This window comes from Triticum aestivum, chromosome 6B, assembly GCF_018294505.1.
Source record: "Triticum aestivum cultivar Chinese Spring chromosome 6B, IWGSC CS RefSeq v2.1, whole genome shotgun sequence".
Lineage (NCBI taxonomy): Eukaryota > Viridiplantae > Streptophyta > Magnoliopsida > Poales > Poaceae > Triticum > Triticum aestivum.
Window position 1 is genome coordinate 495119999 of NC_057810.1, and position 72089 is coordinate 495192087.

Consider the following 72089-nt stretch of genomic DNA (forward strand, 5'->3'; position numbering starts at 1 on the left):
CCTAGAAAATCTACTCAACTCAAGGACCCACGGAGAGAGTTGGGGATTTCATTATTTTCATATTTCAGTTTTCCTCAAATTTTGAAAAAGGATCATTTGATTTTAATTATTTTATCTTCGAATATTTCAATTATAAAAATAAGAGAGAGGGAATAAAATGACTTTCCCAAAATAAAGAAATACAGGAGATTTAATAATAAAATCAAATAAGATTTTGATTTCGGAGTTTTATCGCTATTTTATTTGAATTAGGAAAAATGCGCGTTTTTCAAAATTGCATTTTAGGCCCAAATAAATGTTCATCTTGCCCGGCATATTTTTAGAGGACAGGGAAAATTTATTTCAGGATTTTTCGAGTCCTTTAGTATTTCTTTTCTTTCTTTTTCTGCACGTCGTAATTATTTAAAAAAAAAGTCAAACCGACCTACCGGGCCGTGTCCGCCCTGGACTCCTGGCCCGGCCAGCCTTTATAAGCCGAGGCCTGAGCCGCCCCAAACCCTAGTCGCCCCAGCCGACCCGCCGCCGGATCCGCCGCCCGAGCCGCCCGCCGGAGCCGCCGTCGTCGCCGCCCGTCCCGCCGCCGCCGATCTGCCGCCCTGCCGCCCCTAGCCGCCGCCGCCGGAGTCCACCACCTCCCGTTGCCGCCTCGCCGGAGATCTTGCCGGACCCGAGGTAGCCACCGCCGGTATTTTTTTTAAAAAAACCGTTTGGTTTTTTTTAAACCCTAGATTCGTTTTTTTAGATCGGTTCGATGGTTTTCTCGTTTTAGTTATTTTGCGGACGTTCATCCTTACATTAGTTTTAACGAACGGTTTTTGTCATTTAGCCACATATAGCGAACGTTCGTTCATTAGCATGTTCGTCCGTTTTTCTTTTTCTCGGATTTTTCGCGATTATTTTCAGTCGTGATTTCTGATCCGATTTTCGTTTTAGTATAACTCTTCGCTTGTTTGTCGAAATCAGGCGATTTAAGCGCCTAGAGTTTCGTCTCGAAACCCTCTTTCCATTTAACCAACTCAAACAAGTTTTTGCTGCTGTAAAATTTGACTTAGGACCAGATTAGTAAACGAAGCTTGTTTCTTTCTCCGTTTGAGTTTCGTTGCTTCATTTGATTTGATTCTTTTTGCAAACCAGAGTTCATAAGTTGAACTTTCTGTTTAGATATTTTATTTGAGTTTTACCCGTGCATTAGATGAGTGCTTATTATATGCTTGTTTGTTTGCGATTGAGTACCCGGAGTAGGCAGCTTGCTACTACGAGTCTCTAGGTTTCATGGATCATCAGCAAGGCAAGTAACACTTTGATCATACCTCTTTATTAACCAGTTTTATTGCATTAGATCAATCCTCAAACAATTGCATGGTTAGGATTTGATTAATATGTGGGTTTTGGGAAGTCAATGAGGTAGTACCTATTGTCCTGTTTATTATCAAACCTTTGGGAGTTACTTCTACGTTTGCTTATATTGCTATGCTATGCTAGTAGACGTGGATTGGGTGAGTGTATCCATGACAGATATGAGATTGTTAATTAATGGTTTACATAAGGTGGCAACTTTAATATACATCTGGGTGGATTGAGGCACCTGGGGAACCCAGTGTTGCCTGTATTTTTGGAAATCCCGGGGTACGGTGTGATTCTCCTATGGACCGCCACACAGGCTCAAATGGATCATGAGTTTATTCATGCTAGAAACTTACGTGTGCAGCCGCAAGCTACTATGGGCTCTAGCATAGTTGATTAAGTCGTGTGAACTCTTACAGTGGTAGACTAGCAGATGTAGGGGAAAGTAGGTGTAACTATCTACCCATCGTAAGGTGCAAACGCTTCTGAAAGACTATGTCTCGGTCATCCGTTTCTCAAACACCTTGTAGTGCGAGAAATCCTACGAAGGAGATCGAGTCTTGTGGGGAAAAGTGCACAAACCACTGCATAGTGTATAAACTAATCATGGTTAGTGGTGTCCCCGGTTATGGACGTTTTGAGTATCTAGTACTTGGATTATCATGTGAATCTCATCATGTTACTTAATTAATTCTATTGGGTTTAATGATGATGCTTAATTGGGATTGAGTTGGGTGAACCTTCTCAATGTTTAACAACCACCATGATAGTTAAATAAAATTTATTCCTTTGTAGTAGGGAAAAATTAGCTTTATGCGAAACTGTAACCATAGAGCTTTCCACCAGCCATATATGCATGTAGTGATAGCATTATTCTATTCATTACTCTCTATGTGTTACATTGCCAGCATATTCCATGTGCTGGCCCGTTTCGAGCTGCAACGTTCATGTTGCATACTTTACAAACGACGAGTAAGGTGCCTTAGGTTGTGATCTTATACTCGGTGATGCCGTTGGAGTTGATGGACTCGCTTTATCTTCCAAGCCTTCCACTGTTATCGTTGTTAGATGGCCTTAAGCCATAATTATTGTAATAAGTTCTCTTTTGAGACATTTGTTGTAATAAGTGTGTGATTGCTACTCTGTTATAAATCCTTCAAGTATTGTGCGTGTCAGCATTACCGATCCAGGGATGACACTGATGCACAGAGATCAGACTGTTTAAGGTCTGGTCACTACAAGATGGTATCAGAGCACATGCTGACTGTAGGACACGACCACTAAGCTAAAAGCCTTAGATCACTACTCTCTTCTCATTTCTGACTCCTCTCCTTTTCTACTCTTTTAGGATGGCGGATGCAAGGAACAAGTTCACGCAACCAGATGAAGATACACCCTTTGGACGCCACTTGAAGGAAGTCACTAGGTACCTGAACATCAGAGTACCAAGCTTCATCGGGACCTACATTCCCACTTTACCAGAAGAGGAGCGTTGGATGATTCAAGTTCAAGTTCCAGGAAGGACGTTCAAGCAAGTCACTGAGCCCATAGAGTTTTCCTTTGGTGCACCAACCTGGAGTCTAGGAAAGAGCATGGCAGCCCACATCACCATGGGACGCATTGGAGAAGTTTACCATAAGGATCTCAAGGATACTATTTACCAGATTTGTGGGCGCCGAAATGAGCAATGGGAGATGATCAACACCAGGAAAGATAGATCCATTACAGCATTCATCCAAGAGTTAAACTAGCACATTCGTCGCCAGGAGAACCAGATGTGCGCAGGCATTATAGATCTAAAGAAGGCTATGACCAAGATCACGAAACTGGAGGAAGAACTCAAGTCTACACGCGATGGATATGAGGAGAAAATGACAACACTCGTGGAGAAGAATGACGATCTGAAGAAGAAGCTAAAAGTATTCATGGGATTCCCCGCGACTGGAGGAGAAGACGATGATTGCACTTGCCCGGAGAACTACATCATCATCGACGACACCGACTCGGACCCAGACTATATCGATGATGACTTTGTTGATGAAGCTGGAGCAGATATCATGGAGTCTTCGACCGATCAATTTTTCTAGTCGACCACCATAACAGTAGTAGTATTCCCCCATGTATATAGTATAGTCTGAGCACTTTTGTAACGATAGTTAGCCCTTGTTTGAATTGATTGAAGTGATATTGATTGTGTTTGTCTCATGTGCATATGGGTAGTTTTTTCTCTCTAGACCTCACTCTATTCTGTATTCTCAACCTTTCTAAACCCTCAGATGCCTCCGAGATGTGACAATGGATTTGCTTTCCCACCGGAGCTCACTTAGTTGATCCAGTAGCAGAATGCATTGATGCAGATGCTAGTCCAGAATCAGAATCAGGGGGACAACAACAACAACAAAAACCCACCACCACCACCACCTGTTGATCACTTAGCCTGTTTCTTGAGGCTGAATCCGCCGGTGTTCTCCAGTAGCACCGAGCCGATAGTTGCAGATGATTGGCTCTGCAAGATGGGAAGGGAGTTGACCACTGCAGGATGCACAGGTGCAGAGAAAGTGTGTTTTGCCACACATCAGCTTGATGGACCCGTAGCATCATGGTGGGAGAATTTCACTGCCACTTACCCCATCGACACTGTCACATGGGACCAGTTTCAGCAGGCTTTCCATACTTCCCATGCTTCAGCAGGAGCTATGGCCATGAAGAAGTGTGAGTTTCGCAACTTGCACCAAGCAGGACGTACTATTGGCCAGTATGTGGATGATTTTAGTAAGCTAGCACGTTATGCTCCAGATGACGTTGCTACAGATGCACCTAAGCAGGAGAAGTTTCTGGAAGGACTGAATGATGAGCTGAGCATGCAGTTGATGGTGGCAACCTTTAACAACTACCAGGACTTTGTATATAGAGCTCTCATGATAGAAGGGAAGCAGCAGCAGATTGACAACCGCAAGAGGAAGTATGGACAAGGGAAGTATAACTCTGGAGCTCAGCAGAAGCCTCGTTTTACCCTGAACTCGGGAGGACCTTTTCAGCATACCCATGGAGGAGGGAGTTCGCACAACCATAGTGTCCCCAAGAATGGTAATGGGAATGGAGGAAGCAACGGCCAAAACCGTACCAACCCATCAACCCCAGCCAAGAAGGACCTGAGCCACATCACTTGCTACAAGTACGAGAAGACTGGACATTATGCCAATGAATGTCCTGAAGCTAAGAATGGAAATGGCAATGGAAGCTCTGGGAAGAAGCCGAACCCTTTCAACAGGGGACAGGTGAACCACGTTAACGTGCAGGAGGTTGAAGCCCAGCCAGATGCAGTAATAGGTAAGTTTTTGTTAATTCATTTACTGACATCGTTCTTTTTGATACGGGTGCATCGCATTCATACATATCAAGGGAATTTGTGGATAAGTATAAACTGCCCACCAAGGTTCTTAGAACACCTATGTTAGTAAACTCACCTGGAGCGGAGTATATGGCCAGTCAAGGATGTTTTCAGATGCCATTGACCATAGGTAGGCATGGTTTCCCCTCGGATTTAATCATTTTGGAGTCGCAAGGTTTGGATGTGATTCTGGGTATGGATTGGCTATCGATGTATGGAGGAAACACCGATTGCACCAGTAAGTCGACTTTGCTTACCACCCAGAAGGAAAAAGGATCAAGTATGTATCCCGGCATGTGCCGAAGAGGACTCAAGTGAATCCCTTATCAGGAGTTGTATAGGAGGGAGTACCAGTGGTGAAGGATTTCCCTGACGTATTTCCAGCAGAGTTGCTAGGCATGCCACCGGATAGAGACATTGAGTTTTTGATTGAGCTTTTGCCAGGCACAGGACCAATATCTAAGAGACCGTACAGGATGCCCGCAAAGGATTTGGAGGAAATTAAGAAGCAGATTAAGGAGTTACTGATAAAGGCTATATTCGCCCAAGTTCGTCACCTTGGGGATCGCCAGTGCTTCTAGTGGAGAAGAAGGATGGATCATTAAGGATGGTTGTTGATTATCGAGGATTGAATGAAGTGACCATCAAGAACATGTACCCACTCCGATGATCAATGATCTGTTTGACCAGTTGCAAGGAGCTAAGGTATTTTCCAAGTTCGGTCTACTATCAGGATACCACCAGTTGAAGATTCGAGAGCAGGATATACCTAAGACAGCTTTTACCACTAGGTACGGGCTGTATGAGTATACCGTTATGTCATTTGGTCTGACTAACACACCTACCTATTTCATGAACATGATGAACAAGGTGTTTATGGAGATTCTGGATAAGTTCGTCGTGGTGTTCATTAATGATATTTTGGTCTACTCAAAGAATGAAGAGGAGCATAAGCAGCATTTGCGCTTGGTACTTGGGAAGCTCAGAGAACATTAGCTATATGCCAAGTTCAGCAAGTGTGAGTTTTGGTTGAAGGAAGTTGGATTCCTCAGACATGTTATATCCAGAGAAGGAATAGTAGTATACCCCACCAAAGTTGTCACGGTGACAAATTGGGAAGCACCCACGTCAGTTGGAGAGATCCGGAGTTTTCTTGGACTCGCAGGATACTACCAGAGGTTAATTGAGAATTTCTCGAAGATTGCGAAACCCATGATGGAGTTGTTGAAGAAGGACACCAAGTTCAATTGGACTGAGGAATGTGAGGCCAGTTTCCAGGAATTAAAGAAACATTTGGTTACATCACCGGTGTTAATTCTGCCAGATCAACGCAAGGATTATGAAGTATATTGCGACGCTTCTCGTCAAGGACTTGGAGCAGTGCTTATGCAGGATGGAAGAGTTGTTTCCTATGCCTCACAACACCTTAAACCCCATGAGTTGAATTATGCCACGCATGATTTGGAGTTAGCAGCCGTAGTGCATGCGTTGAAGACATGAAGACATTTTCTCATCGGAAACTATTGTGAGGTGTACACAGATCACAAGAGTTTGAAGTACATCTTCACACAGAAGGAGTTGAATCTCGGGCAAAGGAGATGGTTGGAGCTCATTAAGGATTATGATATGAGATTGAATTATCACCCCGGAAAGGCTAACATAGTAGCCAATGCGTTGAGCCACAAGAGCCATGTCAACACTCTCATGACCGGAGAGTTAGCCAAGGAGTTAGCAGAGAATCTTTGTGAGCTATGTTTGGAGATAGTTCCGAGAGGCTATGTAGCAGCATTGGAGATTCAATCAACCTTGATAGATAAGATCAGAGAAGCTCAGAAGATGGACAAGGAGATTGTCGAGATAAAGGAGAAGATGAGCAAAGGAAAAGCTAAGGGATTTCGTGAGGATGAGCACGATACCCTATGGTTTGAGGACCGCGTTTATGTGCCTAATGACCCGGAGATCAGGAAGTTGATTCTGCAAGAGGCCCATGATTCACCGTATTTGATTCACCCAGGAAATACCAAGATGTATCTGGATTTGAAGGACACTTTCTGGTGGACCGGAATGAAGAAGGATATTGCGGAGTATGTAGCAGTTTGTGATGTATGTCAGAGAGTGAAGGCAGAACATCAGAAGCCAGCAGGTTTGCTACAGCCATTGCCGATACCCGAATGGAAGTGGGATAATCTAGGCATGGATTTTATCACGGGATTGCCCAGGACTCGTTCAAGCTAGGACTCAATATGGGTTGTAGTTGATCGTTTGACGAAGGAAGCTCATTTAATTCTAGTGAAGACCACTTATACAAGTGCTAAGTTGGCAAAGATATACATGACCAGTATCGTATGTCTGCATGGAGTTCCGAGGACCATTGTATCAGATAGAGGAACCAAGTTTACCTCAAAGTTCTGGAATCAGTTGCACGAAACTTTGGGTAGCAGGCTAGAGTTTAGTACAGCCTTTCATCCACAGACAGATGGACAGACCGAGAGAGTCAATCAGATCCTGGAGGACATGCTGAGAGCTTGTGCGCTAGATTATGGATCTAGTTGGGACGACAATTTGCCATATGTAGAGTTCTCTTACAACAACAGTTATCAATCCAGTTTGAAGATGGCCCCTTTTGAAGCTTTGTACGGAAGGAAGTGCAGGACACTATTGTTGTGGGATGAAGTTGGAGACCGTCAGTTGTTTGGACCAGATTTGATTAAAGAGTTTGAAAGGAAGGTTAAGCTGATTCGTGATAGGCTCAAGGTAGCCCAGTCCAGGCAGAAGAGCTATGCGGATTCTAAATGCAAGGGGACAGTTTACGAAGTCGGAGACATAGTTTATCTTCGTGTGTCCCCACTTCAAGGAGTGAAGCGTTTTGGAGTTAATGGAAAGTTAGCACCGTGTTTTGTGGGACCATACAAAGTTTTGGAACGTATGGGAGAAGTTGCTTACAAGTTGGAATTGCCCGAAGGATTGTCAGCAGTTCATGATGTGTTTCACGTTTCCCAGTTGAAGAAGTGCCACGCAGAGATGGTTGATATACCTCTGAGAGATATAGTGCCACTGGAAGTGATTCAGTTGGATAGCGATTTGACCTATGAGGAGAAACCAGTCAAGACTCTCGAGTTTGCCAGCCGAGTCACACGCAGCAAAGTTATCAAGTTTTGCAAAGTACAGTGGAGCCACCATACCGAGGATGAAGCCACCTGGGAGCGAGAGGAAGACCTACTAAAGGACCACCCTCACCTATTTTCTAGCCAACCCGAATCTCGAGGGCGAAATTCATCTTAAGGGGGGTAGGTTTGTAACATCCCAAATTTTCAATTTGGAATGTTATACATTAGATCATCATTGCATATCATATTTTATTGCATTTTGGCTTGATCCTAGAAATTCTACGCAAATCAAGGACCCATGGAGAGAGTTGGGGGTTTCGTTATTTTCATATTTGAGTTCTCCTCAAATTTTGAAAAAGGATCATTTGATATTAATTATTTTATCTTCAAATATTTCAATTATAAAAATAAGAGAGAGGGAATAAAATGACTTTCCCAAAATAAAGAAATATTGGAGATTTAATAATAAAATCAAATAAGATTTTTATTTCGGAGTTTTATCGCTATTTTATTTGAATTAGGAAAAATGCATGTTTTTCAAAATTGCACTTTAGGCCCAAATAAACGTTCATCTTGTCCGGCATATTTTTATAGGACGGGGAAAATTTATTTCAAAATTTTTGGAGTCCGTTTAGTATTTCTTTTCTTTCTTTTTCTGCACGTCGTAATTATTTAAAAAAACTCAAACCGACCTACCGGGCCGTGTCCGCCCCGGACTCCTGGCCCGGCCGGCCTTTATAAGCCGAGGCCCGAGCCGCCCCAAACCCTAGTCGCCCCAGCCAACCCCGCCGCCGGATCCGCCGCCAGCGTCGCCCGCCGGAGCCACCGCCGCCCATCCGCCGACCCACCGCCCCTAGCCACCATCGCGAGAGCCCACCACCGCCCGTCGCCGCCTCGCCGGAGATCTCGCCGGACCCGAGGTAGCCAACGCCGTTTTTTTTTAAAAACCGTTCGGTTTTTTTAAAAATCCTAGATCCATTTTTTTAGATCGGTTCGACAGTTTTCTCGGTTTAGTTATTTTGCGGACGTTCATCAGTACGGTCATTTTACCGAACGGTTTTCGTCGTTTAGCCGCAGACAACGAACGTTCGTTCGTTAGCCTGTTCGTCCGTTTTTCTTTTTCTCGGATTTTCCACGGTTATTTTCAATCGCGATTTCTGATCCGATTTTCGTTTTAGTATAACTTTTCGCTCGTTTTTTGGAATCAGGTGATTCAAGCACCTAGTGTTTCGTCTCGAAACCCTCTTTCTATTTAACCAACTCAATAAAGTTTTTGCTACTGTAAAATTTGACTTAGGACCAGATTAGTAAACGAAGCTTGTTTCTTTCTCCGTTTGAGTTTCGTTGCGTCATTTGATTTGATTCTTTTTGCAAACCAGAGTTCTTAAGTTGAACTTTCTGGTTATATCTTTTATTTGAGTTTTACCCGTGCATTAGATGAGTGCTTATTGTATGCTTGTTTGTTTGCGATAGAGTACCCGGAGTGCGCAACTTGCTACTATGAGTCTCCAGGTTTTACGGATCATCAGCAAGGCAAGTAACACTTTGATCATACCTCTTTGCTACCCAGTTTTATTGCATTATATCAATCCTCAAACAATTGCATGGTTAGAATTTTATTAATATGTGGGTTTGGGGAAGTAGATGAGGTAGTACCTATTGTTCTGTTTAATATCAAACCTTTGGGAGTTACTACTACGTTTGCTTATATTGCTATGCTATGCTAGTAGACGTGGATTGGTTGAGTGTATCCATGACAGATGTGAGATTGTTAATTAATGGTTTACATAAGGTGGCAACTTTAATACACATCTGGGTGGATTGAGGCACCTGGGGAACCCAGTGTTGCCTGTGTTTTTGGAAATCCTGGGGTACCGTGTGATTCTCCTATGGAACGCCACCCAGGCTCAAAGGGATCATGAGGTTATTCATGCTAGAAACTTCCGTGTGCAGCCGCAAGCTACTATGGGCTCTATCATAGTTGATTAAGTCGTGTAAACTCTTACAGTGGTAGACTAGTAGATGTAGAGGAAAGTAGGTGTAACTGTCTACCCATCGTAAGGTGCAAACGCTTCTGAAAGACTATGTCTCGGTCATCCGTTTCTCAAACACCTTGTAGTGCGAGAAATCCAACGGAGGAGATCGAGTCTTGTGGGAAAAAGTGCACAAACCTATGTAGAGTGCATAAACTAATCATGGTTAGTCGTGTCCCCGGTTATGGACATTTTGAGAATCTAGTACTTGGATTATCATGTGAATCTCATCATGTTACTTAATTAATTCTGTTGGGTTTAATGATGATGCTTAATTGGGATTGAGTTGGGTGAACCTTCTCAATGTTTAAAAACCACCATGATAGTTAAATAAAATTTATTCCTTTGTAGTAGGGAAAAATTGGCTTTATGCAAAATTGTAACCATAGAGCTTTCCACCAGCCATATATGCATGTAGTGATAGCATTATTCTGTTCATTACTCTCTATGCGTTACATTGCTAGCATATTCCATGTGCTGACCCGTTTCGGGGTGCAACGTTCATGTTGTAGACTTTACAGACGACGAGTAAGGTGCCTTAGGTCATGATCTTATACTTAGTGATGCCGTTGGAGTTGATGGACTCGCTTTATCTTCCAAGCCTTTCGCTGTTATCGTTGTTAGATGGCCTTAAGCCATATTTATTGTAATAAGTTCTCTTTTGAGACATTCGTTGTAATAAGTGTGTGATTGCTACTCTGTTATAAATTCTTCAAGTATTGTGCGTGTCAGCATTACCGATCCAGGGATGACACTGATGCACAGAGATCAGACTATTTGAGGTCTGGTCGCTACAGTCGCGCTTCACCACCGCACCGGAGCTACCTCATCTACACCCTCGTCCACCGCACTGGGTGGTCCACCGACAACATCGGCCGCCGCAACCGACATGCCTCACAGACACCGACTTCCACCGCATCAAGTGCGCTTCACCGACGCTGTCTCCCACCACACCAGGGCTACTTCACCGAGCACATTGTCGCACCTCCGCCCCCCAAGGCCATTGGGGCTTCACCAACGGTCTCAAGATCTATGCTGCCACTCAAGATCTGCATCCATGCGCAGCCAGCCAACGTCAGTGCATCACCCTCAACGGCTTTGAAGTGACCCACACTCTAGCTAGGCGAGCATGCCCAAACATCGGCCCGAACTAGGTATCCACACATCACTCCCTTGTGCACTGTTCCGATGATGTTTGGATATCCTTTCACTGATCTCTTAGCTTACACGCCTATGCAACTCTGACTTTAACTCTTATTTCTTCTGGAGATATCATCTGAAACAAGCAAAACCATTTTTTAGCGAAGCATGACGGTGCTACGGGATCTGGTACACATCCTGCACACCCATATAACCTTGTAAGTATCTGTCCTCCGGTACAACAGCAAGGTCGATTCCTCTTATTTGATCAACCATTCGCCATGTCACAAATGCAGAGGGGCATGCAAGGAGCACAAGGCCTGCACATCCAAGCAAGTGGTAACCTGGACTTGCACATGGAACATCCCAAGCACAAGCAGAGCTGCAGTGAGCCTGTACAACAAGCTAGCGTAAGTCCCTGCTTTTCATTTAATTCGTACTGGCATTCGTGTATGATTTGTGTGCAGTGGCGGATCCATGAATTCAAGTTACCAGGGGCAAACATTTAACTTAAAAAATACGAAGGCACTTGCACTCCGGAAATCAACATAACTTGAGAAATGTGAAGCTACATGCACTTTGAAAACCAGCTAATGATCCAAAGTAGTTCAGATTATAAACACTAAATGATGCAAGCACCAAAAAACACAAAACGCAACATGGTGTACAAGGACTACAAACATGGTCTGTACCTACTTGAATTATTCGTTCTCTGGATGAAAATATCAAAGTGTAATTGCACCTATAACCAGTGCGCAAACTGCATATCAATATATCTATCCTGCACAAGTATGCCAATAGTTTCAAACAATAGATTAGAAAAGTATTTATGCTATGTTGTCATGATACGGGGACTTTCTGGTAGATGGCCTCAAAGTTTCCTCAAGACATGAAATGCACTATAATTTGCTTGTCATCAATGCCTGCAAATCTCTATGTATCTCTCAACATAGCAGATCATCATTAGACACTAAATCCTTCAATGGGATCTTGCAAAATGCTTGCATTAGATCCCTCATTAGACACTATATGTTCATCACCAGGAGCATGTAACTGTTTGCATCAAATCCTTCATTAGCAGTATGTTCATTAGACACTTCAGGCTCAAGAACAACATGCGCTTGTATGTTTGCACCGGAAACTTGATTAGATACATCAGATTCGGTCAGTTCAGTATTGATTGGGGGAGTTATAAAATAAGCAGAAATTGGTTTCTTTTTCTCATAGATTCCCTACATAAAAGCAGTTTTACAACACCATCGGGTTTAACTATTGGCCAAAAATTGAACAGTTAAATTAGATATAATCAGGGATGTGATGTACCTGGTCGTTGCGCATGCTACTCTTGCAAGCTGCGACTGTCCGTTTGCGCAAGCTCGATGCCATGCCCATGCTGCCGCCACTGCCTCCCACGCAGGCTACACCCAGGGTTGGACCTTCATCTTCTTATCCTTTCATTCGCTTGAAGCCCGGCGACCGCCCTCCAACAAGGGCGCGAGGAAGTGTTGCGTCAGTATGTCCAACGGCGGCTAGGTTAGGAGCAAACCAGACTAGAGGCTGGAGCAAACGAATTGGGATGTTTTCCTGCTGTCGATCGATATGGGAGGTGCTCGTTTGGGTCGCGAGCCTGCTATAGGGCTTGCCTTGCACTTATGTTATTGGCCCATCCAAATTGAAACATTTTTCTTCATATTTTACATTGCCTGCTCATGCGTTGAGACGAACAAAACTAGCCTGGGCCAACCTGGAAGACTCAATCTAGGTGCACACTTTCCAGCCACCCGAGGCGGCCGCCCATACTAGCCCCTATTGTGGCGTTGCCCCTTTTTGCGTGTATGATTGGGGTAGTGAAAAATATTCCAATGGCGCTTTTGATTTACCCACAGAATGGTTGAATTGCTTGTTTCTATGAACTGAGTTCGCCAATAATGTGAAGGATGCCAGTCTTTTCATCCTATTGTAGATGGCTTAGATCTCAATATGCCAAAAGTAATCACATGAAATATACAATAAAAGCCAGTGTGATCTGTGTCGCTACAACTAGTCTAACTACACGTCCTCATATAACATATCAAGGACGCACCATCTTACTAGATTAACCATTCGACTTACCAATGCAGTGTGGGAAGAAAGAAGTATTGGGACTGCGTACCCAAGCAATTGATGCCATGGACTCCTTCGTACAACCTTGTAAGCGAAAAAAAAGTTGCAGTGTGACTGTACAAAGAGCTAGCGTAAGTTCAGTTACCTACTTCTCAAAATTTTAGTTAGCCACTTATTGCAAAATTGTTCAATTACGTTGCTTGGCTTAATTTAGTTTGCCACTGATTACATAATGACATAGTCTGTTAATCCTATTATAGACTACGCATATCTATGTGTTTGATACTTATTGTTAAGATTTACTTGTTTGCCTGAACTTAAATAGCTACTTGTTTCTTTAACTGATTTGCTGCTGCAACAACGGGTTACAATGATGTTAATAACTACTTTTCAGCATCCAATTGAAACTCTTTAATTCCTTGTTTGTTTAACTGGTTTGCTGTTATAACTCCAAGTTGAGATATTTTGCTAACTTCAACTTTTCTGAATCCAATCGGAACTTTAATGGCAAAATAGGTTAGCCCAAGATCAAAGAGCGAGGTCCCCATGGACGTTGTATCATCCCACAACAGTGGCACCGGCCCAATCGTGCATTATGAATCGCCAACTGCGGATGCTCTAGAGGCTAAACTAGTGGTAGAAAGAGATTCTGCTTCTGCACTTAGAGATGAAGTTGACATGTTCAGGAAGCAAATAGCACAATCACAAGCAGTACTCAAGACAACGATTAAATATTTGGTGGATTTCAAAAAGAAGCAAGTTGAGACTGACCGCATTGTTAAGGTCCTGAAGGAAAAAGGGAAATTAAATTCCCACTTGGTAAATAATAGGTGAAATGTTTTTTCCATCGTTGAATAACATTTGTGTTGTTTGTTCATGTAATCAATCAAACCATTTGTTTTAGAGATCATGTAATAATTTTTTTTTGTTTTTTTGTTTGTAATTTTATTTGAGCACAAGTCTGTATTAATTGATAAGACTCAGAGACATTTCATTTTGATTGTTGTGCCAGACCTACAAATATGCCAATCGGGCTGAATGTGCATTAAACAATAATAGTAATATAGATGGACCATAAGTGGCACGCATCGGAAAGGGCCAAGATGTTGTAGTAGCTTGGATAAAAAAAGGATGTTGTTGTAGCAAAAAAGTACAGTGGCCTGGCTTATGTATGTTAATTGATATTATTGATCCATATACTCTATAAGTGTTTATATGTCTGTTAGTTCTATACATTCTTGGTTGATTGACTCGGTATTTGAATCTTGATACATAGCTTGTGTACATACCTAAATGGGAGTACACATTATGCTGCATCTGACATTTGAGTTGGACATGAAGTGTTCCAAATATTCGAATTCACCTTAAACTGGATTCTAGCTTCTGAATTTGAGTATCGGCATTTGTAAACCATATTCATATATGACAGTGGAATACTTCTTTGTCATCCTTTTGAAGATATATAAAAACACATAGAATGATTTATAAGGATTCGTATAGGAATACAAAATTGATTCGAATTTAGTTGTCAGGGTAAACATGGATGCTTATTGTCCCAAAATTCGAAAGAAGCGGCAAAATGTTCGCTCCCACGTAGGCTGCCCGAAGCCAAGTGTTTGGGAGATGGAAATTACTGTCTACCCATTACACGGACAATCCATCGGCCCGATTTCCACTTCTCTAAATAGGGGTAGGTTAGTAACTTCATTTAGACGTGACACGACCGCCTCTGAGCCTATTCTGACATAGTGGGCGCCAAACATGGGCGGCAAAAAACATTTCATTCAAGCTCGTCCGAAAGACCACTGTTTCTCCCTCCATTTCCCCATTCATACACGGTGGGCGGCAAAATAAACTCGACTCCGCCGAAATCGATGTAGGCAAATATTTTCAATAGGGGCAGGTTTGTAACTTCACTCAGACGTGACACAACCGCCCTACCTGTCAGCCTCGTTCATACACCGTGGGCGCCAACCATGGGCGCCAACCACCCTCTCCTCGCCCGAAATCGCTCTGGAAAAATATTGGGGAGATGCGAGATTACCGTCCTATCCCAACCGGCGAGATGTCCAATTTTAAACGGGGGCTAAGTTTGTAACTTTCCCATATTTCAGACAGGCGCGTCCCAAAAACATGGTTCCCCGTACCTCTCCCTCCATTTTACCATTCATACATCGTCCGTGCTAGAACACCATCCCCACACCAGCCTCCTCCGTCCGCCACCCCATCCATCGCCATCGTCCTCCACCCCATCCATCGCCGCCGTCCTCCACCACATCCAGCACCGCCGTCCTCCACCATGCCGGAGCGCCTACCAAGACTGCATCGTCCACTGCTAGAGATGGACGTTTCTCATCCATGGCGACGGACCAAGAGCCTTGCATCGCGTCCTCTCGCTTCATCGGCGTCGTCGTCCTCTTTGCCGAGGCCACTCACACGACCTTCTCTTCCACTGCAATGGGACTTATCCCCCGATGCACCCGTCTACCGTCGTAGATCTACTTTAATGCCACCGATAGCCATCGCACCCCCGATGGCTACACGGCGCCGCAAGAGAGGTGGTACTTCATATCTCCTCAACTTTTTGATCTCAACCAAAAAATAGATCGTAACTTGGTTACTCTACTTTCTTTTCAGCTCTTAGAATTTAGTTCTTAGTTCGAAGCAAACAATGGATGCTAAATATCATTTCTCCGGTTTGCAGCTTCAAATCTGCCATGGCACAGTCATAATATGGTTTAATTTATCATGCTTAGGGTTTAATTGATCATGTTGGTTCCATGGTGGTTTCTTTAATAGAAATCGGAGGGGAAACCCTCTTTTGCTAAAAAAGTATGCTTAGAGTTTCCCCCTTTTATGATCACTATATGATCAGAATACGTGCTTCGTGTCAAAATAGCACCGCTCCACCCATCAAGCTAAACAAGCTTAGTTGTTCAAATACGAATCTGATATTATTAAAACAGAGTCGTTTAATTGGTCAACTAAATGTTCCTAAATTAGATTTGAAAATGCATGTTCGCCGCTCGGGTGAGTATCTCTACAGGGTGCCCACGAAGGGCCGACCCACCCTAGGATTTTGGGTTGTCCTAGGCCCGATTCCCCTCTGTTCTGCTGTGTTCTTCCGATCTCTACTCGCTCCCAGCCGCCTGCCTCGCCGGCATCTTGCCGTCCCCGGATGGCATGACTCTAGGAGGAGACGCCGGACTAATAGGAGGTCAGGAGCCGCTCGCCCAACAATGTCACCGCTGCCCGGGCGCGCCGCCGTGCCTACCTTCCCAGTCCGTTCAGGGCTCAGGCATGGAGCACCCACTAAGCCAACCAGATTTATCCTGAGATACGTCCTCAACACTCAGCAGCCACTCCTCATCACCCATTTTCTAATTGATTCATTACTCATTAGGCAGGACTGTCATTAGGGTTTGTTGTGTGCTGAGTGCTACCTACACTTAATGGTTCAGATGTATTTCAGTAATCTTTAGTACCTATAAAGTTCACAGGGTTTACAAAATTCTGGCCCTAGGAACAGACACTAGTCATTTTGGATTGTTGGTCGTAGTGACATTGACCCAGATTACTACTACAAGCCAGGTTTGTTGACAATTTTACTTGTCTTTCTTACTCATTTGATATAATGTCCAATTATTCATGTCGATTAGTTGCAAACAATAAGTGCTAGACAAACTTCTTGATTCAAATTTTGGACAGTCTCTTACTGCAGTTATAATTCTGCATACTTGTCCTAGTAATCTCACAAGTAAATGATTGATTCACTACATCTATGCTTGCCTTGTCATATTTGTTGTCAATATTCTTTTATGGTGGACCACCCTGTTTCAAAATACTGGAACCATAGACATGAGTGAATAGTATTTCTCTATGTGATCTCTTCGATCATGTGTGGGCAACGAACACTGCATTGTATAGAAAGAAAGTGTCATTTCAGCTTTTACATAGGCTTCAATCTTTTACATGGAATACAGTCTGCCTACTCGCTTTGTGTCGCACTACCAACACTCCACCCTTGAAGCTAAACATTATGCCACTCATAATTCCTTAGTTTATTTGTTCAAATACGAATTTCATATGATTCTAATGTTCCTACTTCAGCTTTGAAATGTGTGTCTGCCTGTTACAGAGACATAAGGGGTTTGTATTTCTGTGTGTGGTCTGGTCAGCACGGTTGGGGGGTGAACTTTGCATATGCAGGGGTTTATAGGGAGACACTCTTCGAGTTGAATCCGCAATGCATTCCATAGATAATCTGACTAGTTTTTATGTTTTCATGAATCTCGGATTCTGAACAGCATCATAATGATTATGAGCTTGCGCCCATGAAAAGAATAAAGCAGAACAATACCATGGTTGTCAAACTTGGCATTAAGGGACTGAAATCAAGTCTGGATGCAATGCAATGCAAACGCTCTCCACCTACAGATTCATGCTCGGAATATGATCCTAATAGTGATTCTGAGCTAGAGGGAGACCTAAGTCAATGTAGCTCCCTAGTGGAGGAGTCAGAGGCAGATGCCCTATCTTATTTACCCATCAATGTGCTTGCTCTAACTTTCCAAGGTTATATTGGTCACACATATCTTGCAACTGATGCTTTGCATTGCTTCTACTTTGTTGAACTGCCATTAGCTTAGTTTACACATCGTGTATGTGAATACGCCCTGCCTATCCATTTTCAGTACATATTCCATCTGTCATCATACCATATTTATCCATTCAAATGTTGTTTTTGTGTATCAGACTTTCAAAAGGAAGAGGGCGATTGCTGATCATGGAGGAGCACAAGCAAAGTATTTGGAAAAGGTAGTGGCACCTGATAAATCAAATAGCCCATTAGGTGTAGTTGCAATATCACCTGACCCACGAAACACCCCAACTCTAGCAGACTCTAGCCCTACTACACTGGTCATTTCTAATGCCCCAACTCAGCAGACCCCAACTGCAGCAAACAGTATGATGATGCCAGTTGACATAGCACCAGCTCTTGGACGCAAAACCCCCATTCCAGCAAAGAGTACACCAAATCCAGTTGCCAAATCCCTTCTCGAACCAGAGAGAGCCCCAATTGCAGCAAATAGGACCCCTGTTCCATTTCTTCCCAATTTAGAAGATGAAGCTTATATTGTTGTCAGGAACTTTGTGCGCATCTTTCCTTCATGGAAAGATTATACCGCAGAGAAAGAACAATTTCCAGTCTTCCTCCACAACTTACGCATAAGTAATGTACTAATGTTATTCATTGTCATTACTGCATATGTTTCTGCTGACAGAAGACACAAGATTTCATTCTTTTAAATAGGCGAGGACCAAACTGGATTCTTAAGACGAGCAAGGGTTGGTTGCTCTTTTCAAGCACTCGTTGATGAAGTATCGTTCCTACCTGAGGCAAGCGCACTTCGATGGAAAGCCTCTAAACGAAATTTCTGTAAAGTCTCCGGTGCTACATTTATCCGACGGTGACTGGAATAATCTTGTTACACATTGGTCTCAGCTGCAGCGTAAGGTACTGTCTATGATATCACATCACAATTTGAACTACATTTCTGCATTTTCCTTAATGTCTCACTTGTACAAAAACTGTTAGCAGAAGAACATCCATTCTCAAGGGACCACAGAATCTTGCAACTATACTGCACACTGCATTGCTCTTGTGAGTACCTCTTGCCCTATATGACCATACTTACTTTCATAGATATTTGATTATGTAGCATTATTGCACATGTTAGCCTTGTTATCGTCCATTTGGTGGACATTATAAGATCCGTATGGACTCTTACATAAATTTAGAATAAACCCAATGCTTTTGAAGAGGTTTAGCTCTGCAGTCCTCTTGTAAGGACTGAACGTCATTTATCATTGTACTTACATTAACAGCTACTCCCTCTGTCCCATAATATAAGAACATTTTGTACAGTACACTAGTGTTCAAAACACTCTTGTATTATGGGAAGAGGGATTGGTTCATTGTGTAGCATTCTACATCTTATCTCCCTCGCACACCATTTACTAAAAAAGATCAGATCTATATTTAATATTACCAAAAAGTAGAATACACACACAATGCCAGTGCAGAAGTGTAGCCCATTGCTCTTGTCAGTACATTTTGTCTTGTAACGCTTGTACTTCCAGGGATTGGTAGTTGATTATGTAGCATCAATCTGCATCTTATCTTCATTATCCTCTATCCCTTCCAGTATTATCATATCAATAATTACTCTCTACGAAATGTAGAGTATAGGCAATGCTTATGAAGAAGATTCTGTGATGAAATTCTTGAGTTATCCTTCCCTTGACATGGAGAAGTGCATTATAAAGCCGGTGTTAACTATTAATGTAAGTTCGTCCTTCTAAAGCCTTTATCCTCAACTGCTATTTAATTTGCTCATACTCCCTATCGTTTACTGCTGCTTAGTTTGCTGTTTCTATCAAAATGCATGTTCGCAAGAACCGTAAGTTCTAAGTTTTACTTGTAAAACCAAATTCCTTATTCATACCATGCACATTACTCAATACTCCCTATATGTATGCTTGTTTTTGTGGATCTATATTCCAGTGTGTGGTGAAGCAGCCCACGTTTGCACCTTGTCATCACCTATTTTATCTTACTGATGTGGCTGATGATATGAACAACATGCCATGCACATTAACCAAAATAGATACAATGATTTTCTTTGCCCTTCATCTATGCTTGTTATGTTGACATGGTAATCCAGTAGTGTGGTGAAGCTCCCCGCATTATGAACAATGCCAAATTATGCTATTGATATTCTGAACTTACTCTTTATTTTCTAATTTGAAATTGGATGGAATTGACAACACAGTTATCATCTTTGTTTATACACGTGCAAAGCATGTCATCTCTTTGCTTTGTTTCAAGGTGATATGCCTGATGGCATGCACAAGTCTGCTGAAGGCTGTGAGACAAACCCAACATATATTGCAGCAAAGAAGGCAAAACATCTTGAAGATAGCGAGACAACCCCAAAGTCTCGTCTTGATGCAGTGTTCCAGTTACTTGAGACTAGCAGTCAGACAAGCTCATAGAATTTGTTATCTGAATCAGTTCGACTTCTTCAGTCCCAAGTTCTAGCAGAAAGGCATTCTGCAACTCAACTTTGACTTGAAGTCCTATCTCTAAGAAAGATTGCGGAGAACACCAATGAGAACCTCATCGCTAAACAGCTACACCTGGAAGCGATGACCGACATGCTAGGCCGGTCTCACAACCTTCCTCAGCAGCTTGCGCAATAGTTCCCGCGCAAGGCTAACCTTTCTTGAACTGGCTTGGAAGTGGTCTCGGTTCAGTATTATTTTGTTACGCTGCAATGGTGCCCAGTTTTTGTAATCTGCTTCTTCGTTGCGCTTTATGATCACTAGTGGCGAACTTCGATGCCCAGTGGATGTAATATACCATAAATGCTCTATTGTATAGTGTAGGTTTATTCTTAGTTACTATGCCGTAATTTCTTTATTATATAGAGTAGGTTTGTTCTTAATTCCTACTAGTTACTGCCATCATTCGCTATCTGAAAAAAAATCTGATGTATTCGACCGGGCCGAAACATTCGCCTCTAACGGACCTGGTTTTTGGCGGGCCACAATTGGGTCGGCCTGCATCTTTCTTGGGCCCGAATGATTGGGGCCTTCACACTTTGCGCCAGGCCCACAACTTACACCGGCCTATATTTTAGTTGGGCCTTTTGTGGACCCAGCGCTTAGTTTGGCCCAGGTAGCGTTGGGCCATTAACAGGCTGAATATTGTACTGGCCTATTACGGCCCAAATGAAACCATGGGTGTCGGTGTCAAAACTGGCGGATCTCGGGTAGGGGGTCCCGAACTGTGCGTCTAGGCGGATGGTAACAGGAGACGAGGGACACGATGTTTTTACCCAGGTTCGGGCCCTCTTGATGGAGGTAAAACCCTACGTCCTGCTTGATTAATATTGATGATGTGGGTTACAAGAGTAGATCTACCACGAGATCAAGGAGGCTAAACCCTAGAAGCTAGCCTATGGTATGATTGTTGTTCGTCCTATGGACTAAAGCCATCCGGTTTATATAGATACCGGAGAGGGCTAGGGTTACACAGAGTCGGTTACAAAGGTAGGAGATCTACATATCCGTATCGCCAAGCTTGCCTTCCACGCCAAGGAAAGTCCCATCCAGACACGGGACGAAGTCTTCAATCTTGTATCTTCATAGTCTTGGAGTCCGGCCGATGATGATAGTTCGGCTATCCGGACACCCCCTAGTCCGGGACTCCCTCATTAGCCCCCGAACCAGGCTTCAATAACGACGAATCCGGCGCGTATGTTGTCTTCGGCGTTTGCAAGGCGGGTTCTTCTTCATGCTCCATGTGTTTGCCAGATAGTGTCCGGTTGCTTCATAAATGCTGCGCTCCTTGGCTTCCGCGTCCAATAATGGTCTTCTTCCACGCATCGCACGAATGCGAAAAGCCAGGGTATTTTTATGTTTTACCCCCTAGCTGCGCAAATAAGTTGCCTATAAGGGAGGCGAGGATCCAGATCCAAATCACATCATCCTCCTTCTGCAAGCACTCACCGAGGCGCATCTGACACCAAACCCATTCCAACATGGACAGTCGACGCGGCTCCTCTTCTCGCGCTCCCAGCCCTAGGCCAGGAGATTGCAGGAGATGCTCAGTCCCGCACAGCGAGTTAGTGACGCTCCAAGCAGAGGGATATCTTCCCCCGGCCTTCATGGTTCCGGTTCGAGTCGGACTGGCCACCTACAAAGGTGGGAAACAGGCGGAGAGCGCCCCCAATCCCTCCAAAGGAGAGCCGGTGTGCTTCGTCTCCTACTTAATAAGGGGACTCGGATTTCCTATACATCCGTTTCTCCGGGGGCTCCTGGAGTTCTACGGACTCCAGCTTCATCACCTTACACCTGCCTCCATCTTGCACATCGCGGGCTTCGTAGCTCTGTGTGAGCTGTTCTTGGGCATTGAGCCCCATTTTGCGCTGTGGAAGAGGCTATTTTGCCTCGTACCCCGCTCTCACGAGGGGTCGATATATCAAGTGGGCGGAGCCGAAATATGGCGCATCGTCTGGACCGGATACCTGTCCGGGACCCCAAAGAAGGCATCCAAAGATTGGCCTTCGGAGTGGTTTTATATGGAGGACGCTCTGCTACCGGATCCAGTCTGGATCGGCCTTCCGGAGTTCAGCAACGCTCCCCTGAAGAAACGCCTAAGTTGGCGCCCACGGAGCCCTTGACGAGAAGATGATAGTAGTGTCCATTACTTGATGGGCCGGATATGGCTGCTAGCCCATTTCGAATTAACCATGATCGGAGTCATGGCCACATGCATTATGCGTGGGGTGCATCTGCTCCAATATAGGGGCCACCCCATGTGGGACTTCAACAGAGACGACGACGCCACCTGTCACGGCCGCAAGGAACCTGGCTCGGCCGACGATCTGGTGAAGATCATGTCCGGCTTGTACAAGGGGGAGAAGGAGGACTTCCTCCGCATGAATCCTCTGAACGGGTTTTCCATGAACAACCCTCGGAGCTGGGTAAGCGGTTGCATGCATATCTGAACCGTGCCTTTAAAGGCAATTGTCTTATTGTATGATTTTGACACAGGAACTGCGTCGGGATGTGGAGGGCATAAAAAGCCCAGCCCCACAACCCGAAGACCCAGAAAGGTCCCTCGATCCGGCCTCCGAAGAGGATCCGGACTTAGCGGTGGAACTGATCAACGGGGTGTACCACCAGCTCAGCATAGATAATGCTTTAGTCGCCATTATGGCTGACTACCCCGGTTTGTGTCCGGCTTCCCTGGTGAGTACGACTGAAGTTCTGTCGCCGTTACTTCTTTAATGCTTAGTTCTGACCACCGTGCTCCAAGGGTGTTTGGCAGGAAGCGCCTTTACGGCAGGAAGTCGAGCTCGCGGCGACCGGCCAACAAGGGTCAGTCCGGCCCAACAGGCGGAAGAGGAGTGCAGCGCGAACTGAAACATCACCGCAACGGTACGGAGCACCGCTATTTTTTAAGGGAAGGATTCCCAGGAGGTATATTAATGCTCATAACCTTTCCAGAAAGAGCGCTCGCCGGACAGTGTCCGGAGAGGTTGCCAATCAAGCCTCCGCCAGCCATGCTCCAACGCGCGGCCCGGAAGGGGAGGCGAATACAAGGCATGAGTCGGACGCTCCTCCAACGGAGGATGCCGACAGGCTGTCCGCCACCCGGTCTGAGGTGGAGAGCGCCATGAATCACAGGCGTCGCTGGATAGTTCTTCGTGATGCGTGTTTCTCCCCGGAGGCGTTAAATGCCTTTGATGCGGGAAACGCGCACCTCCGTGCCGCTCAAGATGGGTTAACCAGAGCCACGGAGCAGTATGTGAAAGACATACGTGTAAGTAATTTTAATAGTTATATATGCCAGTAGCCCCCGAGACTTAAAATGGTTAAAATAACTGATTTAAGGATCAACTTTTATGCAGGATCTTATGGAGAAGAATACCCATCTGTCCCAGGAGCTCCAAGAGTGCAAGGCCCAACTTGAGGCCGCACTGGTCGCCACAGGGGGAGCCACAGAGACCCCCGCTGGTAAGACGTACTTTGAAAAGATAATTAATGAACAAAGTGCGGTGTGAATCTAACAATAATATTGCAGAGGGCGCCGGACTAGATCCGGACAAGCAACAGCTACTGCGTCAGCTAAAGGCTGGCGAGAGGGTGCTTATGAAGGTGCAGCAGGAGAGAAACAAGCTCCAAGATGCCCACACCCAGCTAGGAGAAAAGCTGAAAGGTGTTCGGGCCCAGCTGTCTGGCTCTTTGAAGGAGAATCAGCGACTTCGTCGCGGCATTTATAGTAAGTGCTTGAGCAAATTCCTTTGAAAAGAAGAATTTGGCGAGGAAGTCGTTTGACAGAAATATGTCTTTAGGTCTGCTCACAGGTCGCCCTGCGGAGGAAATGCTTGGGTCAACAGGTGACCAATTGTTGGGGAACGTTGTAGAAAATTAAAAATTTTCCTACAGTTTCACCAAGATCCATCTATGAGTTCATCTAAGCAACGAGTCAATGGAGAGAGTTTGCATCTACATACCACTTGTAGATCACGAGCGGAAGCTTGCCAAGGAGATGGTGATGATGGAGTCGTACTCGAACGTGATTCGGATCACCGATGTCCAAGTGCTGAACGGACAGCACCTCCGCGTTCAACACACGTACGGGACGGGAGACGTCTCCTCCGTCTTGATCCAGCAAGGAGGAAGGAGAGGTTGAGGAAGGCAGCTCCAAGGGCAGCACGACGGCGTGGTGCAGTTGGTGCAGCAGTATTCCGACAGAGCTTCGCCGAGCACGTACGGAGGAGGAGAGGTGTTGGGGAGGGGAGGGGCTGCGCCTTGAGTTGTGGTGTATTGCAGCCCTCCCCTCACCCCTCTATATATAAGGGAAAGGGCAAGGGGGGCCGGCCCTCTAGGGAAAACCCTAGGGGGGGCGGCGGCCAAGGGGTGGGGGGCTTGCCCCCCAAGCAAGGGGAGTGTGCCCCCTTTAGGGTTTCCCCCCCAACCCTAGGCGCATGGGCCCAAGGGGGGGCGCCAAGCCCACCAGGGGCTGGCTGCTATCCCATGCGGCCCCATGTGGCCCCCCGGGAGGGGTGGCCCCTCCCAGTGGACCCCGGAACCTTTCCGGTGGTCCCGGTACAATACCGGTATGACCCCGAAACTTTCCGGTGCCCGTTTAACAACTTCCCATATATAAAACTTTACCTCCGGACCATTCCGGAACTCCTCGTGACGTCCGGGATCTCATCCGGGACTCCGAACAACATTCGGTAGTCACATACTAGTCTTCCTAACAACCCTAGCATCACCGAACCTTAAGTGTGTAGACCCTACGGGTTCGGGAGACATGCAGACATGACCGAGACTCTCCGGTCAATAACCAACAGCGGGATCTGGATACCCATGTTGGCTCCCACATGCTCCTCGATGAAGTCATCGGATGAACCATGATGTCGAGGATTCGATCAAACCCCGTATACAATTCCCTTTGTCAATCGGTACGTTACTTGCCCGAGACTCGATCGTCGGTATCCCAATACCTTGTTCAGTCTCGTTACCGGCAAGTTACTTTACTCGTACCGTAATGCATGATCCCGTGGCCAACACCTTGGTCACCTTGAGCTCATTTTGATGATGCATTACCGAGTGGGCCCAGAGATACCTCTCCGTCATACGGAGTGACAAATCCCAGTCTCGATCCGCATAAAACAATAGATACTTTCGGAGATACCTGTAGTGCACCTTTATAGTCACCCAGTTACGTTGTGACGTTTGATACACCTAAAGCACTCTATGCTCTCATGGTCAAAGGAAGAGATACTTGACATTGGCAAAGCTCTAGCAAACGAACTACACGATCTTTGTGCTATGCTTAGGATTGGGTCTTGTCCATCACATCATTCTCCTAATGATGTGATCCCGTTATCAACGACATCCAATGTCCATAGCCAGGAAACCATGACTATCTGTTGATCACAACGAGCTAGTCAACTAGAGGCTCACTAGGGACATATTGTGGTCTTTGTATTCACACGTGTATTACGATTTCCGGATAATACAGTTATAGCATGAATAAAAGACAATTATCATGAACATTGAAATATAATAATAACACTTTTATTATTGCCTCTAGGGCATATTTCCAACAGTCTCCCACTTGCACTAGAGTCACCAATCTAGTTACATTGTGATGAATCGAACACCCATAGAGTTCTGGTGTTGATCATGTTTTGCTCGCGAGTGAGGTTTAGTCAACGGATCTGCGACATTCAGATCCGTATGTACTTTGCAAATTTCTATGTCTCCATCTTGAACATTTTCACGGATGGAGTTGAAACGACGCTTGATGTGCCTGGTCTTCTTGTGAAACCTGGGCTCCTTGGCAAGGGCAATAGCTCCAGTGTTGTCACAGAAGAGTTTGATTGGCCCCGACGCATTGGGTATGACTCCTAGGTCGGTGATGAACTCCTTCACCCAAATAGCTTCATGCGCTGCCTCCGAGGCTGCCATGTACTCCGCTTCACATGTAGATCCCGCCACGACGCTCTGCTTGCAGCTGCACCAGCTTACTGCTCCACCATTCAACATATACACGTATCCGGTTTGTGACTTAGAGTCATCCAGATCTGTGTCGAAGCTAGCGTCGACGTAACCCTTTACGACGAGCTCTTCGTCACCTCCATAAACAAGAAACATGTCCTTTGTCCTTTTCAGGTACTTCAGGATATTCTTGACCGCTGTCCAGTGTTCCTTGCCGGGATTACTCTGGTATCTTGCTACCAAACTTACGGCAAGGTTTACATCAGGTCTGGTACACAGCATGGCATACATAATAGATCCTATGGCTGAAGCATAGGGGACACTCATCTCTTCTTTATCTTTTGCCGTGGTCGGTGACTGAGCTGAGCTCAATCTCACACCTTGTAACATAGGCAAGAACCCTTTCTTGGACTCATCCATTTTGAACTTTTTCAAAATCTTATCAAGGTATGTGCTTTGTGAAAGACCTATGAGGCATCTCGATCTATCTCTATAGATCTTGATGCCTAATATATAAGCAGCTTCTCCAAGGTCCTTCATTGAAAAACATTTGTTCAAGTAGGCCTTAATGCTGTCCAGAAATTCTATATTATTTCCCATCAAGAGTATGTCATCCACATATAATATGAGAAATGCTACAGAGCTCCCACTCACTTTCTTGTAAACGCAGGCTTCTCCATAAGTCTGCATAAACCCAAACGCTTTGATCATCTCATCAAAGCGAATATTCCAACTCCGAGATGCTTGCACCAGCCCATAAATGGATCGCTGGAGCTTGCATACTTTGTTAGCATTCTTAGGATCGACAAAACCTTCCGGCTGCATCATATACAGCTCTTCCTTAAGATGCCCGTTAAGGAATGCTGTTTTGACGTCCATCTGCCATATCTCATAATCATAGTACGCGGCAATTGCTAACATGATTCGGACGGACTTAAGCTTCGCTACGGGAGAGAATGTCTCGTCGTAGTCAATCCCTTGAACTTGTCGATAACCCTTACCGACAAGTCGAGCTTTATAGATGGTGACATTACCATCCGCGTCCGTCTTCTTCTTAAAGATCCATTTGTTTTCTATCGCTCGCCGGTCATCGGGCAAGTCAGTCAAAGTCCATACTTTGTTTTCATACATGGATTCTATCTCGGATTTCATGGCTTCTAGCCATTCGTTGGAATCTGGGCCCGCCATCGCTTCTTCATAGTTCGAAGGTTCACCGGTGTCTAACAACATGATTTCCAGGACAGGGTTGCCATACCACTCTGGTGCGGAACGTGTCCTTGTGGACCTACGAAGTTCAGTAGCAACTTGATCCGAAGTACCTTGATCATCATCATTGGTTTCCTCTTCAGTTGGTATGGGCATCACAGGAACATTTTCCTGAGCTGCACCACTTTCCCGTTCGAGAGGTAGTACTTCATCGAGTTCTACTTTCCTCCCACTTACTTCTTTCGAGAGAAACTCTTTTTCCAGAAAGCATCCGTTCTTGGCAACAAAGATCTTGCCCTCGGATCTTAAGTAGAAGGTATACCCTACAGTTTCCTTAGGGTATCCTATGAAGACGCATTTTTCCGACTTGGGTTCGAGCTTTTCAGGTTGAAGTTTCTTGACATAAGCATCGCATCCCCAAACTTTTAGAAACGATAGCTTAGGTTTCTTCCCAAACCATAATTCATACGGTGTCGTCTCAACGGATTTAGACGGTGCCCTATTTAAAGTGAATGTAGCTGTCTCTAGAGCGTATCCCCAAAATGATAGCGGTAAATCGGTAAGAGACATCATAGACCGCACCATATCCAATAGAGTGCGATTACGACGTTCAGACACACCGTTTCGCTGAGGTGTTCCAGGCGGCGTGAGTTGTGAAACGATTCCACATTTCCTTAAGTGTGTGCCAAATTCGTGACTTAAATATTCTCCTCCACGATCTGATCGTAGGAACTTTATCTTTCGGTCACGTTGATTCTCCACCTCATTCTAAAATTCCTTGAACTTTTCAAAGGTCTCAGACTTGTGTTTCATTAAGTAGACATACCCATATCTACTTAAGTCATCAGTGAGAGTGAGAACATAACGATATCCTCCGCGAGCCTCAACGCTCATTGGACCGCACACATCGGTATGTATGATTTCCAACAAGTTGGTTGCTCGCTCCATTGTTCTGGAGAATGGAGTCTTGGTCATTTTGCCCATGAGGCATGGTTCGCATGTGTCAAACGATTCATAATCAAGAGACTCCAAAAGTCCATCAGCATGGAGCTTCTTCATGCGCTTGACACCAATGTGACCAAGGCGGCAGTGCCACAAGTATGTGGGACTATCGTTATCAACTTTACATCTTTTGGCATCTACACTATGAACATGTGTAATATTACGCTCGAGATTCATTAAGAATAAACCATTGACCATCGGAGCATGACCATAAAACATATCTCTCATATAAATCGAACAACCATTATTCTCAGACTTAAATGAGTAGCCATCTCGTATTAAACGAGATCCAGATACAATGTTCATGCTCAAACTTGGCACTAAATAACAATTATTAAGGTTCAAAACTAATCCCGTAGGTAAATGTAGAGGCAGCGTGCCGACGGTGATCACATCGACTCTGGAACCATTCCCGACGCGCATCGTCACCTCGTCCTTCGCCAGTCTCCGTTTATTCCGCAGCTCCTGCTGTGAGTTACAAATATGAGCAATGGCACCGGTATCAAATACCCAGGAGTTACTACGAGTACTGGTAAGGTACACATCAATTACATGTATATCAAATATACCTTTGGTGTTGCCGGCCTTCTTATCCGCTAAGTATTTGGGGCAGTTCCGCTTCCAGTGACCCTTCCCCTTGCAATAAAAGCACTCAGTCTCAGGCTTGGGTCCATTCTTTGAATTCTTCCCGGCAACTGGCTTACCGGGCGCAGCAACCTCCTTGCCGTCCTTCTTGAAGTTCTTCTTACCCTTGCCCTTCTTGAACTTAGTGGTCTTATTGGCCATCAACACATGATGTTCTTTCTTGATTTCAGCCTCTGCTGACTTCAGCATCGAGAACACTTCAGGAATGGTCTTTTCCATCCCCTGCATGTTGTAATTCATCACAAAGCTCTTGTAGCTTGGTGGGAGCGACTGAAGGATTCTGTCAATGACCGCCTCATCTGGGAGGTTAATATTCAGCTGGGTCATACAGTTGTGCAACCCAGACATCTTGAGTATGTGTTCACTGACAGAACTGTTTTCCTCCATCTTACAACTATAGAACTTGTCGGAGACATCATATCTCTCGACCCGGGCGTGAGCTTGGAAAACTAGTTTCAGCTCTTCGAACATCTCATATGCTCTGTGATGCTCAAAACGCTTTTGGAGCCCCGGTTCTAAGCTGTAAAGCATGCCGCACTGAACGAGGGAGTAATCATCAGCACGAGTTTGCCAAGCATTCATAATGTCTTGGTTCTCTGGGACGGGAGCGTCACCTAGCGGTCCTTCTAGGACATATTGTTTCCTGGCAGCTATGAGGATGATCCTCAGGTTCCGAACCCAGTCCGTATAGTTGCTGCCATCATCTTTCAGCTTGGTTTTCTCTAGGAACGCGTTGAAGTTCATGTTGACATGAGCGTTGGCCATTTGATCTACAAGACATATTTGCAAAGGTTTTAGACTAAGTTCATGATAATTAAGTTCTGATCAAATTATGAACTCCCACTCAGATTAGACATCCCTCTGGTCATCTAAGTGTTACACGATCTGAGTCGACTCGCCCGTGTCCGATCATCACGTGAGACGGACTAGTCATTGTCGGTGAACATCTTCATGTTGATCGTATCTTCCATACGACTCGTGTTCGACCTTTCGGTCTCCGTGTTCCGTGGCCATGTCTGCACATGCTAGGCTCGTCAAGTTAACCCTAAGTGTTTTCGCTGTGTAAAACTGTCTTACACCCGTTGTATGTGAACGTAAGAATCCATCACACCCGATCATCACGTGGTGCTTAGAAGCGACGAACTGTAGCAACGGTGCACAGTTAGGGGAGAACACTTCTTGAAATTTTGTAAGGGATCATCTTATTTACTACCGTCGTCCTAAGTAAACAAGATGCATAAACATAATAAACATCACATGCAATTATATAGTTGTGACATGATATGGCCAATAACATATAGCTCCATTGATCTCCATCTTCGGGGCTCCATGATCATCTTGTCACCGGCTTGACACCATGATCTCCATCATCATGATCTCCATCATCGTGTCTTCATGAAGTTGTCATGCCAACGACTACTTCTACTTCTATGGCTAACGCGTTTAGCAATAAAGTAAAGTAAGTTACATGGCGTTCTTCAATGACACGCAGGTCATACAAAAAATAAAGACAACTCCTATGGCTCCTGCCGGTTGTCATACTCATCAACATGCAAGTCGTGAATCCTATTACAAGAACATGATCTCATACATCACAATTCATCATTCATCACAACTTCTGGCCATATCACATCACATGATCAATCGCTGCAAAAACAAGTTAGACGTCCTCTAATTGTTGTTGCATCTTTTATGTGGCTGCAATTGGGTTCTAGCAAGAACGTTTTCTTACCTACGAATAACCACAACGTGATTTTGTCAACTTCTATTTAACCTTCATAAGGGCCCTTTTCATTGAATCCGCTCCAACTAAAGTGGGAGAGACAGACACCCGCCAGCCACCTTATGCAACTAGTGCATGTTAATCGGTGGAACCGGTCTCACGTAAGCGTACGTGTAAGGTTGCTCCGGGCCGCTTCATCCCACAATACCGCTGAAGCAAGAAAAGACTAGTAGAGGCAAGCAAGTTGACAAGATCCACGCCCACAACAAAATTGTGTTCTACTCGTGCAAAGAGAACTACACATAGACCTAGCTCATGATGCCACTGTTGGGGAACGTTGCAGAAAATTAAAATTTTTCCTACGGTTTCACCAAGATCCATCTATGAGTTCATCTAAGCAACGAGTCAAGGGAGAGAGTTTGCATCTACATACCACTTGTAGATCACGAGCGGAAGCTTGCCAAGGAGATGGTGATGATGGAGTCGTACTCGAACGTGATTCAGATCACCGATGTCCAAGTGCTGAACGGACAGCACCTCCGCGTTCAACACACGTACGGGACGGGAGACGTCTCCTCCGTCTTGATCCAGCAAGGAGGAAGGAGAGGTTGAGGAAGGCAGCTCCAAGGGCAGCACGACGGCGTGGTGCAGTTGGTGCAGCAGTATTCCGACAGAGCTTCGCCGAGCACGTACGGAGGAGGAGAGGTGTTGGGGAGGGGAGGGGCTGCGCCTTGAGTTGTGGTGTATTGCAGCCCTCCCCTCACCCCTCTATATATAAGGGAAAGGGCAAGGGGGGCCGGCCCTCTAGGGAAAACCTTAGGGGGGCGGCGGCCAAGGGGTGGGGGGCTTGCCCCCCAAGCAAGGGGGGTGCGCCCCCTTTAGGGTTTCCCCCCCAACCCTAGGCGCATGGGCCCAAGGGGGGGCGCGCCAAGCCCACCAGGGGCTGGCTGCTATCCCATGCGGCCCCATGTGGCCCCCCCGGGAGGGGTGGCCCCTCCCGGTGGACCCCCGGAACCTTTCCGGTGGTCCCGGTACAATACCGGTATGAACCACAATGTCGAGGATTTGATCAAACCCCGTATACAATTCCCTTTGTCAATCGGTACGTTACTTGCCCGAGACTCGATCGTCGGTATCCCAATACCTTGTTCAGTCTCGTTACCGGCAAGTCACTTTACTCGTACCGTAATGCATGATCCCGTGGCCAACACCTTGGTCACCTTGAGCTCATTTTGATGATGCATTACCGAGTGGGCCCAGAGATACCTCTTCGTCATACGGAGTGACAAATCCCAGTCTCGATCCGCATAAAACAATAGATACTTTCGGAGATACCTGTAGTGCAGCTTTATAATCACCCAGTTACATTGTGACGTTTGATACACCCAAAGCACTCCTACGGTATCCAAGAGTTACACGCTCTCATGGTCAAAGGAAGAGATACTTGACATTGGCAAAGCTCTAGCAAACGAACTACACGATCTTTGTGCTATGCTTAGGATTGGGTCTTGTCCATCACATCATTCTCCTAATGATGTGATCCCATTATCAACGACATCCAATGTCCATAGCCAGGAAACCATGACTATCTGTTGATCACAACGAGCTAGTCAACTAGAGGCTCACTAGGGACATATTGTGGTCTTTGTATTCACACGTGTATTACGATTTCCGGATAATACAGTTATAGCATGAATAAAAGACAATTATCATGAACATTGAAATATAATAATAACACTTTTATTATTGCCTCTAGGGCATATTTTCAACACCAACTTCCCAAGCTGGCGCAATTGTTCAAACGTGTTCAGCAGGCGATGAGTGGCGTCGTTCAGGCTTTGTGGCCATCCGTCTCCCTATCCGAGGGCCTTGGTGAGCTTGCTGAGAAGCTCCAGGGAGCACGGCGACGCCTCCGTTTGTGGAAGATATCGGCCTGCCGTCAGGGCGCCAGGGAGGCCTGGGCCATGGTGAAGACGCGCTACCCGAAGGCTGACCCAAACCACATGGCCGAGGTCAGACCTGCGGGGCCTGATGGGAAGGAGATCCCTGTGAGCTTGATGTATGGCCAAGTAGAACTGGCCGCGAAATATTCCCAACAGGGCTGTAAATTAGATAGCCTGTTAGATGGGATTGAGGAGGAGTACAATCAGTCTGTTTGACGATTGAATTTGAAATGACATGTAAGATGCCTTCTAGCCGGATTGTAGATCGTTTGTCTTTGCGGACCGTTTCGCTTCAACCTCGGGACCCAACAGTCTGGAGTGTGTCCGAATGCCCCTGCGGTTATAAAAGAACCGGGGCATGCATGGAGACAAGGCGTCGGGGTCATAATTGCTTTATCAGACAAGTGCCCAACTAGTTATGTTATATTACATGGTTAGTAAGAAACATCTTCCAGGGAGAATAGTTCCGTTAAGGGTTCCTTTCCCTGGGAGGCATGCCCTAAGGTGCAATGCCGGACTGCGAAAATAGCAGAAAAAGCATCTGGGGGCTTATAAATAAGTAATAAATCATCTTTCAAGTCACCGACCGAATATTCTCTTAAGAACGCTAGCTTTCGGCTTCACCCAGTCTGAGGTACACATCCGGCTGACCTGGCAGTAACAATCGCAGAGGTGCTCCCTTTACCTCCTAGCCGAACAATCGGGAACGTAGGGGTAAGCACAGGAGCTAGGCAACCCAACTTGGCCAAAACTTAAGTCATATCGATGCATATAATGGTGAATAAAAGGTACATGCGGAAGTATGACACATGTATTGGGCGTGAAGCCCATATTAATAAGCTTCTGGTAAAGAAGCCCCCAGGTATAATGAGTGCTAGGAGCACATCAAGTGTGTGCGAACAAAGCGCAAATCAGCCTATAAAAGGTAATGAAAAAGTGGGAAGAAGGAGGGGGACAAGAGACAGTAAAAAATATAAAAAGGTGGACGGGGGAGTGAGATGAACTCTGAAACCGGTGTTTAGGCGTAGAATCTTTGGAGACGGGCTGCGTTCCATGGGTTCGGCTCGAGTCGGTTGTCAGATGCTTTACGTAGACGGTATGCTCCGCCGGTCAGGACTTGGTCGATGATGAAGGGACCTTCCCAAGTTTGTCCTTTTTCTTGTCCGGCAGGCGTAGAACTAGTTCACTGACATTGTAAGTTTTGGCCCGTACTTCTATGCTTTGATATCGTCGAGCCTGTTGCTGATAGAATGCGGAACGAGCCTTTGCCACGTCCCGCTCCTCCTCTAAGACGTCCAAACTGTCCTGTCGATCCAACTCGGCTTCTCTTTCTTCGTACATGTGCACACGAGGTGAGTCATGAATTATATCGCAAGGCAGAACTGCCTCTGCGCCGTACATCATGAAAAATGGTGTGAATCCAGTAGTTCGGTTTGGCGTGGTCCGCAGCCCCCAGAGTACGGAGTCGAGCTCCTCTACCCAGTGCGTGTTAGATTCCTTGAGGGACCGCACTAGTCTGGGTTTGATGCCGCTCATGATTAGACCATTTGCTCGCTCGACTTGACCGTTAGTTTGGGGGTGATAGACTGAAGCGTAATCGAGCTTGATGCCCATGTTTTTGCACCAGAGTTTAACCTCGTCGGCAGTGAAGTTCGTGCCGTTATCAGTGATGATGCTGTGGGGGACGCCCAAAACGGTGTACTACCCCGGATAGGAAGTCTATCACCGGTCCGGATTCTGCCGTTTTAACCGGCTTGGCCTCAATCCATTTGGTGAATTTGTCCAGCATGACCAATAAGTATTTGTGCTTGTGGGTTCCCCCTTTAAGGGGTCCAACCATGTCAAGCCCCCAGACCGCGAACGGCCAGGTAATGGGTATAGTTTTGAGGGCGGTGGGTGGCATGTGGCTCTGATTAGCAAAGAGCTGGCAACCGACGCATCGTTGGACTAAGTCCTGAGCATCCGCCCGGGCTGTCGGCCAATAAAATCTTGTATGGAAGGCCTTACCTACTAGTGCCCGGGCTGCAGCGTGGTGCCCGCCGAGTCCGGCGTGAATTTCAGCTAGGAGATTCCGCCCCTCCTCTTCGAAGATACACATTTGAAGGACTCCGGTTGTGCTTTTCTTATAAAGTTCTCCCTCATGGATCTTGTAGGCTTTAGATCGCCGAACTATGCAGTGGGCCTCATTTTGGTCTTCGAGAAGTTCCTGCCGAATTAAGTAGGCTAGGAATGGTTCTGTCCATGGGGCAATTACTGCCATTATTTCGTGAGCTGAGGGTGTTATTTCGTTGGCTGAGCCGCCGATTGTGTCAGAATGGTCTGAGTTCGGTGATGCAGCTGGCTCCGGATTGTGATTTCCGGACTCCTCTTCCCATAACACGGATGGCTTGAAGAGCCGTTCCAGGAAGATGTTTGGAGGGACGGGGTCTCGTTTCACGCCGATGCATGCTAACATGTCTGCTGCCTGGTTATTATCCCGAGCTACATGGTGGAATTCGAGTCCTTCGAACCGAGCTGACATTTTTAGGACGGCGTTGCGGTAAGCTGCCATTTTTGGATCTTTGGCATCAAAGTCTCCATTTACTTGGGATATTGCGAGGTTTGAATCCCCGCGCACCTCTAGGCGTTGAATGCCCATGGAGATTGCCATCCGGAGGCCATGTAGAAGGGCCTCATATTCGGCTGCGTTATTGGAGTCCATGTACATTATTTGAAGTACGTATTGGATTGTTTCTCCAGTTGGGGACGTCAGGACGACGCCAGCCCCCAAGCCAGCCAACATTTTGGATCCGTCGAAATGCATGATCCAATTGGAGTATGCGCCATACTCTTTAGGGAGTTCGGCTTCGGTCCATTCGGCGACGAAGTCGGCCAGAACCTGCGATTTTATAGCTCGCCGTGGTTTATAGGTTATGTCAAATGGTAAGAGCTCAATAGCCCATTTTGCAATCCTGCCCGTTGTGTCGCGATTGTTGATAATATCATTGAGAGGTACTTCGGAGGCCACCATTATGGAACACTCTTGAAAGTAGTGTCGCAACTTCCGGGATGCCATGAACACCGCATATGCTATCTTTTGATAATGTGGGTACCGGGACTTGCATGGAGTTAGAACAGTGGATACGTAGTACAGTGGTTTTTGAAGAGGGAATCTGTGCCCTTCTGTCTCTCGCTCGACGACGAGTACCGCGCTGACAACTTGATGTGTTGCTGCGATATATAATAACATAGGTTCGCCCAGGTTGGGCGCGGCCAGGACCGGATTTGTTGCCAGTATGGCCTTTATTTCTTCGAGTCCGGCTGTGGCAGCATCCGTCCATTCGAAATGTTCGGTGCGTCGGAGGAGGCGGTAGAGGGGCAGAGCCTTTTCTCCCAAACGGGAGATGAAGTGGCTTAAGGCCGCTACGCATCCGGTTAGTTTTTGTATTTGCTTGAGGTCTTTTGGAATATCCAATTGTGACAGAGCTCGGATTTTGGCTGGGTTTGCTTCAATTCCTCTACCGGATACGATGAAGCCCAAGAGCTTTCCGGCTGGTACGCCGAAGACGCATTTTTCTGGATTGAGCTTAATGTCATATGCTCGGAGGTTGTCGAATGTCACCCTCAAGTCTTCTACTAGAGTTTCGACGTGTTTGGTCTTGACGACCACATCGTCTATGTATGCCTCTACTGTTTTGCCTATCTGGGTAGCCAGACATGTTTGAATCATGCGCTGATATGTTGCGCCGGCATTTTTGAGTCTGAAGGGCATTATGTTGAAGCAGAATGGCCCATATGGAGTAATGAATGCCGTTGAGGCCTGGTCTTTCTCCGCCATCTTGATTTGATGATATCCGGAGTATGCGTCAAGGAAGCACAATGAATCGTGCCCTGCGGTAGCATCGATGATTTGGTCGATGCGAGGGAGGGGGAAAGGGTCCTTTGGACAGGCCTTGTTAAGGTCTTTAAAATCGACGCAGAGGCGCCAGGATTTGTCCTTTTTTGGTACCATTACTAGATTGGCTAGCCAGTCCGGATGTTTTATATCTCTGATAAATCTGGCTTCTAAGAGCTTGGCTAGCTCTTCTCCCATTGCCTGTCTTTTGGGTTCGGAAAATCGCCGAAGAGCTTGTTTGACCGGCTTGAATCCTTTTAGGATGTTTAGGCTGTGCTCTGCCAGCCTGCGTGGGATTCCTGGCATGTCTGAAGGTTGCCAGGCAAAACTGTCCCAATTTTCCCGAAGGAATTCTCGTAGTGCGGCTTCGACATCAGGAATTAATTGTGCCCCAATGGAGGCCGTCTTTGTGGGGTCCGTTGGATGGACCTGAAATTTGACTATTTCGTCTGCTGGTTTAAAAGAGGTGGACTTGGACCTCTTATCGAGTATCACATCGTCCCTATCCACCGTGGAGCACGGCGTAGTTAGTTCCTCTGCCGCTAGGGCTTCGGACAATGCCTCTAGGGCTAGTGCGGCTGTCTTATTTTCAGCGCGGAGTGTTGTATCTGGATCGCTGGCAAGAGTGATTATCCCATTGGGTCCGGGAATTTTGAGCTTCATGTACCCGTAGTGGGGTATATCTTGGAAGATTGTGAATGCCTCTCGCCCTAACAAAGCGTGATATCCGCTGCCGAATGGGGCCACTTGGAACGTGACCTCCTCGGACCTGTAATTGTCCAGTGAGCCGAACACTACATCTAGTGTGATTTTTCCTGTGCAGCATACTTCTCGACTAGGGATTATCCCTCTGAAGGTTGTGCTGCTTCGCTCGATGCGGCTCCAGTCAATATCCATTTTTTGAAGGGTTTCCTCGTAGATGAGGTTTAATCCGCTGCCGCCATCCATGAGTACCTTGGTAAGGCAAAAGTCGTCCACTATCGGACTGAGGACCAATGCGGCTGGTGCTCTAGCTGTTCGGAATTTAGGTTCGTCGCTGGCGTTGAAGGTCATAGCCGTGTTACTCCATGGATTTGCTGTTGCTACTTGGTAGACTTCGGCGAGGCCGCGGATTGTTCGTTTTCGCATGTTATTTGATGCAAAAGTCTCGAAGACTGTTAATACCGTACCGGTACTGCTGGACTGTTTGCCCGGGGCTAAAAATCCTTCGCCACTTTTCGCCACCTGCCGTAGTATCCAACATGCTCGAAGGCTGTGTGTTGGAGTGGCGCCCTCCGTACTGTGGATTTTGCAGGGTCCGTTGAGCCAGCCCTCTAGTACGGTTCCATGCCCTTTAGGGGGTCTTTGCTTTTTCGTTTTTAACCTAGGTGCTTGAGTATGGCGCACCCTTTTACTTTGGACTAGGGTTGTGGTCAAGGCCGGATTGTCCCAAAACCTAGTTTCGGTGTTCCTGGCACTCTCTACCGCACAGTATTTTTGTATGATACTCGCTAGGTCGATGAAGCGTGTAACTTCGCGACGACTTATGGCGTTCATGATTCCCTTGTCCATGCAATTGTTGCAGAAAATTGAAATCACGCTTTCTTCGCAGCAGTCCTTTATCATGTTCATAACCAGGAGGAATCTGGCCCAGTAATGATGTACTGTTTCATCGGGCTCTTGCCGTATTCAAGATAGATCGCTTATGTTTGGGTGGGCGGGTGGAATCAAGTTCGGAACCCCGCCCGATCTGAGGCTCAAAGGCCAAGAAGTTTCTGGATTTGGAAGCTTGACTTGCTGGATGCTTTCCAACGAATCTAGTCCGATGCCTGACTCTAAGTTCAGTATTTGATTAGCGTCCGTCCCTTCACGGGAATCCGGCTTGAAGGGATCGGGAATCCGGACATAGTTGGTTTTCAACGTAGAAGAAGGGTTGCCGCATTGTTCCTCTACCACGATAACGTGGTGGGCGGCCTGAGGAGAGTTAATCTCTATCAGATCGGGTTTAAGCCCAATCTGATCGTAGTCTATGGCGACTCCCAGGGCGGCGATGCGATCCAAGAGCTCGTTCATAGAGGAGAGTTCGATCGGATCTAACTGCTCGGCGAATTCCGGGCTGACGTGAAGATCACTTTTGATGACCTGAGAGGTTATCGTCAGAGCGGTGGCCGAACAGGCGGTCATAAGAAAACCACCTAGCCGGATAGTTTGGCCGGCGGCCAAAGCTCTCTTGATGATGGTACCGTCTTTAAAGACGGGAGAAGGCATCCTTCCTGATCGCGACGACACAAAGGAACTCTCAATGAAAGCACCAATGTCGGTGTCAAAACCGGCGGATCTCGGGTAGGGGGTCCCGAACTGTGCGTCTAGGCGGATGGTAACAGGAGACGAGGGACACGATGTTTTTACCCAGGTTCGGGCCCTCTTGATGGAGGTAAAACTCTACGTCCTGCTTGATTAATATTGATGATGTGGGTTACAAGAGTAGATCTACCACGAGATCAAGGAGGCTAAACCCTAGAAGCTAGCCTATGGTATGATTGTTGTTCGTCCTATGGACTAAAGCCATCCGGTTTATATAGACACCGGAGAGGGCTAGGGTTACACAGAGTCGGTTACAAAGATAGGAGATCTACATATCCGTATCGCCAAGCTTGCCTTCCACACCAAGGAAAGTCCCATCCGGACATGGGACAAAGTCTTCAATCTTGTATCTTCATAGTCTTGGAGTCCGGCCGATGATGATAGTTCGGCTATCCGGACACCCCCTAGTCCGGGACTCCCTCAATGGGCCTTTAGCAGGCCGAAATGCATGTTGGGCCTCAATTTTCACTAGTCGTCGACGGGCCTTCAGTAGGCTGAAATGTAGACCGGGCCTTTTTGGGCCCAGTTATATCATGGGCCGTTACCAGGCCAAAACATATCTTGGGCCTTAGTTGGCCCACTGATATCATGGGCCTTTAAGAGGCTGAAAGCTTAGTACAGGCATCAGCGGGCCGAATTATACGATAGGCCTCTAACAGGCCCAAACTCACGTTGGGCTTAACTGTTGCCACCTTTATCACGGGTCGTTAGTGGGCCCGATGTCCCGTCGGACCATATATGGCCCATGGGCAGCACGAGCCATTCCCAGGCCGAAAGTCAAACCGGGCTGAAATGGGTCCATGTCTACATCGGGCCTCTAATAGGCGGAAAGTCACTCGGCTGTAATTGGGACCAAATATTCGGCAACAATTAACGGGCCAGATCTGGCTTCGGGCCATAAATGGGCCTTTATTAAACAGGTCGTTATTGGGCTGGCCCACTAGTACCTGAGTAAGTACTACGGGCCTTTGACTGGGCCAGCCTTTTTAACCTATATGGGCCTCTGTTGGGCCCTGCCACGTGTCGACGTATCATAGGCATGTCTCCTCCAATGGATGAGCGACATCTGGCCCACTAACGAGCTGATAGGTGTTCCCTCCGGCCAAACAGAATTTTACACGTGGAAATTTCCCATTGGTCCCGGCTGTTAACGGGTTATCGGATCCAAAACCGGACCCGATAGCTTAACGGCATTCCATTACGGTGGATGCCACGTGTCGGTCACCCTTGACGAAAGCACTTCTATGACGCCCGATTTATAGTCATGGAAGTGGACACTTCCGTGATGATAATTTTGGTAATGTCTGGGAACACTTCTACGACAGCACAGGTATGACTATCTTGATTCTGTCATAAAATCGTCATGGATGTACATGCATGACAAAAAACGCGACCTACTGTGACAAACCCGGATCATCACGGAAGTGTTTTTTTGTAGTGTATGCTAGTGCCATTTCTCACTCTCTAGGCAAGACCTTTCTTGAGAAGATCCAAGCCATAGCTGATTAGTTACCATGATGATGGGGCATTACCTAAAAAACAATGTCTTTCAACTTGTCATCAGGGTAGTACCAAATCTACCTTTTGTGGTAGAAACTCTTTGCCATCTTCAAAAGGACGCTGCCATTTTATTGCTCTTGGCTTAGATCTTGGAATCCACAAAATCAGTTCAGATGTCTGGGTTATCTGACACCCTTCAAACCCAGCTCGTATGTGGGAACGATCCCCCACGGTGTTCATTACAATAAATTAAACAAGTGGGACCTAACCCAAATTACCCAAATTGACTGCCCCTTCCATGCAGAAGTCCTCCTTTTCCCTTGTCCGCGAAGTCTCCCTCTTTCGTCCTTACTCCATGTCCACGTTGTTGACCTCCTCCTCCATCCTATCCATCATCGCCCGCGCCTCCATCCGCCCGCCGCCATGGATCTTTGGTCGGCGGAGTCCATAGGGATCCCAACCGCCATGAACAAAGCGAAAAAGTGCCGCCCGCAAGGAGTGATGCCCCCGACAGCGCGCCCGAGAGAAGGCCAAGAAGGAGGATGTGGGCGGATGACAACATCGACTAGGAGTTCGTTGTGTCTGTTCCAGCGGCGTCCACCACACTCTCACCCACGCCCTCAGCCATATCTGCGCCCTACAGTGTTCCACCCTCACTATGGCCGAGCATCCTGGATGGCTTCACGCAGAAATTGGACACCATCATGTGCGAGTCCCCGTAACTCGAATGATCACGAGCAACATCGTGAAGCTCCGGTGGTGGACATGCCCACCCATTGTTTGAGGATATGCCTCAACCAAATCCGCAGGTTATTTTTTGCTCCGTAGTCATTTATTGGACCAATTATAGGATGATAGTTTCATTGTGATGCATAATGATAGATATGATAAACAACTTTAAAAAATTCTAATTTGGAGATGGGTGATCAAAATTCGCCTATGGTTGATATTGGGCAATCATTGGGCACTTAAAAAAACCAGGTGAGGGCAAGAGGAAATGCATACTCATCCCATGAAGATATCTTAGTGTGTCAAGCTTGGTTGAGCACAAGCTTGGATTCTATATGTAGAACTGAGAAAAAGGGATGAGGTAGTGGGTGGAAAGTCACACGTGATACCCGACCACAAGTACTATAGGGAACCACATCCAATCCATATTGACCGCAATGAGAGCTCTCTCCAACATACATGGGCCCCATCCAAGAGTCTGTGAATATTTTTGATGGTGCCTATGATCAAGTAATGAATAGGCACCAAAGAGATTTTGTAATCAGAAGCCATGTGAGTTTTGGTTGCACATTTTCCTTTCTTGTATCATGTTGATGTGTGACTTTTTCTTGCTAGATGGGGTTGGCCGCCACATTGTACCATCAATTGAGAATAACACATTCACTTTGCCCCATTGTTGGTTGGATTTGAATGAGAAAGCAAATTCGAAAACCTCATTAAAGATCTCGAGAGCCCCACCAAGAAGAAGACAAACAATGGTTGCACAATATCCCACCAATCTATTGGATTGTATGATAAAGATGGCCAAATTGGAGGGGCAGTCTGACTTGGGACCGAGCCAAAGAGGAGTAAGCACTTGAGGGTAGAATTTGCAGAACGAAAGGGTCGTGTGATGAGAAAGATGTTCGCCATATGGACGGACATCTTTCCTGACAAAGGGCAATATTTGAAGAAAAGGGAGGAGAACGAAGAAAGATACAATGTCTTTTTGAACATGCAAATGGAGAGGATAGATTTCAATTGGCAGAGGTTGCGGGAGAGGTCGAAGATTTATAGAGAGGATGATGATGGAGATGGATAAGGAGAAGGAGAAGTAATGGGAGCAATGGAGCTTCAGAAGACCAAGACATATGGGACGATTGAGCGAGAGAGAGAGAGAGAGAGAGAGAGAGAGAGAGGTGAGTTTTGGAGGATAACAAAGGAGTCGAGGATCATGTTGACCGACACTAGACTCATAGATAACCATGCTAATGAGTGGTTCACCAACCAAAAGAGGAGATCGACAAGGTGCTCGATTCATCGGTGTATCACCTATGTACAAATTTTCAATCTTATTTGTCCTAGATTATATTTTGGCTTGCGTTGAGTTGGTTGTGTGCTATATTGATCGAATGATCTATGTTCATCCTCGTATGGATTTGGCATTTTGAAAATGAGGGGTGTGGTTGTTCAGACGAAGAGGGGGTCAACTGGCTTTTTGTAGACAGACACGTCCGCAGCTATGTAGGAGGTCAATTTGGCCAAATATGGTGGGAGATGCTCTTACATATCTAAAACATCTTTCGTCGGGCTTGTGCTACAAGCTAGGCCACCAAACATTCGCTTGATATATTTCCTATTTGCTTTTGAGGGGGTCTAAAATAGCCTCACATTTTTTTGGTGTATATTTCTTTTGAGGGTTTGGGGTATCATTTTAAAGGGGATTTTGAGCCATTTTTAAGCTAGTCTTATTGCACTACCTTAGATAGCAAAAAACTAACACAAAAACGAGTGATAAAGATATATTAAAACACTAAGCGGTAGAGGCTAGGGTTATACGAAGTTCTTGTAACTAACTTTACTTTTTACATCTCAAACATTCCAATATAACTCTGATGAAGAAAACTTGCATACACCGAACTAACCTTAAAGGTTTGAAAAGCGGCTGAGAACATAGCATCATTCAGACCGCTGCATCCACATTTTATTATCAGCACAAAGAACAGGAACACGGAGAACCGAAGTTTGACAACAATTGACCACACCACACTTCAACAATCATCATTTTTGCCACTGCCAAGACAAGTTGAAGGGCTTGGATGATAAACAAGATCCAAAGCCATTGATCCGCGGTGGAACCATGACATAAATGGGTCGAACTTCTGTTTCATGCAAAATCTTCTTCACCATTCGCATGCCTGCCGTTGCTAAGGACACAAAGCCTTGACGAGGTAAAGACTAAAATTTCATTTCAACATTAATTGATGGGTTTTCCAAGAGACAGCCAGAACGTGAAGAACCGATAAAAAACATGGACAACTGAGATGTTTCCAGATGGCTCAGGTTGTCTTTTGAGCATATTTCAAACTAATTAACAAGTAGTAACACTTTAATTATTTTTAGGGGAACGGTGACACTTTAAACTTTAGGGCGTAGTTAATTGTTTTTCTACATGGAGTAGTTCATTGTTACACACACACAAACACACACATAAGTATGGGAGCGTCTATAGCTTCGCATGTTATGAGCTCAAAGTTGCTCTCGCCAATGGTCACCTTGCTCATGGGCCAGCCCCAACTATGAGTTCTGCAACATTCAAAACAATAGTAGTTCAGCGCAGCACAATCAAAATAGCAGTTCAGCGTGGCACACTCAAATACATGTGTTTTCTGAAATATGTTCAACGTGTGTTCAAACAATGTTCGCCACGTGTTTAAAAAGGTTCAACGTATATCTTAAAAATCTTCAGCGTATTTGAAAGAATGCTCAAGGTGTAGTATTTAGAAAAATATTCAACGTATGTTTAAAAAATGTTCACCACATATTTAAAAATATTTACCATGTATTCAAAAACATACATGCATATCTTAAAAATATTATCTTATTTTAAAGTGTTCATCATCTATTTAAAAAATAGTCAACATGTATCTTAAAAAATGATCAACTTATTTTAAAAATATTCACCAGGTATTTATAAAAAATACGACATGTATTACCTTTTTATTTTGAAAATACTCATTGTATATTTTAAAATATGTTCATCTATTTGAAAATCTTCAAAATGTATTTGAATATATTTTTAACACATATCTGAAAAAAGTTCAAAACATATATCTAAGAATGTGTCAACGTGTATCTAACAAATAAAAAAACAAAAGGAAATGAAAACATAAACCAAAAAATCAAGGGGGGCTCCTACGCGTTGGCTGGCGAATCTTTTTAAAAGATCCGCCGCCTCGCAAGCCATTAGATCCGACACAATCTTATGGTTGAACGTCTTGCTCTACTTTGCAACAAATGTCTTGTTGCGGAAACATTTGCAAAGATGTCGTGTTGCGGATTTTTTTTTCGACATAGATTGTGTCATGGGAATTTTTTTTTTGAAACATAGATTGTGTCACGGGAATTTTTTTTGCAACAAAAGTTGTGTTGCAGAAAGAAAATGTATTCACTTTTTTTGCAATATAGATAATGTTTTAGGAATCCTTTTGCAACAAGGACAATGTTGCAAAAAACTTTGCAATGAAAGGTGATGTCGCAACACCACCATCATCGCCATTTGGAACTCTGTGGTTGTTGCAGAAACTCGTCGGTCAGTGGACGCACGGCCTGGGGGCACATGCTGATTCCGTTGCACGCACGAGGCCGAGGAGGTTCGGACGGAGGTCGGCGCGGGGTCACGGCACTCCTGGACGCCGGACCGAGGGGATGTGCGCGGAGGCGACGAGTTCCTAGCGCGGTGCAGTGGAGGTCGACGACCGACAGCGGAATCTGGTGGTGGAGGTCAGCCATGGCAACGGTTGTTTCTAGATCTGTAACTAGTTGAGTCCGGGAGGCCACCGCCAACGGAGACTTGGTCGTCGTCATCACCGCAGGGGTCTGCGCCCGCTTGTCCCGGTAGGGCTGCGACGACACCGCTGCATGATCCAGCCGCCGTCACTCTCCCAATCCCAGTCGCTGCAGGATCTAACTCCCCTTCTGTTTTGCAACAAAGGCCTAGTTACAGTCTTGCCTTCCGAAACAAGTAGGTTGAGGTTGACTCCCGATCATTGGATGAAGAACCAATCCGATGGACAAGGAGGCGGTCGGCGCTCGCCTAAAATCGGTCGGCTGAAAGCAAACATTTCCCAAAAATCAGTAGTTTAAAAACACATAGAAAAATATCTAATTCAAAAGCAGAAAAAATGTTGGCCGCCCGCTCATCTGGCTCCCCTCGATCCCTATTGGGCCAGCCCACACCAGGGGTTCTCTTAGGCAAGCTCAAAACAAGGCATTAGCCTAGTTTTAGCGGCAAATCCTATTCGCCATTGGTGGCAAAGGGCGCTCATATATCTCGGCTTCGGCGAGTCCAGCTTCTGACTCGCTGAAGGGGCAAGCAAAATGGGCCTGCCCACACGCGCGGCAGGCCACTACCTCTTTTTTCTGTTTTCCTTTTTTGCTTTATTTTATACTTTAAAAATACTATACATTTTCCCTATATATATATATATATATATATATATATATATATATATATATATATATAGAAAAACCACTCTATAAACAACATTTGAAAAATGTTAATCAAGCATTCAGAAACATATTGTACGCGTATAGAAAAATTGTTGATCATGTATTAAAAAATGATGTATTGTTTGATCATGTATATAAAAATGTTACTCAAGCATACAAAAAACACGTTGAACAAGTGTTTGAAAAATGTTAATCAAGCATTTGGGAAATGTTATATGTGCATAGTAAAATTGTTGACCATGTACAAGAAAATGAGGAATTTTTTATCATGTATATAAAAATGTTAATCAAGCACTTAAAATATTTGAAAAAATTTAATTAAGCATTTGGAAAATGTTAAATGCGAATATAAAAATCATGACCACATACTAAAAATGATAAACAAATTGATCATGTATAAAACATGTTAATCAAGAATTTCTAAAAATGTTGAGCAATTGTTTGATGTTTTTTAATCAATCATTTGGAAAATATTAAATGTGTATAGAAAAATATTGACCATGTATTCAAAAAATGTTAATTTTTTAAGTTGAAAACTGTTAATCAAGCATTTATAAAATGTTAAAATATAGAGAAAAAATGTTGACCATGTACTAAAAAATTTAATTTTGTATTTAAAATTTGTTAATCAAGCATTTGAAATTTTTTAAATGTGTATAGAAAAAATGTTGACCATGTATTACGAAAAATGTTACACATGTATTAGAAAAATGTTGTTGATGTATAGAAAAAAATGTAGAATAATAACCAAAAGATAAAAGAAAACCGAAAAAAGAAACAAAATAAACAAATGAAAAAACAAAATGAAAAATAGAAGGAAAAATTCAAAATAGAATGAAAAAAGGAGAAGAAAATGAAAAGAAAACTGAAGAAAACCGGCTCGAATCGCCTCAAGTAGGACGCCCCTCAACTAGTTACCACAAATGAGAGTTGGCGGAGTGGCTAGCAGTGCGTGTGATCGCCCTGGAGACCAAGGATAAATCTATGTGTCTCCCCTTTCCTGTACTATTTCTAGTACTGTGTGTGCGCGGATGGGCCGGCCCAATACAACACGAGGGAGGGAAACCTTCAGCGAGAGTTGTTAGCATCTCGCTTAATGCGAGACAAAACTCGCGGTGCGCAAATCCTATCCCCCCCCCCCCCCCCCCTTCATCGGTTTCTCTGTAGTATTCTGCGTAGTTCGGTCATAACTTTTGTGAAGCTGCCATGCAAATTTTGGGAAGCTTCTGGATTGGGCCGGCCCAATACAACACGGAGGAGGGAAACCTTCGGCGAGAGCTGCTACTGTCTCGCTTAATGCAAGTTTGGGAAGCTTCCAGCCTATTTTTTGTTTCTACTTTTCGGGGAAGGTTTTGATCGGTTTTATCTTTTTATTTTTCACTTTATTTTTACCTTTTCTATTTTGTTTATTTTCTTTTCTTAACATTTGTGTGTTTTTTTCAAAAATGAAGATTTTTTGAATACTTGTGAACCTTTTCTTCAAAATAGATTAACTTTTTCCCAAAGAAAATATAAACATTTCTTAAAATTGATGAACTTTTATGAAATATTGAGAGGTTTTTTCAAATTTGATGATTTTTTCAAAACTATAAAATTTTCAGCTTTCTAAGCATCTCTCAAAATTTGATTATCTTTTTTGAAAAATGAATATATATTTTTAATCGATGATTTTTTTCAAGTTTATGAACTTTTCTTCGAAGTCGATGATTTTTTTTCAAGTTTACAAACTTTTTCCATTTTATGATTTTTTAAAATTTGTAATATTTGTCAAAAAAACGTGAAATTTTGTCAACTAGATGATTTTTTATAAAATCAATAAGTCTTTTTTGATTTCACATTTTTTCCAAAATTATTTGAAAACAAGCCATGTTTTTCTTCCAAACAAACAAAACAAAAATTTGCTTGCGAAGCAAGCAGCGGAGCAGGTGGAGCAAGCGGGGGGTTGGCTTGGCAGGCGAGCGAACTTGCATTGCTGGGCCAAAACCCGCTTGGGCGCAGCTCGTGAGAGCCATGTTTCCTTTCCGGCGCAAAGACGCGGAATAGCGAAATCACTAGTTAAGGTTACCTGTCTAAAAAAACTAGTTAAGGTTACCGTTGTGAAGGCCATTCCCACTTTCTCACGCACTGACAAGTGACACACTTCATGCGCGCCACTTGTCACAACCTAGGACTTTTCATATTTTTTAGATTTGTTTATTCTAAACATTTTATCTTTAAACCGTGCGTCCAAATTCCTAATCGATTTCGCCAGATTTGCATCGAGATCTTTTTTTGTGTCCAAATTCCTAATTGATTTCGACGGATTTTGCGTCAAGATCTTTGAAACTAGATACCATGTTAATAAGTTTCGACAAACTTTTTTTTCTTAAAAAAACAGGAAAAGCCGGAAGAAAAAACCCGGCCCAAAGCACTTTTTTGCTTTTTTTCCTTTCTTTTCTTTCGTGTGCCTCTCACGAAAGCAAATCCGTGCCTCCTGTGGAAGCAAAAAAAAAGTGTTTTTTGGCTTTTTCAAGAGGCACAACTATGCGTCTCACGGAAGGAAACTTGTGCTTCCATGAGAAGCAAATCTGTGTCTCTCGTGAAAGAAAAAAATGTGTTTTCTTATTATTTTTCTGCCCCTCGAGAAATCACCTCCACAAGAAGCAAATCTATGTCTCTCTCGGAAGAAAAAAAACATATTTTTTTTCTTTCCGAGAGGTATAGTTGTGTCTCTCGCGAAAGCAAATATATGCATCCCTTGAAAGGAGAGAAACGTGTCTTTTCACGCATTTTTTTAATTTCCTTTTCTCCAATGCCTAGGGAAAACCGAAGAAAAAAAAAAAAAAACCCTCGAAAAAACCCATCTAAAACCCGAAAACACGTAAAAAAATCATGAGAAAGCATCCAGCTCATCCATCAAAGTGACCCTTGCGGGGCTTCCGCAAGGGATACCCCTTAATTAGTTGCTCTCGGGGAATAGGAGCAGCAAATGGATAAGATAACACCTATTGCAGGCCAAACTGGGCCGCCCAGTTCGGTGTTTAATACTTCCTCCGTCCCGAATTACTTGTCGCAGAAATGGATAAAAAAATGTATCTAGAACTGAAATACGTCTAGATACATTCATTTCCGTGACAAGTAATTCCGGACGAAGGGAATATGTTGTTTCGTTTGCTACACTATTGAAACATTATTATTTTTGTTTTCCTTTGTTACTTTTCTTTTAGGTTTTTTTCTTGCTGTTTTGTTTGTTGTTGTGCTGCGCTGAATTTTTCATTTTCTTGTTTTAGTGTTTCTGTCGTTTCGTTCGCTGCACATTTACAAGATTTCGTTTTGGTTTTTTGTTGTGGTTTTTGTTCTGGCATTTTTATGGTTTGTTGTTTTCCTTTTGGTTATTTATTGATTTTTTCCTTTTTCTACTGTGGTTTTGTTTTGGGGTTTCTCTTTCTTGTTTTTTTTTTCATGTTTGTTTTTAAAATTTTTGTTCTAATACATGCTCAACATTTCAAAATATACATGCTAATTTTGCATAATGTACAGTGGATTGGTTTTAAAATACACACTTATGGTGAATATTTTTTGAAATACACACTAAGCATCTTTAAATACATGATGAAGTTATTTCCAGTATAATGTGAAATTTTCTAGTACACTCAACTTTTTAAAAAATGTACATAATTCCAAAAAATAAAATAACAATTTCGAAATTTGTTCATGTTTCTCAATAATTGGTCAGAAATTTATTCGTGTCCCCAAAAAAATTCACAATTCTATGTAATCTTCATGTTTTCAAAAATTGTCCACTATCAAAAATAATAACCTGGACCATTTTAAAAAAATTGACCTCGACCATTTTCTAAAAGGTTGATACAATAGCCGGTATCTAGAGTATCGGGCACTACATTACAACGGTTTGCTATAGTACAATACAATGGTTCGCTATAGTACAATACAATGGTTTGCTACAATACCTAAGTTCAACCTCTGTCTTTTTATGCAGAGAATTATGAGAGCTTTATTCAACGAAGACATTCACCGAGCATTCAGCCTCACTCGTTACTGTAACCGATTCCCCTCTTGGTGCAGTAGTTGCAAATGGGCATGGAAATGAGGCGCTCGCCTCTCGCGGTTAGTAAATGGGCCGGCCCACATATTGTTCTGCGTGTTTTTTTATTTTATCTTCCTTTTCTGTTTTTTATTACTTTATCATATACATATTAATTGTTGATTTCTACAAAAAAAATTCATATTAATTATCGCTGATTTAGTTGTACTAAATTATCATTGATTTACTTATACTAAATCAGTGGTAATTAATATGGATAGGAGGGAGTTCTTTTCAAAACAACGAGCCTTCCCTCGTCGAATCCCATTGAAGAAAACGCCAATAGTTCTACAATATATCATCAGAGAACAAAAAACACGAACCTAAGGATGGGCAATCCCAGCCCACATGCGAGCAAAAGCTGCAAAGCACTTGGAACAGGCTGCTACCACATGTAGATGGAACAGCCTGCTCAACACACACCACTTAGACTCTATTACAGACGCATGAGCAAATCAAACATGACATAACAGAAGTTCTAGACCATCAAAAACAAAACAACGTAGGAGAAGAAAAGGGATCTTCTTCCTTATCCAACTTTGGCTCCACCACTTGCCCTATCATCCGCAAATTCTTCCTCCCAGCAGGTTCCATCCATGAATTTTGTTGAAAATCTCTCTCAGCACCTCCCTGATCCTCAACACCCCATCTTCACTTGCGTTTCTATCTTGGTTCATTGCAATGTTTTTCAAGGGTTCAACAACGAGCAAAATCTGTAAAGTACAGAATAAGGATCATCAAGAAACTTCTTATTGAAACATGCCCTATTTCTTGTTTTTCAGAAGTCCAGCATATAGTAGTCCCCCAATCAGGACCAGTCGCCTATGCTTCTTGGGCAAGGATCTAATCCATCCACCCATCATGTAAGAGATACCGACAGGAGGCCTAGACAGATCAAAATCATAAACCATCACTTGCTAGACAAACCTGACTAGTAACAACAAGTGTCTTCACTTTCTTTGGAGCAACAGAAATGGCATTCTTCATTTCTAGTCCATCCTCTCCTAATCAAATTCTCCTTAGTCAGAATACTATTCTTGATCATCAGTCACAAGAAGATTTTAATTTTCGCTGGCATCCTCAGTTTCCATATTCCTCTAAACCCAACCACAAGAGAGGACTTAAGAAACATATACAACTCCTTCACCACAAACCTCTTAATGCCACCAAATAACCACATAATTCTCTCTCTCTCTCTCTCTCTCTCTCTCTCTCTCTCTCCAATGATCTCAACCTTCTCTACTTTTCCATTTACCTCATTCCATTGGGCCAAATATTCTCCATGCAAGGATCTTTTGAAAGTAACATTCTCCCATCATTTTTCTATAACTTGTTTCACAGTCACCATCTTGTTAAAAGTTATATTGTATAGCCTAGGGAAAGCATCAGCCAGTTTTTCTCCCTCTAGCCAAACATCTTCCTAGAATAAAGTCCTGGCTCCATCCTCCACCACACTCCTGGTAAGGCGGAAAAAATGATATTTGATCTCCATCAACCCCTGCCAAAAGTGTGAATCACCAGGGCCACAACTTGTAGCAGGGGTTTGCTAGATACTTGTTGTGCAACATATCTTGCCAGAGTTTCTCAGAGGTCTCTAGGTTCCATAGCCACTTCATCAACAGACATTTATTCATAAGTTCCAAGTCTAAAATACCCAAGCCACCACAACTTTTTGGCACACAAATAGTAGGCCAATTAACCAGATGGTATCTTCTGTTCTCTTGTGCTTCCTGCTAAACCATTCTGGATCTACTAGAGTTCATGTTTTTGAGCACCCCTTTTGGAGCTTCCAAAAAGGAAAACTTTGAAGAATGGGATACTACCGAGGCATGAGTTCACCAGAGTAACTCTGTCTCCTATTGACAATGGACTTCCAATCCATCCAGTCATCCTTTTTCAATCTTCTCCTCGGCAGGGCCCTATTGTGCATTACTAATCCTTTTATCATCAACTGGGAGCCCAAAATATTGCAAAGGCAGAGATCCTTATTTACAAGATAAAATCTTTATATATATATATAAAGATTTTATCTTGTAAATAAGGATCTTATATATATATATATATATATATATATATATATATATATATATATATTCCTGCACTTTTTTCTTAGCTTCTCCAAGGCAGAAAATCTCACTCTTATGAAAAGTTATTTTCAAACGAGACAACTATTCAAATACACATAGAATATATTTCAGATTCCTTCCTTTTTCAAGCTCATCCTCAAGCAAGAATATAGTATCATCTGCATATTGCTGGATTACCAATTCCTCATTTACAAGGTGTGGCATAAGCCCAGACACCAACCCCTGATCATGTGCTCTCTTAACCAAAGTAGCCAACCCATCAGATATGATGTTAAACAAAAATGGGGATGAAGGATTGTTGGGAAACGTAGCATGCAATTTCAAAAAAATTCCTACGCTCACGCAAGATCTATCTAGGAGATGCATAGCGACGAGGGGGACAGAGTGTGTCTACGTACCCTCGTATACCGTAAGCGGAGGCATTTGACAACGTGGTTGATGTAGTCGAACTTCTTCTAGCTCCGACCGATCAAGTATCGAACGTACGACACCTCCGAGTTCTGCACATGTTAAGCTCGGTGACGTACCTCGCCTTCTTGATCTAGCATGGTGTCGAGGTAGTTGATGAGTTCCGTCAGCACGATGACATGGTGATGGTGATGGTGAAGTGATCTGCGCAGGGCTTCGCCTAAGCACCGCGAGAATATGACCGGGGGTGTAAACTGTGGAGGGGGGCACCGCACATGGCTAACAATTAATGTTGTGTGTTCTAGGCGCCCCCTTCCCCACATATATATAGGTGGGAGGGAAGGGGAGAGGCCAGGAGGTGCCCAAGTGCAGGTCGCCGGCCCCCTTGGGCCTTCCTTGCCCTGCGCCCCCGCCATATTTGATGGAGGAGGAAGGAAAAGGGGGGGAGAGAAGGAAGTGGGAATCTTAATCCACACTTGCATTTCTCCCTTCCCCTTTCCTTCTCCATCCCTGGCCGGCCCATATGTGGGGTGCACAAGCCCCTTGTGGCTGGTGCGTTCCCCTCTTGGCCCATAAGGCCCATAAGGCCCAAAACCCCTTCCGGTGACCCGATAAGTACCCGGTACCCCCGGAACACTTCCGGTGTCCGAATACCATCGTCCTATATATATATATATATATCAATCTTTACCTCTCGACCATTTAGAGACTCCTCGTCATGTCCGTGATCTCATCCGGGACTTCGAACAACATTCGGTCACCGAATCACATAACTCATATAATACAATATAGTCACCAAACATTAAGCATGTGGACCCTACGGGTTTGAGAACTATGTAGACATGACCGATACACCTCTCCGGTCAATAACAAATAGCAGAACCTGAATGCTCATATTGGCTCCCACATATTCTACGAAGATCTTTATCGGTCGAACCGTTATGACAACATACGTTATTCCCTTTGTCATCGGTATGTTACTTGCCCGAGATTCAATCGTCAGTATGTTCATACCTAGCTCAATCTCGTTACCAGCAAGTCTCTTTATTTGTTCTGTAATACATCATCCTGCAACTAACTCATTAGTCACTTTGCTTGCAAGGCTTCTTATGATGTGTATTACCGAGAGGGCCCAGATATATCTCTTCGATGCTCGGAGTGACAAATCCTAATCTCAATCTATGCCAACCCAACAAACACCTTCGAAGATACCTGTAGAGCATCTTTATAATCACCCAGTTACGTTGCAACGTTTGATAGCACACAAGGCATTCCTCTGGTATTCGGGAGTTGCATAATCTCATAGTTGAAGGAATATGTATTTGACATGAAGAAAGCAATAGCAATAAAACTGAACGATCATAATGCTAAGCTAAGGAATGGGTCCTGTCCATCACATCATTCTCCTAATGGTGTGATCCCGTTTATTAAATGACAACACATGTCTATGGTTAGAAAACTTAACCATCTTTGATCAACGAGCTAGTCTAGTAGAGGCTTACTAGGGACACGGTGTTTTGTCTATGTATCCACACATGTATCAAGTTTCCGGTTAATACAATTCTAGCATGAATAATAAACATTTATCATGATATAAGGAAATATAACATAATAAATTTATTATTGCATCTAGGGCATATTTCCTTCAAGGATCCCCCCGTCTCACCCCTTTGTGATTTGGGAAATAAGGTCCAACCTGCTCATTCACCTTCATATCCACTCTTCCACCTTTCACCAATTTCATAACCCGGTCACACCACACATGACCAAAGCCTTTTGCATGCATCATCTGGTAGAGCCATTTCACATGGTCATATGCTTTCTTAAAATCACTTTTGAGTACCAGACCACTCATTTTCCCGACCTTCATCTCATGGATTATTTCATGTAGGAGTACCACCCCTTACATGATGAACCTATCCTTGATAAAGGCAGTCTGAGTAGAAGAAATGAAGATGTCAATAATAAGCCCAGCCTGACTGCCAAACTCTTAGTCAGTATTTTATAATTGACATTTAGCAGGCATATAGGTATGAACTTCTGAGCCACATTAGCATCTTGAACTTTGGGAATAAGAGCAATTATTCCATGATTTAGTCTTTCTATATTCAACTCCCCTATGAAAGGCATCAAAAAATCTCTTTGATATCATACTTAATGATGTCCCAAAATTTCCGGTAGAATTCAACTAGCAGCCCATCAGTCCAGAAGCTTTATTATGTTTGAGCCCAAATACCACCTCTTTGATTTCCTCCATACCACAATATTTTGCAAGGAAGTTTCTATCATGTTCTTACAGTTGGGAGCAATGAATATCTCCCAGGCTTATTTCAGAAATGTCAGGTTCTCCAATAAGTTTTTATTGAACACAGTAATGTGCTTAATTAGTTCCTCCTCCGGTGAGACCTCCACCCCTTCATTGAGCAGCACAACAATATAGTTCTTGTTCTTTCTCCCACTAGCTTTCAACTGAAAGTATCTAGTGTTTCCATCACCCTCTTTTAAATCACCCTCATGAGCTCTTTGTCTCCATTTGGTCTCATAATCTCTCACTAATTTCTTTACTTGGGAGTCTATTCTTCTTCCTTGGCTCGCTCTTGCGTTGCACCCGCGAGGAGCTCAGCAACACCTCATTATATGATCCCCTCTCTCCCAGATCCGTCATCACGCAGTTTAGGGTTTGTGTACTGGGGAGAAAGTGGGGAATGGATGCCGATGTTGCAGTTCCACCCACTTTATTCCCATCGTGTCCCTCTATCTCTGGGCCCAGCCCAACTAAGTCGGGCCCATCATCGTCACAACCCGCTTCCAAAATCAATCCCCTGTCTCAACACTCTCTCCTTCTTCATCCTCCCCGGCGAGAGGTACAACCACCAGTTCACCGGAGCATGGTAACCCGACGGCGTCGCAATCTGAACCAAATCCGTGCACTCCTCTCGCAGCATACCAACCACCGCTTCACGTCCCGAAAAGTTGAACCTCTTCCCGCATATAGTTTCTTCCCCCATAATCAGATATTAGACATCAGTCACAAAATCGCCATGACTCATGAGCACAGCTCGATGAACATCTCAACGAAGCATCAGTATCCCATCGCACCAACACTTCTGAAAGGATCGAGAAGAGGTGTCTAGAGGGGGGGGGGATTAGACACTAAGTGAAAAAGTAGCAGTTTTTAATTTCTTTAAGTTGAAGTGGAGTTTTGGCACAAGTTTAACAATCGCAATACATAACAAGCAAGCATGCAAAGAGTATATGAGCAGCGGAAAGTAAAGCATGCAACTTGCAAGAATTAAAGGGATGGGATTGGAGTGTGCAAACGCAATTTGGAGACACGGAGATTTTTGAGCCGTGGTTCCGATAGGTGGTGCTATCGTACATCCACGTTGATGGAGACTTCAACCCACGAAGGGTAATGGCTGCGCGAGTCCATGGAGGGCTCCACCCATGAAGGGTCCACGAAGAAGCAACCTTGTCTATCCCACCATGGCCGTCGCCAACGAAGGACTTGCCTCACTAGGGTAGACCTTCATGAAGTAGGCGATCTCCTTTCCCTTACAAACTCCTTGGTTCAACTCCACAATCTTGTCGGAGGCTCCCAAGTGACACCTAGCCAATATAGGAGGCACCACTCTCCAAGAAGTAACAAATGGTGTGTTGATGATGAACTCCTTGCTCTTGTGCTTCAAATGATAGTCTCCCCAACACTCAACTCTCTCTCACAGGATTTGGATTTGGTGGAAAGAGGATTTGAGTGGAAAGCAACTTGGGGAAGGCTAGAGATCAACATTCATATGGTAGGAATGGAATATCTTGGTCTCAACACATGAGTAGGTGGTTCTCTCTCAGAAAATGTATGTTGGAAGTGTAGGCATGTTCTGGTGGCTCTCTCCACGAATGAAGAGTGGGTGGAGGGGTATATATAGCCTCCACATAAAATCTAACCGTTACACACAACTTACCAATCTCAGTGGGATCGAGTCGTTAAACTCGGTCGGACCGATTTAGCAAATAATGTGACTGTTAGGATTTTCAATGGGACCGACTTTCAACTCGGTAGGACCGATATGGTTAGGGTTAGGGCATAACGTAATCTCGGTGAGACCGATTACTCAAACTCGGTGGGATCGATTTTGGTAATAAGCTAACTAAAGAGTTGGTCAGGCAAATTCGGTGGGACCGATTCGCTCATCTCGGTGAGACCAAAACATTACCAAAGGGAACAGAGAGTTTGCATTGTAATCTCTGTAGGACCGATTACGCAAACTCGGTGTGACCGATTTTGGTAATGAATACATACAGAGAGATTACAATCCCATCTTGGTGAGACCGAGATCTTATCGGTGAGACCGATTTGACTAGGGTTTGTGGCAGTGGCTATGACATCTGAACTCGGTGGCGCCGGATAGAAAGAATCGGTGGGGCCGAGTTGGACTATTGGTTTAGGTCATATGTGGATGTGAGAAAGTAGTTGAGGGCTTTGGAGCATATCACCAAGCATTTTGAGCAAGCAGGCCATTAAGCAACACCTCATCCCTTCTTGATATTATTGGCTTTTCCTATAGGCTCAATGTGATCTAGGATCACTAAAATAGAAAATATAGAGTCTTGAGCTTGGAGCTTGAGTCAATCCTTTTGTCATTAGCATCTTGAAGGGGTTCCACATCCTCTAGTCCACGCCACCCCATTGTTGAACTTATCTGAAACATACTAGGTAAAAATGTTAGTCCAATAGGAGATATGTTGACATAAATTACCAAAAACACCCAGGGAGCACTTGTGCTTTCAATCTCCCCCTTTTTGGTAATTGATGACAACATACATCAAAGCTTTAGATAAAGATATAGAGAATAACAAGTAAAGCTTTGGAAAGACATGTAACATGCATAGGCTTCCCCTACATGTATGCAATCATGTAAATATGGGATATAGGAGCATGTGAATGCATAAGCATGACAGAGTAAGAAATGTGTTACATGTATCTTGGCTATATGCATCAGAGCAAAAGATGTGAATATGGGAAATGTACCTTCATGCTCATAAGTTCTTCTTGCAAACAGTATGTACATCAGCAAGAATTCCACACATGACTGTGATTCATATACTTACCTTGTGGTCTTGAGTTGGCTTAGGATGGAATGAACCTGCGTAAACAAGGTTAAATAACACAGATACACCTACTAGCCAGAGAAAACAAAAGAAACCACAAGAGTACCAAGACTGGGATGACATGTAGAGAGTGAGTACTAAGTACTCCATTTGATATGTACATGTCCCCAAAGGTAAGGATGTGCAATGAATTCAAGGATTCCCTTCCCTTAGATGTCTTATTCCCCCTGAATCTACCATGGGATACTGGGAGAAGATAGGTAACAGAAAATCAGAGCTCAAAGAAAAATAGACAAAGCAAACGCAAACAAACAAATATGAACATGTCTTTCCCCTCTTAAAGACATGCGACTTCTCTCCTCTTGAACACTGAGCATCTGGGGTCCTTGATGATTACTCTCTCTCTCCCCTTGAGTATTCTCTCCCCCTATAGATGTGATTAAGCTTTGATGTGATCTCTCTCTCCCCCTTTGACATCAATTTCCAAGAAGGGTTCTTCTGGACTTTTGTTTCAAATGGGTTTGGTCCTTGAGTCACAGAACAAAGCAGCAAGTTGAATGTGATGCTGGTAGAGGACAAGAATCATTGAGTGGAGCTGGATCAAAAAGAATGCAGGAACAAGTGGCAAGGTGTCTTTCCTGTAGTGAAATCGGTGGCACCGAGTTTTATGCTTCGGTTGCACCGAAAGGTTTCGGTTGGACCGAAGGCAATATACCGGTGTGACCGATTTCATCACAGAGAAAACACTTGTCACCTCAGCTCACTAGACAAGTAGGATCTCACAAGGATTTGCAAGGAATTAACTGAAAGATTTGCAATGAATTGGATGCAAGGAATGGAGAACAGAAACTAAAAGAAAAGAAATCTAGATGAAGTTTTTTTTGAAAGGGGAAACAAATATGCATGAGACAAATGCAAGAGCACAGAAAAGAACACAAGAGAACTTCATCTAGAATTGATTAGCGACAAAATCACCTATGTTAGAGTATATTGACTTAGGAGTCAAGTGAGATCACTTGATCATAGGTCATACTCATCGTTTAAGCTCAAAATGGGGTTACCATTTTTCGTTTAAGCATCTTGATGTATTCACATCTTGTCGAGTTGCTTCGACTCATGACTTGGAGTAAAGCTTCTCTAAGATGGAATAACATACCTTGGGTGGTGGTGTTGATCGTGATCATGTAGTTGAACTTGTGTGGATTGCTCAAAATTGATGTATCTCATCAAGAGTTGGGAGCACCACTTTGGAATTTGAGTTCATCTACCTACATGGGTTAGTTTTTGCAAGGAAGAGCACTTGTGTATGCAAAATTACAATCATGATACTCAATAACAAATTTTCCAAAGGATATGTTTGAATGGTTCAGTGCTTCCTTGTCTTCAACCACCATTGTACAGAGACTTGGTGATGTAGAGATTTCTCAAGATGTGAGTGAGTTGTAATCTCGCAGATTTAGATTCATCCAAGTACCTACACGGGTTAGATAACATGCAAGGTGCAAATATATCCAACACATAAGATTATCATCATAAGAGAAATATCAAAGATTAGTCATAGGATCATGTCTTACATGTATCAAATGGAGTTCCTACTCCAGGTTTGAAGCATCAATGATGTTCAATTCACCTCTTAACCTGCAAAACACTTTCTCATCAAGTGGTTTAGTGAAAATATCCGCTAACTGCTTATCGGTGCGAACATGTTTAAGATTAATGTCCCCATTGGCAACATGATCTCGAATGAAATGATGACGAACTCCAATATGCTTAGTTCGAGAGTGTTGCACGGGATTGTGAGCAATCTTGATAGCACTTTCATTGTCATAAAGAAATGGGACATGTTTCACATATATCCCATAATCTTTAAGAGTTTGGGTCATCCAAAATAATTGAGCACAACATGAACCAGCGGCAATGTATTCCCCTTCGGCGGTGGATAAGGATACCGAGTTTTGTTTCTTGGAAGACCAAGACACAAGAGATCTACCAAGAAATTGACAAGTACCTAAAAGTGGACTTTCTATCAACCTTTTCACCGGCGTAGTCCGAGTCGGAGTAGACAACAAGATTAAAAGAGGCCCTCTTTGGATACCAAATGCCAAAATTTGGTGTATGGATTAAGTATCTCACTATCCTTTTCACGGCCTTAAGATGACATTCTTTAGGAGCAGCTTGATATCATGCACACATGCACACACTTAGCATAATATCGGGACGTGAAGCACATAGATATAACAAAGAACCAATCATAGAGCGATAAACCTTTTGATCAACCGGTTCACCATCTTTGGTCAAATCAAGATGTCCACTAGTAGGCATGGGTGTAGTCATACCTTTGCATTCTTGCATATTGAACTTCTTGAATAAGTCCTTGGTGTACTTCGTTTGAGAAACAAAGTACCTTCCTTAGTTTGCTTGATTTGCAACCCAAGAAAGAATTTGAGTTCACTCATCATAGACATCTCAAACTTCTCCGACATTAGCTTTCCAAACTTTTCACTAAAATGAGGGTTAGTTGAACCAAATATAATATCATCAACATAGATTTGGCACACAAATAGTTCTCCATTAACCCTTTTAGTAAAAAGAGTAGAATCAATTTTTCCAATTTCAAAGCCTTTTTCAATAAGGAACTTGGTCAAGCATTTATACCATGCTCTAGGAGCTTGTTTAAGACCGTAAAGAGCTTTGTGAAGTTTGTAAACATGATTGGGTTTCTTAGGATTGACAAAGCCGGGAGGTTGCTTAACATAAACTTCCTCCTCTATTTCACCATTTAGAAAAGCACTTTTAATGTCCATTTGGTACAAGGTGATATCATGGTGATTAGCATAGGCAAGTAAGATGCGAATGGACTCAAGTCTAGCAACGGGAGCATAAGTCTCACCATAGTCCATACCTTCGACTTGTGTGTAGCCTTGGGCGACGAGACGTGCTTTGTTGCGAACTACTTGTCCATCTTCATCTTGCTTGTTGCGAAACACCCATTTGGTACCGATGATGTTGTGGTTGTTGTCGGGCTTCTCAACCAATGTCCAAACTTGGTTTCTCTCAAAGTTGTGTAGCTCTTCATGCATAGCATTTATCCAATCCGGATCTTCCAATGCTTCTTCAACCTTCATAGGTTCAATGCTAGAGATGAATGAATAGTGTTCACAAAATTTAGCTAAACGAGTTTTAGAGCGAGTGATTCTCCGGTTTGGATATCATTGTAGATTTTCTCGATGGGATGGTCTTTAGCAACTCTTGCTCGAACTCGTGAAAGCTTTTGCTTGGATATAGGTGGAACATCTTCTTCATCTTGTTCTTCTTCTTGGCCTTCTTCATTGTTGACGTTGTCGTTCTCTTGTCGTGGTGGAGAAGGAGGTTGTTGACGTTCATCTTGGTGTACTTCCTTGTTTTCTTCGTCTTGGTGTGTCCCACTTGTGGATGCTTTTGTATCAACTCTTGGTTCACCTTGTCGTGAGGTGGAAGCTTCCACTTGGACGGACGAGGTACTCTCCTTCACCTCCGTTGGACGAATCTTGCCAATAGACAAGTCTTAAATTGCTTCCGAGGGGTCTTTGTCTCCTACATCAATTGGCAATTGCTCTAATTGCGAGCCGTTAGATTCATCAAACTTCACATCTACCGTCTCTTCAACCTTTCGGGTGAGCCATAACCAAGTAGGACACCTTCATGAGACTTAGGAGCAAATTTAGAACGATGATGCTTATCAAGAATGTAGCACTTTGAGCCGAATACTCGAAAGTATCCAACTTTGGGTTTGTTACCGGTAAGGAGCTCGTATGCCGTCTTGCCGAGTAGCTTGTGAAGATACAAGCAATTTATTGCGTGACAAGCTGTCTCAACCGCTTCCGCCCAAAAGTGCTTCGGCGTCTTGTACTCATCAAGCATCGTTCTCGCCATTTCGATGAGCGTCCGGTTCTTCCTCTCAACAACTCCATTTTGTTGAGGTGTGTACGTAGCCGAGAACTCATGTGAAATCCCTTCTTCGTCAAGAAAGGTGTCCACATTTGCGTTCTTGAACTCCTTTTCGTTGTTGCTGCGAACCTTCTTGATCTTCAATTCAAATTGATTTTGGGCCTTCCTAGCGAAGTTTTTGAAGATCTTTTGGACCTGCGATTTATCATCGAGAAAGAACACCCACGTAAATCTTGAAAAATCATCAACTATAACTAGACCAAAAGAATTTCCACCGAGACTTTTGTAGGCGTTGGGACCAAAAAGATCCATGTGAAGTAGCTCGAGTGGCCTCCTTGTGGTCATGACATTCTTTACGGGATGCCTCCCTCCAACATGTTTACCTGCTTGACAAGCACTGCAAAGTCTATCCTTATCAATTATGACATCGTTAACGCCAAGGATATGATTTCCTTTAATAAGCTTGTCAAGGTTTCGCATGCCCACATGACCTAGTCGTCTATGCCACAACCAGCCTTTAGAGGATTTAGCAATAAAGCAAGTTCTAGGTTGAGCCTTTTTAGTGAAATCAACAATGTAAAGATCACCTCTACGTATACCGGTAAAGACCATTTTATGATTATCTCTATGAAACACTTGGCAATCTACCTTAGTAAATAGGACATTGAAACCGAAATCAGCAAGTCTAGATACCGAAAGTAAATTGTACCCAAGAGATTCAACGAGCATGACATTTTGTATGGAGCTATCATGTGAGATGGCCACCTTACCGAGGCCAACCACCTTACCCTTTGAGTTGTCACCGAAAGTGACATACTTTCGAGGGCCGTCGTTTTCAGCAAGCTCATGAAACATATCTTTATCTCCAGTCATGTGATCGGTACCTCCACTGTCAAGAACTCATTCCTTTCCTCCTGCCATATATCTCCGAAGATTTGCCATAAGACCAAAGTGTCTCATTGCATCATCAAGATCAAAGTCACTATCATCATCCTCGTCATAGTATCCATGTTCAACATCGTCATGTGGTGGATCGATTCCTAGAGAGGGAGATTCGTTAGAGTGAGTTTGACATTGATCTTCTTTATGAATTTTAATAGCTTCAAAAATAATATCACTAATAATTCCAACATCTCCTTTGGCACGCATAAGGTTTGTAAGCTCAAATAGACAATCACCAAACATAGGATCATTGAAATTCATCTTACTCAAGGCAATAGACTTATGGAGAATTTCATCTAGATTTTTCAAGGAATAATTTGGAAAACATTCCTCAAGAAATTTCTATATAGTGTAGGCACACTCAAGAGTAGGCAAACATCCAATCAAGTTTCTAGGCAAGCCTCTAGTGATAAGAGTAACAGTTCTAAGATTGCGAATCATGTCAATTGACTCATCAAGGGTAGGATGCATAGGATCAACATGAGGTGCACAAGGGCTAGCAATGTACTTGTTCAAATGATATTCATTGAAAATCACAAGCATCTCATTTTTCCACTCATGAAAATACTCTCCATCAAGTATAGGCACTCTATATCTAAGACTCCCCAAATTAGACTCATCCATCTTCCTCCAATGATGTTTAAACCAAGGCAATGGAGACCAAACCTCTGATACCAATTGAAAGGATCGAGAAGAGGTGTCTAGAGGGGGGGTTAGACACTAAGTGAAAAGGTGCAGTTTTTAATTTCTTTAAGTTGAAGTGGAGTTTTGGCACAAGTTTAACAGTCGCAATACATAACAAGCAATCATGCAAAGAGTATATGAGCAGCGAAAAGTAAAGCATGCAACTTGCAAGAATGTAAAGGGATGGGATTGGAGTGTGCAAACGCAATTTGGAGACACGGAGATTTTTGAGCCGTGTTTCCGATAGGTGGTGCTATCGTACATCCACGTTGATGGAGACTTCAACCCACGAAGGGTAACGGCTGCGCGAGTCCACGGAGGGCTCCACCCACGAAGGGTCCACGAAGAAGCAACCTTGTCTATCCCACCATGGCCATCGCCCACGAAGGACTTGCCTCACTAGTGTAGATCTTCATGAAGTAGGCGATCTTCTTGCCCTTATAAACTCCTTGGTTCAACTCCACAATCTTGTCGGAGGCTCCCAAGTGACACCTAGCCAATCTAGGAGACACCACTCTCCAAGAAGTAACAAATGGTGTGTTGATGATGAACTCCTTGCTCTTGTGCTTCAAATGATAGTCTCCCCAACACTCAACTCCCTCTCACAGGATTTGGATTTGGTGGAAAGAAGATTTGAGTGGAAAGCAACTTGGGGAAGGCTAGAGATCAAGATTCATATGGTAGAAATGGAATATCTTGGTCTCAACACATGAGTAGGTGGCTCTCTCAGAAAATGGATGTTAGAAGTGTAGGCACGTTTTGATGGCTCTCTCCACAAATGAAGAGTAGGTGGAGGGGTATATATAGCATCCACACAAAATCTAACCGTTACACACAACTTACCAATCTCGGTGGGACCGAATCGTTAAACTCGGTCGGACCGATTTAGCAAATAATGTGACCGTTAGGATTTTCGATGGGACCGACATTCAACTTAGTAGGACCGATATGGTTAGGGTTAGGGCATAACGTAATCTCGGTGAGACCGATTACTCAAACTCGGTGGGACTGGCGGTGTCAAAACCGGCGGATCTCAGGTAGGGGGTCCCGAACTGTGCGTCTAGGCGGATGGTAACAGGAGACAAGGGACACGATGTTTTACCCAGGTTCGGGCCCTCTTGATGGAGGTAAAACCCTACGTCCTGCTCGATTAATATTGATGATGTGTGTTACAAGAGTGGATCTACCACGAGATCAAGGAGGCTAAACCCTAGAAGATAGCCTATGGTATGATTGTTTTTCATCCTATGGACTAAAGCCATCCGGTTTATATAGACACCGGAGAGGGCTAGGGTTATACAAAGTCGGTTACAAAGGTAGGAGATCTGCATATCTGTATCGCCAAGCTTGTCTTCCACGCCAAGGAAAGTCCCATCCGAACACGGGACGAAGTCTTCGATCTTGTATCTTCATAGTCTTGGAGTCCGGCCGATGATGATAGTTCGGCTATCCGGACACCCCCTAGTCCGGGACTCCCTCAGTAGCCCCCGAACCGGGCTTCAGCGACGACGAGTCCGGCGCGTATATTGTCTTCGGCGTTGTAAGGCGGGTTCTCCTTCAAACTTCATGTTCCTGTCGAATAGTGTCCGGCTTCCTTATAAATGTTGCGCTCCTTGGCTTCTACGCCCAATAATGGCCTTCTTCCACGTGTCGTACGAATGCGAAAGGCTGGGGTATTTTTACATTTTACCCCCTAGCCGTGCGAACGAGCTGCCTATAAGAGAGGCAAGGATCTAGATCCAGCTCACACCATCCTCCATCCGCAAGTTCTCATCGAAGCGCCTCTGACAAAAATCCATTCCATCATGGATAGTCGACGCGGCTCCTCCTCTCGCGCTCCCAGCCCTAAGCCAGGAGATTGGGAGAGATGCTCAGTTCCACACAGCGAGCTAGTGGCGCTCCAAACTGAGGGATATCTTCCCCCAGCTTTCATGGTTCCGGTTCGAGCCGGACTGGCCACCTATAAGGGTGGAAAGCAGGCGGAGAGCGTCCCCAACCCTTCCAAAGGAGAGCGGGTATGCTTTGTTCCTTATCTAATAAGGGGACTCGGATTTCCCATACATCCGTTTCTCTGGGGGCTCCTAGAGTTCTACGGACTCCAGCTTCACCACCTCACGCCCGCCTCCATTTTGCACATCGCGGGCTTCGTAGCTCTCTACGAGCTGTTCTTCGGCATCGAGCCCCATTTTGCGCTGTGGAAGAGATTGTTTTGTCTCGTACCCCATTCTCATGAGGGGTCGATATATCAAGTGGGCGGAGCCGAAATATGGCGCATCGCCGGGACCGGATATCTATCCGGCACCCCAAAGAAGGCGTCCGAAGATTGGCCTTCGGAATGGTTCTACATGGAGGACGCCCCTCTACCGGATCCAGTTCGGATCGGCCTCCCGGAGTTCAGCAATGCTCCCTTGAAGAAACGCCTGAGTTGGCGCCCGCGGAGCCCTCAACGGGAAGATGATAAGAGCGTCCATTATCTGATGGGCCGGATTAGGTTACTGGCCCACTCCGGATTGACCATGATTGGAGTCATGGCCACGTGCATTATGTGAGGGGTGCAGCCACTCCAATATAGGGGCCACCCTATGTGGGATTTCAACGGGGAAGATGACGCCACCCATCATGGCCGCAAAGGGCCAGGCTCGGCAGCCGATCTGGCAAAGATCCTATCCGGCTTGTACAAGGGAGAGGAGAAGGACTTCCTCTGCACGAATCCGTTGAATGGATTCTCTATGAATAACCCTCGGAGCTGGGTAAGCGGATGTTCATCTACCCGATCCATACTTTCAAAGTCAAGTATCTTACTTTGTGATTTTGACGCAGGAGCTGCGCCGGGACATGGAGGGCATACGAAGCCTAACTCCACAGCCCGAGGATCCGGAACGATCCTTTGATCCGACCTCCGAAGAGGATCCGGACATAAAGGTGGAGCTGATTGACGGGGTGTTCCACCAACTTAGCATGGACAATGCCCTAGTCGCCATTACGGCTGACTACGTCGGTTTGTTTCTGGCCTCCCAGGTGACTATGACCGAGGTCTTGACACCATCGTTTGATTCGCGCTCAATTCTGACCATCCCATACTGATGGTGCGTCGCAGGAGGTGCCTTTAAGGCGGGAAGCTGAACCCGCGGCGGCCGACCAACAAGGGTGAGTCCGGCCTAGCAGGCGGAGGAGGAGTGCGACGCGAACCGAGACGTCGCCGCAACGGTATGGAGCACCGCTATTTTTGTAAGGGAAGGATCCCCAGGAGGTATATTAATGCTCATAACTTTTCTAGAAAGAGCGCTCGCCGGACAGTGTCCGGAGAGGTTGCCAATCAAGCCTCCGCCAGCCATGCTCCAACGCATGGTCCAGGAGGGGAGGCGAATACAAGGCATGAGCCAGACGTTCCTCCGACGGAGGATGCCGACAGGCTGTCCGCCACCCGGTCTGAGGTGGAGAGCGCCATGAATCACAGGCGTCGCCGGACAGTTCTTCGTGACGCGTGTTTCTCCCCGGAGGCATTAAATGCCTTTGATGCGGGAAACGCGCACCTTCGTGCCACTCAAGATGGGCTAACCAGAGCCACGGAGCAGTATGTGAAAGACATACGGGTAAGTAATTTTAATAGTTATATATGCCAGTAGCCCCCGAGACTTAAAATAGTTAAAATAACTGATTTAAGGATCAATTTATTATGCAGGATCTTACGGAGAAGAATACCCATCTGTCCCAGGAGCTCCAAGAGTGCAAGGCCCAACTTGAGGCCGCACTGGCCGCCACAGGGGGAGCCACAGAGACCCCCGCTGGTAAGACGTACTTTGAAAAGATAATTAATTAACAAAGTGCGGCGTGAATCTGACAATAATATTGCAGAGGGCGCCGGACTAGATCCGGACAAGCAACAGCTACTGCGTCAGCTAAAGGCCGGCGAGAGGGTGCTTATGAAGGTGCAGCAGGAGAGAAACAAGCTCCAAGATGCCCACACCCAGCTAGGAGAAGAGCTGAAAGGTGTTCGGGCCCAGCTGTCTGGCTCCGTGAAGGAGAATCAGCGGCTTCGTCGCGGCATTTATAGTAAGTGCTTGAGCAAATTCCTTTGAAAAGAAGAATTCGGCGAGGAAGTCGATTGACAGAAATATGTCTTTAGGTGTGCTCACAGGTCGCCCTGCGGAGGAAATGCCTGGGTCAACGGGTGACCAACTTCCCGAGCTGGTGCAATTGCTCGAACGTGTTCGGCAGGCGATGAGTGGCGTCGTTCAGGCTTTATGGCCATCCGTCTCCCTACCCGAGGGCCTTGGTGAGGCTTGCTGAGAAGCTTCAGGGAGCACGGCGACGCCTCCGTCTGTGGAAGATATCGGCCTGCCGTCAGGGCGCCAGGGAGGCCTGGGCCATGGTGAAGACGCGGTACCCGAAGGCTGACCCAAACCACATGGCCGAGGTCGGACCTGCGGGGCCTGATGGGAAGGAGATCCCTGTGAGCTTGATGTACGGCCAAGTAGAACTGGCCGCGAAATATTCCCAACAGGACTGTAAATTAGACAGCCTGTTAGATGGGATTGAGGAGGAGTACAATCAGTCAGTTTGACGATGTAATTTGAAATGACATGTAAAATGCCTTCTAGCCGGATTGTAGATCGTTTGTCTTTGCGGACCGTTTCGCTTCAACCTCGGGACCCAACAGTCCGGAGTGTGTCCGAATACCCTTACGGTTATAAAAGAACCGGGGCATGCATGGAGACAAGGCGTCGGGGTCATAATTGCTTTATCAGACAAGTGCCCAACTAGCTATGTTATATTACATGGTTAGTAAGAAACATCTTCCAGGGAGAATAGTTCCGTTAAGGGTTCCTTTCCCTGGGAGGCATGCCCTAAAGTGCAATGCCGGACTGCGGAAATAGCAGAAAAAGCATCTGGGGGCAGATAAATAAGTAAGTAATAAATCATCTTTCAAGTCACCGACCGAATATTCTCTTAAGAACGCTAGCTTTCGGCTTCACCCAGTCTGAGGTACACATCCGGCTGACCCGGCAGTAACAATCGCAGAGGTGCTCCCTTTACCTCCTAGCCGAACAATCGGGAACGTAGGGGTAAGCACAGGAGCCAGGCAACCCAGCTTGGCCAAAACTTAAGTCATATCGATGCATATAATGGTGAATAAAAGGTACATGCGGAAGTATGACACATGTGTTGGGCATGAAGCCCGTATGAATAAGCTTCTGTTAAAGAAGCCCCCAGGTATAATGAGTGCTAGGAGCACATCAAGTGTGTGCGAACAAAGCGCAAATCAGCCTATAAAAGGTATTGAAAAAAAGTGGGAAGAAGGAGGGGGACAAGAGACAGTAAAAATATAAAAAGGTGGACGGGGAGTGAGACGAACTCTGAGTCCGGCGTTAGGCGTAGAATCTTCGGAGACGGGCTGCGTTCCATGGGTTCGGCTCGAGTCGGTTGTCAGATGCGTTATGTAGACGGTATGCTCCGCCGGTCAGGACTTGGTCGATGATGAAGGGACCTTCCCACTTGGGCTTAAGTTTGTCCTTTTTCTTGTCCGGCAGGCATAGAACAAGTTCACCAACATTGTAAATTTTGGCCCATACTTCTCTGCTTTAATATCTTCGAGCCTGCTGCTGATAAAATGTGGAACGAGCCTTTGCCACGTCCCGCTCCTCCTCTAAGGCGTCCAAACTGTCCTGCCGATCCAACTCGGCTTCTCTTTCTTCGTACATGCGCACACGAGGTGAGTCATGAATTATATCGCAGGGCAAAACTGCCTCTGCGCCATATACCATAAAAAATGGTGTGAATCCAGTAGTTCGGTTTGGCGTGGTCCGCAGCCCCCAGAGTACGGAGTCGAGCTCCTCTACCCAATGCGTGTTAGATTCCTTGAGGGACCGCACTAGTCTGGGTTTGATGCCGCTCATGATTAGACCATTTGCTCGTTTGACTTGACCGTTAGTTTGGGGGTGATAGACTGAGGCGTAATCGAGCTTGATGCCCATGTTTTTGCACCAGAGTTTAACCTCGTCGGCCGTGAAATTCGTGCCGTTATCAGTGATGATGCTGTGGGGGACGCCAAAACGGTGTACTACCCCGGATATGAAGTCTATCACAGGTCCGGATTCTGCCGTTTTAACCGGCTTGGCCTCAATCCATTTGGTGAATTTGTCCACCATGACCAATAAGTATTTGTGCTTGTGGGTTCCCCCTTTAAGGGGTCCAACCATGTCAAGCCCCCAGACCGCGAACGGCCAGGTGATGGGTATAGTTTTGAGGGCGGTGGGTGGCATGTGGCTCTGATTAGCAAAGAGCTGGCAACCGACGCATCGTTGGACTAAGTCCTGAGCATCTGCCCGGGCTGTCGGCCAATAAAATCCTGTACGGAAGGCCTTGCCTACAAGGGCCCGGGCTGCAGCGTGGTGCCCGCCGAGTCCGGCGTGAATTTCAGCCAGGAGATTTCGCCCTTCCTCTTCGGAGATACACCTTTGAAGGACTCCGGTTGTGCTTTTCTTATAAAGTTCTCCCTCATGGACCTTGTAGGCTTTAGATCGCCGAACTATGCAGCGGGCCTCATTTTGGTCTTTCGGAAGTTCCTGCCGATTAAGTAGGCTAGGAATGGTTCTGTCCACGGGGCAATTACTGCCATTATTTCGTGGGCTGAAGGTGTTATTTCATTGGCTGAGCCGCCGATTGTGTCAGAATGGTCTGAGTTAGGTGATGCAGCTGGCTCCGGATTGTTATTTCCGGACTCCTCTTCCCATAATACGGATGGCTTAAAGAGCCGTTCCAGGAAGATGTTTGGAGGGACGGCGTCTCGTTTCGCGCCGATGCGTGCTAACACGTCTGCTGCCTGGTTATTATCCCGGGCTACATGGTGGAATTCGAGTCCTTCGAACCGAGCTGACATTTTTAGGACGGCGTTGCGGTAAGCTGCCATTTTTGGATCTTTGGCGTCAAAGTCTCCATTTACTTGGGATATTGCGAGGTTTGAATCCCCGCGCACCTCTAGGCGTTGAATGCCCATGGAGATTGCCATCCGGAGGCCATGTAGAAGGGCCTCGTATTCGGCTGCGTTGTTGGAGTCCATGTACATTATTTGAAGTACGTATTGGATTGTGTCTCCAGTTGGGGACGTCAAGACGACGCCAGCCCCCAAGCCAGCCAACATTTTGGATCCGTCGAAATGCATGATCCAGTTGGAGTACGCGCCGTACTCTTTAGGGAGTTCGGCTTCGGTCCATTCGGCGACGAAGTCAGCCAGAACCTGCGACTTTATAGCTCGCCGTGGTTTGTAGGTTATGTCAAATGGTAAGAGCTCAATAGCCCATTTTGCAATCCTGCCCGTTGCGTCGCGATTGTTTATAATATCGTTGAGAGGTACTTCGGAGGCCACCGTTATGGAACACTCTTGAAAGTAGTGTCGCAGCTTCCGGGATGCCATGAACACCGCATACGCTATCTTTTGATAGTGTGGGTACCGGGACTTGCATGGAGTTAGGACAGTGGATACGTAGTACACTGGTTTTTGAAGAGGGAATCTGTGCCCTTTTGTTTCTTGTTCGACGATGAGTACCGCGCTGACAACTTGATGTGTTGCTGCGATATATAATAACATAGGTTCGCCCAGGTTGGGCGCGGCTAGGACCGGATTTGTTGCCAGTATGGCCTTTATTTCTTCGAGTCCGGCTGTGGCAGCATCCGTCCATTCGAAATGTTCGGTGCGCCGGAGGATGCGGTAGAGGGGCAGAGCCTTTTCTCCCAAACGGGAGATGAAGCGGCTTAAGGCCGCTACGCATCCGGTTAGTTTTTGTATTTGCTTGAGGTCTTTTGGAATATCCAATTGTGACAGAGCTTGGATCTTGGCCGGATTTGCTTCAATTCCTCTACCGGATACAATGAAGCCCAAGAGCTTTCTGGCTGGTACTCCGAAGACGCATTTTTCCGGATTGAGCTTAATGTCATATGCTCAGAGGTTGTTGAAATGTCACCCTCAAGTCTTCTACTAGAGTTTCGACGTGTTCGGTCTTGACGACCACATCGTCGGCGTATGCCTCTACTGTTTTGCCTATCTGGGTAGCCAGACATGTTTGAATCATGCGCTGATATGTTGCGCCGGCGTTTTTGAGTCTGAAGGGCATTGTGTTGAAGCAGAATGGCCCATATGGAGTAATGAATGCCGTTGCGGCCTGGTCTTTCTCCGCCATCTTGATTTGATGGTATCCGGAGTATGCGTCGAGGAAGCACAATGAATCGTGCCCTGCGGTAGCATTGATGATTTGGTCGATGCGAGGGAGAGGGAAAGGGTCCTTTGGACAGGCCTTGTTAAGGTCTTTAAAATCGACGCAGAGGCGCCAGGATTTGTCCTTTTTTGGTACCATTACTAGATTGGCTAGCCAGTCCGGATGTTTTATATCTCTGATGAATCCGGCTTCTAAGAGTTTGGCTAGCTCCTCTCCCATTGCCTGTCTTTTGGGTTCGGAAAATCGCCGAAGAGCTTGTTTGACTGGCTTGAATCCTTTTAGGATATTTAGGCTGTGCTCTGCCAGCCTGCGTGGGATTCCTGGCATGTCTGAAGGGTGCCAGGCAAAAATGTCCCAATTTTCCCGAAGGAATTCTCGTAGTGCGGCTTCGACATCAGGACTTAATTGTGCCCCAATGGAGGCCGTCTTTGTGGGGTCCGTTGGATGGACCTGAAATTTGACTATTTCGTCTGCTGGTTTAAAAGAGGTGGACTTGGACCTCTTATCGAGTATCACATCGTCCCTATCCACCGTGGAGCGCAGCGCAGTTAGTTCCTCTGCCGCTAGGGCTTCGGACAATGCCTCTAGGGCCAGTGCGGCTGTCTTATTTTCAGCGCGGAGTGCTGTATCTGGATCACTGGCGAGAGTGATTATTCCATTGGGTCCGAGCATTTTGAGCTTCATGTACCCGTAATGGGGTATAGCTTGGAAGATTGTGAATGCCTCTCGCCCTAACAAAGCGTGATATCCGCTGCCGAATGGGGCCACTTGGAACATGACCTCTTCGGACCTGTAATTTTCCGGTGAGCCGAACACTACATCTAGTGTGATTTTTCCTGTGCAGCATACTTCTCGACTAGAGATTATCCCTCTGAAGGTTGTGCTGCTTCGCTCAATGCGGCTCCAGTCAGTTTCCATTTTTTGAAGGGTTTCCTCATAGATGAGGTTTAATCCGCTGCCGCCATCCATGAG